This window comes from Lactuca sativa, chromosome 8 (assembly GCF_002870075.4).
Source record: "Lactuca sativa cultivar Salinas chromosome 8, Lsat_Salinas_v11, whole genome shotgun sequence".
NCBI lineage: Eukaryota > Viridiplantae > Streptophyta > Magnoliopsida > Asterales > Asteraceae > Lactuca > Lactuca sativa.
Genome location: NC_056630.2, coordinates 197,249,643 through 197,321,731, shown reverse-complemented (window position 1 = coordinate 197,321,731; position 72,089 = coordinate 197,249,643). Strand labels below are relative to the sequence as shown.

Sequence of the window (72,089 nt, the reverse complement as noted above, 5' to 3'; positions counted from 1 at the left end):
TCTACACGTGTTTACTGACTCCCTCGGATCCTCTCTTGACACGTCGAGTACTTCCCTAACTCGACGAGTTCCACCTGGCATGAATCGCGGGGCCACCACGACTCAACTCGCCGAGTCTCAAGAACAACTCGGCGTGTTCCAGCTTGGCTCAGTCCACCCGTCAACCCTCTCTGACTCTCCCTGACTCACTGAGTCAACCCCTTAACTCGGCAAGACCACTCACTGAGTGGTTATGGACAATCTTCATGCTACTCGCCGAGTCTGTTCTTCGGTCTCGGCGAGTCTATGCCATGCATAAACTCAAACTCACTCCTGAGGTCAGATCCGTTCCAATAACTCCTAGATCCAGTCCTTCCAAGCACATACATCACGTAAAGTTACAATCTTGGTGCTCATGCAAAAGTCCAAAGGCCTTATTTGATGATATGGTCTCTAGAATGCTATTCTAAGCTCATGGCCTCCATTAACACTCATAAAGCTTGAGGGAAAAGGGTCTCTGGACCTCTTTGGGTCCAGATCCAAAGTACCAACACAAGAAGAGGCCAATTACTCCATGGATCATTCCACAAAGAAACCCTAACTCTAAGATTCACACCAAGGACTAAGAAAGAACGAATGGTTACCTCAAATGAAGTCTCTGAGCTCAGAAATCACTGGGTTAGCACCTTCTTTGGTCTCCTCTTGCCTTGATCCTCTTCTATGTGCAAAAACACCCACAAATAATCAAGGATCTTCCTCTTCTCTCTCACAAAACGCTCAAAGACTCTTTAGGGTTCTCTCTAGGGTTGGTGGCCGCAAATGATGGCCATAAGCCCCCTTAAATAGGTCTCATACCCTGGAAATAAGGGTTTCATTAAACAGCGTGGACTCGCCGAGTCCACTCCTTGGACTCGCCGAGTCCAGACGCGAACCCGCGTCCAAACTGCGATCCTACTCGGCGAGTTTGAGCTCCAACTCGCCGAGTCTCCTCACAAAATACCAAAAATATAATAATAGATAATACCTGGGAATCCGGGCTATTACAATTCTCCCCCACTAGAACTAGACTTCGCCCTCGAAGTCTCGCTCTGCAAATAACTCTGGATGCTGCTCGCGCATCTCACGCTCCGGCTCCCAAGTCATCTCGGACCCCTTCCGATGCTGCCACTGAACCAAAACCAAGGGTACCTCCTTGTTCCTCAAAACCTTGATTTTCCGATCTCTGATTGCCACTGGTCTCTCAGCATAATTCAGGCTCGCATCCACCTGAATATCCTCTAATGGAACCACTGCCGACTCATCGGCTATACACTTCCGCAATTGTGACACATGGAAAGTGTCGTGAATCTGCCCCAACTCTGCTGGCAAATCCAAACGATAGGCTACCTTGCCTACCCTCGCGACCACCCGAAAAGGACCAATATATCGGGGCCCCAACTTGCCCCTCTTCCTGAATCGAATCACTCCTTTCCAAGGAGAGACCTTCAGGAGCACAAAGTCGCCGACCTGAAACTCAAGCTCGGACCGGCATCTGTCCGCATAACTCTTCTGACGACTCTGAGCGGTCAACAACCTTTTCCTGACCTGCTGGATCTACTCTGTCGTCTGAAGCACTATCTCAGTACTGCCCATAACACGCTGCCCAACCTCTCCCCAGCAAATGGGGGTCCGACACCTCCTCCCATACAACAGCTCAAAGGGTGGCATACCAATGCTCGAATGATGGCTGTTGTTGTAAGAAAACTCTGCCAAGGGCAAGTACGTATCCCAACTCCCCCCGAAATCTAACACACATGCACGGAGCATGTCCTCGAGCGTCTGAATCGTCCGCTCACTCTGTCCGTCTGTCTGGGGGTGATAGGTGGTACTAAAATGCAGCCTAGTACCCAGCTCCTCATGAAACTTCTTCCAGAATCTGGAAGTGAAACGTACATCCCGGTCTGAGAAAATCGAGATCGGCACCCCATGCCGAGATACCACTTCCCTCACGTACATCTCTGCTAACTTCTCTGCGGAAGAACTATCGCTGATAGCAAGGAAGTGAGCGCTCTTCGTCAACCTGTCCACAATCACCCAAATCGCATCAACTCCCCTAGCAGTCCTTGGCAATTTGGTGATAAAATCCATGGTGATCTGTTCCCACTTCCATTCGGGAACCTCCAACGGCTGCAACTTACCATGCGGTCTCTGGTGCTTGGCCTTAACCCTACGGCAGGTTAAGCACCTCTCAACAAACCACACAACATCCCTCTTCATACAGGGCCACCAATACTCCCTCCTCAAATCCAAATACATCTTGGTAGCCCCAGGATGGATCGAGAATTTCGACCGATGAGCCTTTTCCATCAAAATGGTACGCGTTCCTCCCACAAACGGTACCCAAATACGCCCCTGAAATGTCATAAGTCCCCGACCATCGGTAACAAACTCCGATACCAATCCAACAACTCGCTCTCTCTTCTGGTTCTCCGACCTTACTGCCTCAGCTTGTGCTCCCCGAATGGTGTCCAACACCGGAGCCATCACGGTCAATAGCAAACATACATCTCGCAACGGGGCACTCTCCGCCCTACGACTCAGGGCGTCGGCTACCACATTAGCCTTGCCCGGATGGTACAAGATCTCATATACATAATCCTTAACCACATCCAACCACCTTCTCTGCCGCATATTTAGGTTGGGCTGATCCATCAAATACTTCAAACTCTTATGGTCCGTGTATATCGTACACCGAACCCCATACAGGTAGTGACGCCAAATCTTGAGGGCGAACACCACTGCCCCCAACTCTAGATCATGGGTGGGATATCTCGTCTCATGAGGCTTCAGCTGCCTCGATGCATATGCTATCACATGCCCCCTCTGCATCAGCACTGCTCCCAACCCCAAGATCGATGCATCACAGTATACCACAAAGTCCTCCATCCCTTCCGGGAGGGCTAACACCGGGGCTTCGCATAACTTTTTGCGAAGCGTCTCAAAGGAGACCTACTGCTCGGGACCCCATGAAAAAGCGATACCCTTCCGGGTCAACCTGGTGAGTGGCACTGTGATCTTAGAGAAATCCCTGATAAATCTCCGATAATAACCTGCCAACCCTAGGAAACTCCTGATCTCAGAGGGTGACCTCGGCACCTCCCAACTCATCACCGCCTCAACTTTGGCCGGGTCGACCAATATCCCTTTCTGGTTAACGAGGTGCCCTAGGAACTGGACCTCTCGTAACCAGAAATCACACTTGGAGAATTTGGCATAAAGCCTCTCCGATCTCAGAACTCCGAGGATCTCCCTCAAATGCTCCTCATGCTGCTCTCTAGATCTCGAATATACCAAAATGTCATCGAAAAATACAATCACCGACCGATCCAACATCGGCCTGCACACCCGGTTTGAGATCCATGAACACTGCCGGGGCATTGGTGAGCCCGAAAGGCATCACCACAAACTCATAATGCCCATAACGCGTCCTAAACGCTGTCTTCTGGATGTCCTCATCTCGCACCCTCACCTGATGGTATCCAGACCTCAAATCGATCTTAGAGAACCAAGATGCTCCCTGCAACTGATCGAACAAATCGTCGATCCTCGGAAACGGGTAACGGTTCTTGACCGTCAGCTTGTTCAACTCCCGGTAATCAATGCACATCCGATGTGAACCATCCTTCTTCTTGACAAACAGAATAGGCGCTCCCCACGACGAGCTGCTCGGCCGAATAAACCCCTTCCCCAACAGCTCCTGAAGCTGCGAGGATAACTCTTGCATCTCTGGAGGTGCAAGGCGATAAGGCACCTTGGCGATAGGCGCGGCCCCCGGAACCAAATCGATACTGAACTCCACTTGCCTCACAGGAGGCACACCCGGCAACTCCTCTGGAAATACATCCGGAAACTCACGCACTATCGGAACCTCCTCAACTGACCTCGGCCTCTCAGAATCAACCCGCGTATCCATCACATACACCACAAAACCCTTACATCCCTGCTGTAGGCACTACCTCGCTCTGGCGGCCGAACAAAACGCTGACCCAGAACGGGTACCCTCGTCGTACACCGTAAGAACTCCCCCACTAGGGTCTCGTATGGTCATCAGCTATCGCTCGCAGTCGATAACCGCACCAAATCTGCTCAACCAGTCCATACCCACAATGACACAGACATCACCCATCGCAATAGGAATCAAATCGATTGGGAACTCAACACCGAAAATCTCGAATACGCACCCGCGGATCACCTCCGTGGCATATATCACCCTTTCTTCAGCTATGGAAACTCTCAGAGGCCGACTCAGCGCCTCGCGACTAACACTGATATGCTGACTAAAAGCCAAAGATACAAAAGACCGACTCGCACCCGAGTCAAATAACACCAAGGCAGGTACAGAATTCACAAGAAAAGTACCTACGCATAACATAATATAAGCATAATATCTCAACATCAAAATAAATACACGAAGGAATACATACCAGCCACGACATCGGGCGCTGCATAGACCTCCTCCGCAGTCAACTGAAAAGCTCTCCCTCGTGCCCTCAGCGCCTCGGCCTTCACTGTACGAATCTCGGTAGCTCTGATGGCGGCAAGGGCAGATCCCTGAGGTGCTCCCTGAGCGGATCCTCGCAACTGCGAACACTCCGCCTTCTGGTGTCTGGTCTGGTTGCAGTGAAAACACACTGCAAACCCCTTGGGGTAGTCCTTGGCCATATGCCCCTCTTGCCACACTTCTAGCAAGATCCAGCTCTACAAACTCCGTCATAACCCTTGCCGCACTTTCCACAAGTGCGGCCCTTCTGGTTCCCAGAATTGGGATCAGCGGGCTTGGCCCGCTTGGCTGCCGGCTCGGACTGTGCCGGTCGCCGATCCCTCCCCTGAGACTCAGCCTCCTCCCTAGCCTGAGTCTCTAGCTCGATTTCCCTCTTCCGGGCATTTGCCTGAAGCTCGGCAAATGTCCGGTACAAGGAGTTCGCCACGAACTCCCGAATGTCTCGCCTCACGATACTCAAATATCGGCTCATACATGCCTGCTCAGTGGACACATGCTCAGGGCAGAACATCGCCCTCTCGTGGAACATCCTGGTAATCACCGTAACAAACTCAATACCCTGCTTGAGGGTTAGAAACTCCTGGGCCAAACGCTCCCTCTCCACCTGGGGAACGTACTCATCTCGGAACATGCCAGTGAACCTCTCCCAGGTCACCTCCGTAAGCTCAGCAGGCGTAAAGTGCGCCGTCACAAACTTCCACCAGTCCTTCGCTCCCAAGCGAAGCTGGTTCAGCGCGAACCGTACTCTCAAATGCTTAGGAGATGAGCAAGTGAAGAAACACCCCTCTATGTCAGAAATCCATCTCATAGCCGCCACCGGGTCCTGGGTCCCATCAAAATCCGGCGGTTTTGTGTTCCTGAACTCTCGGAAGAGCAACGCATCACCACCCTGCGGCCTCGCAGCAGCAACAGCTGCGGTGGCCGCCGCAACAACAGCCTCTGAAAGAGCAGCATAACGCTCATCAAAAGTCTCAATCAACGTGGTCTTAATAGACCTGAATATCTCTGGTATCTCTGCCTTGATGGCCGCAGCCACCTCCTCCTGGATGATCCGGTGGATCTCCTCATCACTAGCCCCACTGCTCTCTGGCATAAGACGTGTCCTCACCATGATCTACCTCTGAAATACAACATATGATACATTAGAACCCATTCGAGCATACCCACACTCGAAAACTCATCCCTCCTTGATCCTTGGCATTTCAAAGATTCTTACTTGAACTGTACACCGCCCCGGTGCTTTCAGTAGTACGGGCCCAATACTACTGTCCGCACCGTTTCAGTATACACCCCAAATCCTCCTCTTCGGATCCCAAGTTCCAAGTACTCTATCATGCATAAATTATTCTCTAACAGATCTCTCATAAGCTCCTCGCTGCTACCTATTCACTCTCAAGCATCTCATAGCAGCTCACCTCTCCCTAGGCTAAGGTATCACAAATCAGGGCACTCTAGTCCTAATTGGAATACCTAGCCTATTCTAGCAAGAGAATACATCATATCAATCTCATAAACATATAATATAAGGGTATTTTGGGAAATCACCGTTCGGGCGCTGACTGATCGTACACACGGTTCTGCTCTGAGTTTCTCTAGAAATCTTTTACTTCTTTTAGAAAACTCTAGTTCTCTTTTAAAAATGTTTTCCAAATCCTCAGTTTGAGTTCAAATACTCCCGAAGGCGTACCCGAATCCCTCAAACCAAGGCTCTGATACCAACTTGTAACACCGTAATTTCAAACAATTTTTCACATTTTATAAAAACCATAATTCATTTAACATTCGTAAAAAAAACATCAATGTTTGAAACTCAATCTGTGCCATACAAAAATCCCAAGATCTCGTAATGTAAAAATCTCGTGTGTGTGTACAGATCAAGCTGGCGCCTTCCCTCGGTCATCACTAGTACCTGAAACAATAACATCAAACACTGTAAGCACAAAGCTTAGTGAGTTCCCCAAAATACCACATATAACACATACTAGCCACTCGAGGCTATAACTCTGTGGGTCCGTGCACCCAAACTCTGTGAACCCTCAGGTTCTAACTCTATAAACATGCACAGCATAAATCACATAGAATAATGCAGTGCAACACATAACACATATATAACATACAAACACTGTATCACATAACTCTAGTTACCTACTCAAGGTAAAGTATAGTGAGAAGACTCACCTCGCGTATCTCGATAGCTCGCAAATCCCTGAAATCACTCGTTCTCTATCCCCTGAGCTATAATCCTCCTATAATACAATATATCTCTAATTAACACTTTCACAACTAAGGTTAACTAACCCTATTAAGTCAACACTGGTCAACTCTGGTCAACGGTCAACTTTGACCGGACTCGGCGAGTGCACCAAAGCGACTCGGCGAGTCTACACGAGCTCACTGACTCCCTCGGATCCTCTCTTGACACGTCGAGTACTTCCCTGACTCGACGAGTTCCACCTGGCATGAATCGCGGGGCCACCACGACTCAACTCGCCGAGTCTCAAGAACAACTCGGCGAGTTCCAGCTTGGCTCAGTCCACCCGTCAACCCTCTCTGACTCTCCCTGACTCACTGAGTCAACCCGTTAACTCGGCAAGACCACTCGCTGAGTAGTTATGGACAATCTTCATATTACTCGCCGAGTCTGTTCTTCGGACTCGGCGAGTCTATGCCATGCATAAACTCAAACTCACTCCTGAGGTCAGATCCGTTCCAATAACTCCTAGATCCAGTCCTTCCAAGCACATACATCACGTAAAGTTACAATCTTGGTGCTCATTCAAAGGTCCAAAGGCCTTATTTGATGATATGGTCTCTAGAATGCTATTCTAAGCTCATGGCCTCCATTAACACTCATAAAGCTTGAGGGAAAAGGGTATATGGACCTCTTTGGGTCCAGATCCAAAGTACCAACACAAGAAGAGGCCAATTACTCCATGGATCATTCCACAAAGAAACCCTAACTCTAAGATTCACACCAAGGACTGAGAAAGGAACAAATGGTTACCTCAAATGAAGTCTCTAAGCTCAAAAATCACTGGGTTAGCACCTTCTTTGGTCTCCTCTTGCCTTGATCCTCTTCTATGTGCAAAAACACCCACAAATAGTCAAGGATCTTCCTCTTCTCTCTCACAAAACGCTCAAAGACTCTTTAGGGTTCTCTTTGGGGTTGGTGGCCGTAAATGACGGCCATAAGCCCCCTTAAATAGGTTTCATCACTACTAGAAAAAAGGCCTTTTACGATGCTCATTGTGCGTCGTAAAACGCTCAGACGACGCGCTAATGCGTGTCAAGGAAGGCCCTGTCATAACGAGAGACGACGCGGTTTTGCGCGTCGTCTATAGACGACGCGCATTTACGACGCGCATTTATGACACGCAATTACGACGCTCATTTACGACACGCAATGCATATAAAGGAAGGCCCCGTCATAAAGGAAGACGACACACATTCGCGTGTCGTAACCTTACAACGCGCGTGTTAATGACACGCAATGCGTATCATTAAACCCGCTGTCAAGAAAGGCCATGTCATAAATGAAGATGACACACATTTTTGCGTATCGTAATTGTAAATTTATATATATATATATATATATATATATATATATATATATATATATATATATAGATTTACTAATTTTCAAATTAAATTTGCATTTCATATCTCATAATAGAAAATAAAATAAAATATCATATACAAAAAATACAATCCATTGCACAAAAGTTAATGTCATACAAATACTCATTCTAATATTAGACAAATGTAATACATCAAATGTTAAAGAGATGAAAGTCTTCAACAAATAACAGTTGAGCTAAAAAAAACTTGTTGCCCACCTTCACAACATCTCGAGCTACTTTGCTTGTCACTATTCACATCAACAAGACCTACAAATTTGAATAATGCAACCATTAGATTCACATAAACCAACAAATCCCAATATGTAAGCATGAAATTTATGCATCTATGTTAAAGGGGTAAAATGGTCATTTACAGTTCATTCAGAGCAAAAAAGGAACAACTTTTTTCATTTACTACTTACTTCACCATACAGACCTCATTTATCTTAACAAATGCATCATACTGATTATGGCATCGTTAGATAAGTTAAGTGACTAAGTTAGGTAGGTAACTAATGAGACATAAAACTGATGAAATGACTAAAATGCCCTTATAGTAAGCATCAGAAGAAGATTAAGTGTGACTTTATAAATTGGACCAATATCAATACTTGAACATTGATCAAAAACTTACATGAGAGCAAATACCATTTTCTCCACAACACCTCTGAGATTTTTCACCATTTTCAAGCTCAATTGGATAATGTTTCAAGGATCCTGAGCCTCCTACTTTTTGCTCAAAGTTTCCAAGATTCTTAGCAAATGTTGGACCTAAAATGAAAGAAAAAAATGGTTTTCTGAATATATACTTCAATTACTAAGAAAATAGTAAGTCAGAAAACTACAGATGTTCAAAATAAGATGCTAGTAAAGCTTTGCCATAATGGTAAGATGTTATGATATACAGAGCAAATGTAAAATTCAATAAGATGCACATAATAATATTCTTATGATCTTATAAGATTTCCAAATAAGATACTAGTAAAGCTTTTGCACAATGATATAAGATGTCATGACATACAGATCAAATTTCAAGATTCAATAAAATGCAAATAATAATATGTTTTAGGGTAAATTATAAAAAAATGGTCCTTGAGCTTTCTGATTTTCCCATTTTTAGATCAAAATTGAAACATTTGTCAGCTTTTGTTCTTATTTTTGTTCCAACTGCAGATTCTTTTCTCTTTCCAATTCATATTTGTGTTTCCATTCTATAGCCTCAGGTTGAGCAGCAGCTTTAGCTTCTACTGTTTCTCTTAAAACCTTGCCAACTGCTTATGAGTGACATAAACCACAAGGATCAGACACGAACCTTATTATTAACAAAAGCATCCTACTTTTATTTCACCCGAATGAAAGCAATCATACTTCTCATGGCTATCGAAAACTCCACAAGTTGATCTTCAATCCCATCAACAAGTGGAAGTGGCTGATCATCAATTTCTTTTACAACTTTCTCTAAGTTTCCAAGAGGAAGGAAATCATTTACACCATTCTCCTGTACAAGATTATGTGCATTCACATGTTCAAAATCGAATGAAAATTCGAAAGAGAGTAAGTAGAAAATAGAGAAAAGGGCTCTACAAATGTTAAAAGGCAACACAGATACTTGAGCCTATCATAGCATTACAGAAATATTCAGCCATATTTTGAACTTAATGCTTCAAGACATATTATTGAAACATTCAGCCATCTTTTGAACTTAATACTCAAATTCTACTTATAGCATTTCCTGTTAATAAAGAATTAGAAACTTGGCAGTACCTTTTTGTGGTTATTGTGGGATTTCTTACCTGTACCCATCTTGTAAGGTCTATGACACAGGGCCAATAACCAATTCAAACTTTTCCTTTGTTAAAACTACACAAACTACATCACCTAAAGCAACAATATGTAAAGAATCAACGTATTCACCAAGAAGTGTCCATTCTCCAAAATACCCCCCTTCACTGAACTTTGCTATGTCATAACCACAGCATGAGAAGCACCATCTGTCATAACCACACAAATATTTTCAACTGGGAATCCAATCAAAAAACCCCTGCACATATACAATTAAAAGAAGTTGAGTTTTTTTTATAAAAAGATATAAAGGTAATAAAACAAAAAGAAGTATGATTAATAATAATAATAACACTTACGAATTGGCAGCTTCCATGAAACATTTCTCAATGTGAGGGATAAAATTGGAGGGTATAGCCTGTCCTATTATCATGTTCTCAAATTCAAATTTCGTCTCTGATTCAGCTGGCAGTGGCTTTATATACCTATCATTTTTTTAAAGCAAAATATTAAGAAAAAACAGATCAAGGATTGATGATGCTACATAGATTTTTAAGCCGTTAATTGTTGATGCGATAAGGGATTGTAATTTCAGATTTTTTTTTTGTCATTGCATCCAAAAGAAAAGTAATCAGAAAGAAATTGCATTAGACATATGTAGAGGTAAGCAATCAGAAAGAAAAATATAATTGAGTTGCTTTTAACAGTGTAGACAAATTACTTTGAAAGCTATTCACATGAAATACATCAGCGTCTTTCTAATGATCTGAAGTAAAAAATTGTTGGATTAGTGTCTAAGTCCATAACTATTTTGGTATGTACTTGACCCGATGGTGCATGGTCCTTTTGGGTTGCCTTCACCAAAGCAACTTGATTGGAGAAATAAATAAAGAGAGAGAGGTTATTATGATTTATTAATATGTTATAAGAATAATATATTAAAGGAGAAATCATATTTGTTTAATTAATATTGGTCAATAATTAATTAAGAATTAATTTTGTGATCAAGTGTAATTAATTAAACTAGAGGGGCTGAATTGTAATTATGTGATAGTTACAAAATAAGGTAAGGATTATCTTATATATATGGTGAACGAATTTGAGGTGATAATCACTTAGAATTCGACTAGAATAAGGGTTTCTAAGAGTTATCTTATGGTTGCTTGGTGGACAAGCAACTAGATAAGGATAAGGACTGAAAACCTAATCCCAACCCTATATAAAGACCCCTAAGGCCTTGGAATTCGTGTACTTGATCCCTAGAGCATCTAAGGACGAATTCCTACCTCCCTCCTCTCTCTATATACCTTCTCCACTTGCTTATGGTGTTTGTAAGCCATTAGAGGAGTGACACTTGTGACTCTCAGCTTTCCAAGGTCAATTCAAGGAGGAATTGGATTGTTGTTGCTATATAACAATCAAGGTATGTTCTTAAACCTAATTACATGTGTATTCTAATTTCCATATGCTAGAATTAGGGTTCATAGTCTTGGATTCAAAGTATGTACAATAGAGAAACCTAGATCCAAGCTTTAGGGTTTGTATGAGCACATAGGATGTCTTATGACCAAAACCCATCAGTGGTATCAGAGCCATGATTGGTTTCTATTGTATTGATGCTTGATGTAACTGAAAATCGTGTTTTGGCCTCACTGTTCGACCTGACTCGGCGAGTCTCTCTTGGACTCGGCGAGTCAGCCCTACTCGGCGAGTTCCAGAGGGTGACTCGGCGAGTCGGTGCGTCAGACAGTGCTTATCTCGGGATTTCTTGCTGTTTTTGCATTGGGATAATTACCTTATCATCTTAGATTAATATTAATCCGATTATATGATATATTTGACTATAATTTTAATCTAATTGAAGATATTTATCAATTAATAAGATAATTGTTTCCTTATAAGATAATTGATTAATTATTGATAAATTATTTTGCAAGAAATCATCAAATATGGATAATTATGTGATTAAATGTTAATTTGAATTATTTGTTATTTGATCCTTGTTGTTATGAAAAGTTTCATATTTTGCCCTTTAGGTTTTATAGTTTAAATTTGAACCCCAAAAGTTTTGTTGTTTTGAAATTTAAATAGTTGAAACCCTAATGTTTTGAAAAAGGTTTCAAAACTTGCCCTCAAGTTTTGGAATTTAAATTTTGATTAAATAGTTTAATTTTGATGCATATTTAAATTCTAAACCCTAATGTGTTGAAATGTTTCAAAACTTGCCCTCAAGTTTTTGAATTTAAAAGTTGATTAAAAGTTTAATTAGGAATGTTAAATTCTAAAACTCTAGTATTGTTTTGAAAAAGTTCACATCACACCCTTATGGTTTTATTAATTAATTAAGGTGTATAATTAAAAGAGGTTTAGTAAATCCATAAAAGTTTAGGTTTACAATTTAATTGAATTAAAAGTATAATTGTTAAATTAGACCACCTAGTATTTTAAAAGTATAAAATACACCCTATACTATATATAACATTAAAGGTCTAACATTATATATATGTATGTGTAAAAGTCAGTCTTACCGTTAGTAGGCCTCATTCACGAAGCTAGTCTATAAGGGGTGTTTAAGGAAATTGCCTATAAAATGGCGATTGAATGGGTATCCACTCTTACCCACCGCACTCTTGACTAGTGGAGGGTCGTTAGCCGAACGGGTAGGATAGGACTAAACCTTCCATTATAAGTATAATGAATTACTAAAGTAACTAAATGTTTTCATAAAATTCCCAATCTTAGTTACTTAGGCAAAAGTGAATTGATGCAATTCCATGAAATTACACTTTGTGCCCTTGCGAAGACGTTAGTGGAGCGTGTGTGGTTAACCGGCACACTAAATGGGTCTAAGCAAAGGTAGCAAAGGGTGACTCAATGTTTGTCATAGTTCGGTGGAGCGTGTGTGGTTTACTGGCACATTGAATAGGTGACTGTAACATGTGAGGGCACCATGTAGTTTGCATGGTTATTCACACCCGCTTTGTGATCCTCGGCATCCCAGTCACAAACAAGAGGGGCATATCAAGATATAAACATGCCATTGAAAGTTCAATGTATCTCAAAGGATCTAGGAGTTTTCATAGATTTAAAACTTAAATTTCTTTTTCATTTTTCATGGTGGAAATTAGTGAATCGTCATTCACTTACCTTCAAATATTCTGCAACTAGATTACGGCATCCCTTTTCTAGGTTGTAGCGTATTGTGTTGGGTCCTAGCCTTGGAATTTCATTTGGGTGATCTACCAAGGACTCAATCTATCTACTAACTTGAATTCATTTTTCTCCCGTTTTGTAGATGTCAAAGTTCGACAACTATGGTCTTCTCAAATCCCGTGGAACAAGCATTCCACATGAAGATGATATTCCACGATTCGATTGAGGAACAAGAGATCATGCTTCACTTCCTCCTCCTCCTCCAATTATTCTCCCTAACCCACAAGTTCAAAGGCTTGAAAAGTTCAAGATCACTCAAGCCCTTTTGGCAAGTAAACATAAAGAAGGAAAGTCCGTGTGTGCACACGTCCTAGGGATGAAGTCACACATTGATAGGTTAAGAATGTTGGGATCCGTTGTCTGTGAGGAAATGGCTGTTGATTGGGTTCTTCAGTCACTTCCCAACTCATATAGTGAGTTCGTAAGAGAGTACTATATGATGAACTACGACGCGACCCTTATAGATCTCACCTATATGCTTATTGCTGCTGAATCAGCAATGATTTGGCACAATAGAAAAGCAAAGTTGATTGGTGAATATGCCTTCGAGACCTCTATGGATATAGACAATGGCAACGAAAGACATGCTATGATCGAAAAGTTTGATCATAAGAGAAAGGCGATGTCTGAAGTAGTTCCATGTCCTGTTCCAAAAGAGTCGATTTGCTTTATTGCCAAGAGATGGGGCATTGGAGACGAAGCTGCCCCATTTACCTAAGAGATCTAAGAGATGGGAGAGTAGAAACGTACGGCTCTAATTTAGGTAAAATCCATTGACTAACTCTTTTAAGCTTCTATTCTAGATTCTTAATACATAATGTGATAAGATTACAATTGATGTTTTGTGGGATCGAAGAAAAGAATGGAAGCTTAAGGGAAGAAGTGAGCAGAATCTAACCGTGAAGGAATGGATTTCGATCGCGTTTCTCGAAGATTAGATTCTTGAGCTACTACTTAGAGTTAGAATTAGATTGCTAAGAAAGATGTATTAGCATAAGTTTTTCAATGAGTTGCATTATAAGGACAAATTTTTTCGCAATAAAATAAATTTTGAATTTAAATTTTATTTATTTATCCTTAGAATGGCGTGTATGAAAAATTGATGTTAAAATGTTTCTATTATTAGCAATAATGGATTTGGTTCTTATTATGTTATGAAAAGTCGAGAATTTACCAAATAGGGAGAGTTTCTCATCGCCCAAGTTTCAATTGGACAGAAACTTGGAATCATGCAACATGGATGCACGATGAATGAGAAATTTTGTATTTGGAAATTAGACTAATTCATTGACAAAGTGTCAAGTGAAGGACTAGGAGATCGAGTACACAAAGTTGTGTGCTGATCAAAGTCCACCATAAGAGTAACGAGATATTCGTCATGATTTACTAAAGGTTTAGTAAATATGATTATACTTATAAGATTAAGTGTAATTCTGAATTGATTGAAAAGATTTAAATCAATAGTAGAACGAATAACAAGAATCAAGTAGGCAGAGAGATAAAAGTTTCTCCATTCTAAGAAGAAGGGAGAGTACCTTTTATGCTTTATGATAGGTCTTAATGATTAAGAACCATATCTCAATTGATCATCTAAGTGAGTCTTGGTACAATTGTATGTCCAAGAAGAGGAATCAAAGATTAAAGAAATGGTCAAATCAAGAAGTCAATCATACTTCGTTCCAAAACAAGTCTTAGAGTTAAGATTGTGACAATGAGTGAAAAGTATTAAGAAGGTTTAAAACATTTATTAAATGTGGTAATTTGTGATGTCTTAGATAAGACAAAGATCAACTAGGACCAATTTATGAGGAGTTTTGATAAAAACTACACTAACTCTTGAATATTTGTTTGTCAAGAAATGGTTATTGACAAGAGAACCTTATATGTCAAGGAGTCAGTGGGAGTCTTAATGGTCTTGAAAGGTATCAAGAACAAATCAAATAAACCTTATCGATCATCACTAGCACACGAGTTAAGGTTTACAACCTATCGTGATGACATTATTTTGATTCTGTGCCAATCCAATCGAGTTAATTATGCATGAGAGTTCTATGAGTTCTCATTTTGAACGCATAAAAGGCAAAGCACCTTAATCAATGAAAGGTACATTGATAAGAAAAGGTGAGCTGCTTAACTACTTGGAAGACATGGTGGGCAGCTGTGCTACCATAAGGCAAGAAATCAAGATTAAGAAAGCTCGGTCCATATGAGTTTGAATTTGTCGTAAACTTTAGTTTTAACAAATTCACATGGATAAGAACACATACACCGCTCAAATCTAAGTGTCATAAGATTTCCTCCTTCATGAAAATGATTGTGAAGAAATGCTTTCACTAAGAGAGATTTTAAGAAGATAGTGATCGTAAAATTGCATTCTAAAATTCAATCATGGTTACGGCATCCCTTTCCATAATTTGAATTGTTAGGTTTGGCAATTAGTCTTAATTGTTTAGACACACATATGAACTATCGAAGGCAAAGGTGTATAAGTTCAAGAAGCATTGATAAAGGATTATCAAAGCACTAAGTATTAGAAACATGAACTTAAGAAATTCAATAAGTATTGTTTTATGAAAGTTAAGATGTTTATGAATACATGTCGAAGCTAGTGGGAGCATAAGTGTTATGTTTTATAATAATCATCATGATAGTGGGAGCATAAATGTTATGATTGTATGATTATTAAGGAAAGTATTGCAAGGTTAGCAATATTAATTATAGAAAACAAGAGTCATACTTTGCAAAGTTGTAAGAGTTGAAAGGTTGTTTTGCTATAATTAAGGGAGAGAATATTATGCTTCATTTCAAATCTAAAGGATTAGGTTAAGAAATGTTAATAAACTTAGTCTAAGGTACATAGTGTGTTCTTAAAATTTCGATTATGATTACGGCATCCCTCTTCACAATTCGAATTTTGAGAACATAGCAAATAAAACATTATGCGTCGTGTCCCATACGCTTCGGGTATAGGATCGATTGCAAATGCTTAATGTTTGACCATTCTAAAATTTTCCAAATGTCGAGCGCATTTAGAGGGAAAAGGGACTAGAACTGGTTTTGACTAAAATAATTAAACAACTATCAAAGGACAATCCAAAGTTCGACGAGGATTGGTCGCTTGTGAGTAGTTGGAAGTATAGTATTGGAAAATATGGAAATGTTTCCATAAGTGGATGGACCATATCGACATCATTACGAATAGATAAGATTCTATTAAGAATGAGTTGTCATATGGAACATATGGAAGTGTGTCCATATTGGGAATTGAATAATCTACGATTAGATTAGAAACTTCTATGCAAAAGGATGTTCAAAGAATGTACTTTGAGTGAGAGACATCACGTCTATGGAATTGTCTTGTAACAATCTCCGATAGAGGACTTTGTAATATCATTGGCAATAGTCTTTGTGACTTTGGTACAGTGACATTACGAAAGGATCATTGCATAAAGTGTTAGAATCTAGCATATTCTGTAAGTAGCAAGAATTGATATTCTTACACTTATGGAAAAAGGATTTGGAGTTGTAAAATGAGAAAGATTGGAAATGTGTTCAATTGATCTATTTCACAAAGTAAGAACCATAGGTAAACATTGTGTGCATGCTGGGAGCATGAGACAAGTGTTGGAATTCAAGTAAGAAGTTGATTAACCGAAACGACAAATAATGAGTAATCAATATGGTGATAAATAAAAGGTGTTTTATTTATGCTCAAAGGGTTGAGGCCATATGGGATTAGTATTATTCTTGTGTTTCACATTTTCATGTTTTGACTTCCAGAATAATTGAGTTTATTAAGAATAATCGAATTATTCGAACGTGCCACAGTCGTTCATATGTTGGAAGTAGATATGAATGAAGATTGTCATGAATTGGTGTGTGGAGTGTCTAGAAAAGTATTAGACATAAGCAAATGTTTGCTGCAACGTTCATGAGTGCTTATGAATATGATTTGAGCATTGGATTAAACCCACGCTCACTTGGATCACTCCATGAATTGTATCACGAGTGATTGGTGAGACGATAACATCTTATATTCTTGAAACCGAGATGTGTAAGTTATATCTTGCGAATCGGTTGCACATTGATAATATGTAAACGCACCAGTAACTTGGTGTTATAAAACATATTGTTGTGTGTGATTTGGTTAGTGAGTGCAAGCAAGCATTGTATCAAAGTTTATCCATTCCTTTTATTCAAAGTAGGATAAAAGCGATATCTTTGGGCCCCTCGATGGTTTAGTGATGACAAACGTAAATGCTTGGCCGGGCTAGGGCTAATTTGATTTATTCAATTAGTCAGTCGTCATAAATCGGAAATCGAGATATAGTACAAAGAGAATGATTTGAAATCATATATCATACGATATCTAGAATGGAGGAATATATGATCCCTTATCTAAGGACACGCGTATTTGATATGATCAGAGTTGACAGCGGCTTTGGAAAGCTACGATTGCAGATCGGGATCCGAAGTCATACGCATAATAGTTGTTAGACTTATCCAAGTGGGAGACTGTTGGATTAGTGTCTAAGTCCATAACTATTTTGGTGTGTACTTGACCCGATGGTGCATGGTCCTTTTGGGTTGCCTTCACCAAAGCAACTTGATTGGAGAAATAAATAAAGAGAGAGAGGTTATTATGATTTATTAATATGTTATAAGAATAATATATTAAAGGAGAAATCATATTTGTTTAATTAATATTGGTCAATAATTAATTAAGAATTAATTTTGTGATCAAGTGTAATTAATTAAACTAGAGGGGCTGAATTGTAATTATGTGATAGTTACAAAATAAGGTAAGGATTATCTTATATATATGGTGAACGAATTTGAGGTGATAATCACTTAGAATTCGACTAGAATAAGGGTTTCTAAGAGTTATCTTATGGTTGCTTGGTGGACAAGCAACTAGATAAGGATAAGGACTGAAAACCTAATCCCAACCCTATATAAAGACCCCTAAGGCCTTGGAATTCGTGTACTTGATCCCTAGAGCATCTAAGGATGAATTCCTACCTCCCTCCTCTCTCTATATACCTTCTCCACTTGCTTATGGTGTTTGTAAGCCATTAGAGGAGTGACACTTGTGACTCTCAGCTTTCCAAGGTCAATTCAAGGAGGAATTGGATTGTTGTTGCTATATAACAATCAAGGTATGTTCTTAAACCTAATTACATGTGTATTCTAATTTCCATATGCTAGAATTAGGGTTCATAGTCTTGGATTCAAAGTATGTACAATAGAGAAACCTAGATCCAAGCTTTAGGGTTTGTATGAGCACATAGGATGTCTTATGACCAAAACCCATCAAAAATTACTTATTGTGAACAACTATATCTTTTATACATATCAGATATCAGATGCAATTTTTTTAAGGAGAGATCTTAATTTCGTTAGGCTTACTTGTTGAACATAGAAATGAAAGAGATGAAGAATACGGGGGCAAAATGGTCATGTTCAGAAATTTAACATATTTGTTGCTATTTTTTTGAAAGAGAATTTGTTGCTAAAGTTGACAATTTATGGACTAAAAACGTTATGAAACCATGAAATGAGTACCAAAATATATACATACATATGGTGTCATAAATATAATGGGTTTGGTATATGGGTCGCAAAGCCCATATGTTAAACTTGTGAAAATGACCATTTTGCCAATTGCCAAATGGGAATAAAGAAATATTTAACTGTAGCAAAAAAACTCCCTGACTCCAAGAAGAGGGAGTAAGCAGATTACATTTCAAAAACCATGAATACATCTACATATCAATCGTCAACACATAACCATTATAAAAAGTAGCTAATTAGAAAGAGAAATGTCACCATAAACTTAGACTAATGAAACAGGAAAGGGTCAAGGGAGGCAAAAGAAATATGAAAATTATTTAGAGAAATATTTCACTTAAAAGATGGGAGACAAAATTCACATCTAGAGAACAACTAGAATCAAGTCCTAGTTTACTTGCTGTTGTGCATAGTGCTTAACCTCATGGATTGTAAGCCAAACAAATAATATTCACTTGAAGAATGAAGTAAATTATAAGATATTGGTCATCCTGGTCAACTTGACTAAAAGAGATATAATGGCATGCTTAAATATATTTAAATATATTTATGAAGCCTTCAGTATCCTATCTGGTAAAGAAAAAAGATCAACATATGACCATAAGAAAAATGACGAGCCAGCTCAGCCTTTCTAAAGGACTAACACGTCAAGGGAGTGGAATCATTGGCTCATTTGGCCAAGCTGAAGAGCTTCGTTATGTAATTGCTATAGTTCGTCGATAAGATTTACAACCTTATTTTTGTTTTATAAATTAGGGAAAATTTCAAGAGATAGAAATATACTTCACTTGTTTGTAGTGGTGATAGAACTCCAAAGCAAAAGGTGAAGTTAAAGGACTTGTTAATGCAACACGTAATTTGTGTATCATATTAGTTTTGACCTTGTCTTTTTCAAGCATCCACTGCAAGGTTATAACTCATTTCCGAGGTTATAACTCCTTTTATTTGGTTGCTTGCTTTCCGCATTGTCAATGATCACATCTAAACAGATGATTCTTCAGAGGCTAATTCATGTCTCATATGTGGTTCTTCAGGAGCAGGAGCTTGTTTGCTTATCCAGACAAAAATAGTCTCTCCCTTTTCTCTGTAGTGGATATCTGAACATGTGGTTCTTCAGGAGCAGGAACTTGCTTGCTTTCTGCATAGTCAATGATCACATCTAACAAGTTCAACAACTGAAACACAGCAAATCAAACAACAATTAGAGAAGAAGAAGAAAAATACTTTTAAGATTTTACCAAAAGAAACGAATGTGCAAATTCTACTTGCTCAAGATGTGAAATACTTCTCAAATAAAGGGGTTGATTCAAGAGGCTCAACAACATTGTTATGTCCAAGAAAACACAAGAGTCACTCATTGGGGCATTTTATCAAACACTTGGTGTTCACCAAAAAGTATCCCTAAACAGGCAGTGATTAATTATTCAAATATTACCAGGTTGTTGTCTTATGTAGTAACAAAGCAACCAAAAATAACAAGTGGTAGCCTGGGTTGTAGGAGCGTGGAGAAATAAAACATCAATTGTGTTTAGAAGATTTAAAAGATTTACAAACAGCGTAAAAGATTTACTGATGACTATACTAAGATTTGATTACTCACCTGCGTATATAAATGCATCATGGTTCCATCATTGGCAGTGGATAACAAGTTCACGACCTCAACCACTCTGTAGTCACGAAACCTTGTGGTAAGATTCTTGAGGGTTTCAACGACCCTTGTAGGCTCGAGAGTAACCAAGTCGCAGGGTTGTGATGCCATACCGGGAATCCATAGCCAAGCTGGGTGAAGGAACAAGACGATTTAAAAAGATAACTCTAAAATAGGAGATAGAAACCTAAATTTCCTTTTAGGTTTTGAAAACATGAATTCAAGGAGAGGAGGAAACCTTGCTGGGCTTAGAATCCCTAGTTCTTCATCATAGAGCCCTCAATCGTAATGATTTTGTAAGGTCTATTTTCGGGAGCAAAAAAACCTCAATCTCAATAGAAAAAATGAGAGAATCGGGATTTTAGAAGAAAATAAAAGACCTCCCGCTAACTACAAAGAAGGAAGACGCACGTTAGGGTTCTTCGTCTGTGTGTTGTTTTGATTTATCTATGGGAAATTAGAAACAAACGAGAATCAAGTTTTGCATTCCATACTTCATAACGATAACTCATGGAATTCACAGAGCTTCATTAAGCTAAACCATGGAAAAGAGAAAAGTAGAAACGAAGGAAGATGAGAAAAAGGCGGAGTTTTCTAATTTTTGAGGATTTCGTTCCCGCTTAGCTATCAAAGGTTGGAAAACGCGCGTTCCATTAAAATTTATAAAGCGACATCCTTAGACGACACACATTTTAGTATAGGTGCCCTCCGTGTTTTTTAGTTAGACATTAATTTAAGGGCACGCAATAATGCGCGACCTAAATCCTTAAATTTTTTTAAGAGATGACACTCTTTTAATGTCACACGCTTTTGCGTAGCATAAATCAAGGAGTGTCGTGGTTTGTGCGTCGTAAAAGGGTCTTTTTCTTGTAGTACATACCCCGGAAATTAGGGTTTCATTAAACAGCGTGGACTCGCCGAGTCCAACCGCGAACCCGCGTCCAAACTGCGATCCTACTCGGCGAGTTTGAGCTCCAACTCGCCGAGTCTCCTCACAAAATACCAAAAATATAATAATAGATAATACCTGGGAATCCGGGCTGTTACACCTGCTTGTATTCCGCATTATGATATCTTCCTGGGAAATTGTACTCTGACATTTTTATGATTATGACAATGTTTTCTGACATGCAACATCTTTTGTGAAATGAAATGATTGTTGAATGAATTATTCCTAAATGTTTTGCTAAGTACATGTTTTAAAAACGAAATTTTTGGCCCGTATTTTTGGGATGTTACACTAAACTTCAGATTTTCAGAAACCACAGGGACCATTTTTGAAGTTTTGTCTTTTTAAAAAGTAGTATGCCTTAGGGGGGAAAAGCAATATAGAGTCGTAGCGGTCTGGATGAGGAGAGGGATAAGCGGGAGGAGAGCAATATAGAAAAGAGAAGGGTGTTTCGGTTTGATGAACCCGCTAGAGGTTGAAACCAAAGAAGAAATTTGGGGAAGACGAGTTGGGAGGCATCCGGCTTGGGCGAGTTTGACTCCCTTCACCTTGGGTCCAGCGGCTTGAGCAGGAGGAGAGAAACGATTCCGTCCTCCCCTAGGCAGACGGAATCGTTGTTGGGTTCGTCGGCAGTTTATGAATTTAGTGGCGGTACCGCCGGCTCATGTGTTCCTTCACATGCGGGTTCTAGTGGGATGGAATATTTATTGTATTTGGCGGGTTCGCCAACCCACTGTTGGGAGGATGGAATCGTTTCTCTCCTTCCGCTCAAGCCACTGGACCCAAGGTGAAGGGAGTCAAACTCGCCCAAGTTGGATGCCTCCCAACCCCCCAAATTTCTTCTTTGGTTTCAACCTCCAGCGTCTTCCTCAAACCGAAACACCCTTCTCTTTCTATATTGCTCTCCTCCCGCTTATCCATCTCCTCCTCCAGCTCGCTACGACTCCTTCCCCTCTTATACATGCATATTGAGATGAATAGTCAATAACATAATTTGCTTCCTGCCATTATTCTTTTTCATTCAATGCAAGATGTAATTTTCTATGTTTGTATTTTTTATTAAAAAAACAAATTATGTACAACATTTATTGTTTTCTTTTTCTTTTAATAGAACAAATTATTTTAGCAATTTTTTTTAGTTTTAAATTAACAAAACTCTATTTTTAAAGAAAACAAATAAATATTATGTTTTATTTTATTTTATATTTTTTAATTAAATTAAATAAAGAAAAATAATAGGTTGAAAAAGATAGGATTTTTATGTGTATTGGTTGAGACTTGAGAGTGACCGAAAAGATAGGAGCTGGCGCTGGGAGGGAAGGACGTACAAAACTCGTTAAAACACTACGTGCTTCTTCAGATGTTCGGCAATCATCAGTGATTGTGATTCTGTTCGTCTCAATTTTGATTCGGTTTACACTTACACACAAATGAAATCAATCTCCATCTGCAACCCCAAATCCATATCTGCTACTGTTGCTTTTGCATTACAATCGTTGCTACAATTTCATCATCAATGCCACCCAACTCCCCTTCAATCACACTCACCGAATACACTACTTGATGAATTCACTGCCTCCTGTTATCGCAAAGACCTCCCGGCTGCCATGAAAGCTTTGTCTTTCATGCAAAAGCACCAAATTTGGGCCGATTCCGTCACATATTCTGAACTCATTAAGTGTTGTCTCGCTCGTGGCGCCATCCAAGAAGCCAAACTAGTCCATAAACACGTTTTCTCTAATGGGTACAACCCCAAAACTTTCTTGATTAATACTCTCATGAATATGTACTCCAAATTTAACTTATTAAACGAAGCACACGAACTGTTCGATGAAATGCCTGAGAGAAACGTAGTCTCTTGGACCACCATGATAGCTGCTTTCTCTAATGCAAAAATGAACGACAAAGCCATGGAATTCTTGATTCTTATGATAAGAAACGGAATTCGCCCCAACATGTTTACTTATTCTTCTGTTTTGGGATCCTGCAATGGCTTACCCATACTCAAGCAAATCCATTGCAGCATAACTAAAGCTGGTTTGGAATCTGACGTATTTGTCAGAAGTTCACTCATTGATAAATATTCCAAATGGGGTGAACTCCAAAACGCATTAACCACTTTCAACGAGATGGAAACAAGTGATTTAATCGTCTGGAACACAATAATCGGTGCATTCGCTCAAAACAACAATGGAGATGAAGCTTTGAATCTCTTCAAACGAATGAAGAAATCCGGATTCATGTCAGATCAAGCAACATTAACCAGTGTCTTAAGTGCTGTCACAGGGATGGCTTTATTAGAACTTGGAAGACAAGTCCATGTTCATGTCCTCAAGTACAACAACCAAGACTTGATTCTTGGAAACGCGCTTCTTGATATGTATTGCAAGTGTGGAAGCATGGAAGATGCAAGATTTGAGTTTACAAAAATGGTGGAAAAAGACGTAATCTCATGGAGCACAATGATAAATGGTCTAGCACAAAACGGTTTCAACCATGAAGCTTTAAAAATGTTTCAAACCATGGAAGCTTCCGGAAGCAAACCTAACTACATAACAATGGTTGGAATCCTATTTGCTTGTAGCCATGCGGGATTAGTAGAAAAGGGTCGATTTTACTTTGAAAAAATGGAAAATATTTATGGGATTAAACCGGGAAGAGAGCATTATGGTTGCATGGTTGACCTACTTGGAAGAGCCGGTCAACTCAATGAGGCTTTCAAATTGATCCACACCATGGAGCCGGGACCCGATGTGGTGACGTGGCGGACTCTGCTCAGTGCATGTGGGATGCACCGGGACACAGGGTTAGCCGCGTATGCGGCTAACCGAGTCCTGGAACTTGACCCTGAGGATTCGGGTACGTATAGTTTGCTATCAAACATATACGCGAATACTCAAAGGTGGGAAGATGTGGAAAAGGTGAGGAGAACAATGAGGGGTAAAAACGTAAAAAAGGAACCCGGGTGTAGTTGGATTGAAGTGAATAAAGAGATTCATGCGTTTATAGTGAGGGATGATTCGCATCCGGAGATAGAAAATATTATGAGAGAGGTGAATTGTTATGTTAAGAGGTTAAGAGAAGTGGGATATGTTCATGATACGAGTTTTGTGTTGCAAGATGTTGAAGGGGAACAAATGGAAGATCCTTTGTTGTGTCATAGTGAAAAGTTGGCGATTGTTTATGGTTTAATGGTTTTGGTTAAGGGAAAGACTATTAGGATTAGGAAAAATATTAGGATTTGTGGAGATTGTCATCTTTTTGCTAAACTTTTGGCGAAAATGGAGAATAGGAATATAGTTATTAGAGATCCTATTCGTTATCATCACTTTCAAGGAGGAGTTTGCTCTTGTGGGGATTATTGGTAGTAACATTAGGATCGATTTTGCTTTCAAATTTTCTTACCTACTAAGGTATTCGGAAATCTACTTAATTATAGCATTGAATTTTCAAAAAAAGAAAAAAAAAATCTTGTTAGACATTATACACATCAAGAATCCACCCAATTATAGGAGTGAATATGCTTTGTATTTTGATGGGATTAGTATAATTGGGTAGATTTTTCGAAATATAGTTTTGTAATCGGATGAAATGAAAGTAGATGATATGATAAACAAATGAGTAAATTACACGGATGGTCCTTATGGTTTGGGTTAATTTGCATGTTGGTTTCTAACTTATTTTTTTAATTCGGATCGTTCCCACTATTTGTATTTGTTGCGCTCCTGGTCCTTCCTAGACATAAACATACTATTTTGTCATGAGTTGTTTATTCTTTTTATTAAATTGTATTATATATTTATTTAAATAATAAAATGACTTAAAATAAAACCTAACCCTCTATTTATGAATTTGATTTTTGGTTTGAAAGAGTTTCTGATTCTAGTGGGTTCGGTGGGATGTTTTTTTCGGTGGAAAAGGTGGTGATGTTTTTCATATAACCTCATAATCTCATATGCTTATTATCTTGAACAAGTTGTAACGTGATTTGGAAAAATGGTTCCTCTTGTTCTTTGTTCCAGTTCACTTTGTATGAACCTCCTTGATTAGGAACACCTAAAGATATAGATGCCATGATTTTTAAAACTGTTATGAACCAATTAACCTAATAATGTATTATAAAGCCAACTAAATAATAAAAAGGCAACATAAAAACACCAAACTTGAAAATATATTTCAGAACAAACCACTCGTATCAAGGAGAGTTACTTTGATAAATAGAGCACCCAATGAACCAAATGTTGGAAGTCTGGAAGAGATAAGGGGGTGGGTGTGTAATTATTAGCTTAATTATAAATAGATAATTACAATAATTAAAAAAAGATATATAAATAAATAAATAAATAAGGGCAAAAGTAGTTTTTTTTATGCGGGGTACCACTAGATGTGGAGACGGGCCACCAAGGGGTAAAAGGGTATTTGGTCTCTTATTGATTGGGTTATCCTCATTTTGTTGTGGGGTGTTAAGTTGGGCTAACATTTTCTTTTTCGTCTACACAAACGGATGGTTTAAAATAAAAAATATAACGTCCTTTGAAAATTCAAATCATTTGAAAAGACTATTTTGACCTTTGATTTTGTTTTCCATTTATTTTATTTACTTAAATATTTTTATAACTAAAAAATATATAAAATAAAATTGAACCCCTAATGACCCCACCCAACTAATACATCTATATTTAAAACACAATGACTCTATTTCTCTATCATCCTTACTACATGAAATTACCATCAACCACCGTCGGCAACCGTTAGCCACCACTAGGTTAGGTCCGGTCCTAACGGTGGGCAACCAGGACGGTCACTCAGGGCCATGTTTCTAAGGGACCCAAAATTTGTAAAGTATATGGTATAATTATATAAAAAAAATAATTTATCTAAAAATGTTAGGAGAAATATTTTACTTTAAATTACGTGTTTTTGTAATGATTTGATTATTTTTTTTTTGTTTTTTAGTATTAAAAGTGAATTTTATAATGTTGTGTGTATTTTCTATTTATTTTTTATTATATTTATGGTTTTTGGGGACTCATTTTTTCTTTTCGCTCTGACCACTTTTATCTTTGGACCGGCCTGCACTAGGCACCACTGTCACGTCGGAAACCACTGTCATACTCACGGAGAACCATTGCCACTAATGGAAACCACCAAAGTTGCTACCTACTCCAACCACCTTCACCGATGTAATCAGTGCAAGTCGATATGTGATCGGTCGATAGAATTTTCATTACAATGGTAAGTAAATAAAAATTTCTCCCCTTGAACAAATTCTTCGCTTTCAACTTTTAGTATGTCGGAACTTCCAATCCTGATTCTTTTCTCCTCTTCTGAGCTCTATAATACGTTAGTCTTGTCAAATAATTCAGATTTTTGAATTATATTTCCAAATTGTTAGCTTTGATTATTTTCTCCTCTTCTACTTTTCTTCGCAACATAATATTGAGGTAATTTCAGATTTCTTGTGATTCGAATCTTGTTTGGTATTTTGGTAATTTATTTTCTGTAATGTAATATGCGAAATAGTAATTGACTAATTGTTTCCAATAGTCAACTATGGAACTATGGTTTTTGGATATTTTAAGTATTTAAAACTATTTTTTAGGTATATATATATATATATATATATATATATATATATATATATATATATATATATTCTTGGCGCATCGCGTGCTCTAGGCGAGCGCTTAGTGCGTCGGCCCCAAAGGCTTTAGCGCTTTAGGGCACTTTATGCTTTTTAAGACTATTACGTATGGGTCCGTTTTGGTAGTGTTATAACAAGAAGCAACAAAAAAAGAGGGTGGTGTTCATGGTGTTATAACACCCTTTAAGAGGAGAGAGATATGGAAAGATAATTCGATAGCCAATAGATGATCTCGTTTCTTCTTGTCATTGAGACAACAAGAAGCAACACAATAAGATGCAACAAGAAAATGGGTAATGTTTTTGATGTTACCACGCCGTTATGGGCAGCCACATCATCCTTAACGGCGTTGTGGTAATCCATACCACATGCTCTAAAACCAAGGTTTTCATTATTTGTTACTTCTTTTAACATAATTACTATCTATTTGTTAACAAAAATCAGTGACTATATGGTGTTTCGAACAAAATCAATGCTTTCAACTTTTGAGTAACAACTAATATGGTGTTTCACTTTGAGATCACTATATTCTGGTTTATATGGCCCCCCTACTATAATGGACCTTTTAATTGCTTTTCACATTGTAATTTGATATTTATGTTTTTAATTGCCTTTACCTCACATACATCACTCTCACCTTCGGTGTCTCCCCAACTCCAGTAAGCTCTTTCATCCATGTTTTGGATCTGGATGTTAATTTTAGGGTAAATTACACCAGTCGTCCCTCGTGCACATGCCAAAAAGCGTGTTTAATCCCTATTTTTAAAAATTAACTCGGACAATCTCTGGTTTGGTTAAAAGTTGCACATGTCATCCTTCGTTGGTTTTTATTTGCATGTTTAATCCCTTTCAAGACATGAAATGACTATTCTACCCTTTTTATTCTTTTTTTCATTTATTTTATTTTTCTTACTACTATTTATTATATACAAAATAAAATAAAAAATGCAACCCCTCCCATCTTATACTGACTTCCCTTCTAAACCATCTCCCCCCCCCCCTCTATAACAGCTCGGAATTCCAGATATTGCTATAATTATGATTTTGGGTATTTTAAGAGGGGACTCGGCGAGTTGGAGCTCAGACTCGCCGAGTAGGATCGCAGATCTGGTCGCAGGTTCGCGACTGGACTCGACGAGTCCGGATATGGACTCGGCGAGTCCACGCTGTTTAGTGAAACCCTAACCGTTCAGGTTTGGGACGTATATGAGGGACTTTATGGCCGTCATTGTTCACTCTAGCCTTCTGAGAGAAACCCTAAATTGATTGTGAGCATCTGGAGCAAGGTTGAAGGCCATTGTTGATTTTAGAAGAGTTATCGTGCAAGGAAGAGAAGGCTTGATTAAGGGAGCAACAAAGGAAGTCACGTTCTGAGGATTGGGGACACAGAGAGCACATTATTCAGGTAAGAATTCGAGTTATACTCTGCTATGTTGATGTGTATATGGATTTAGGGTTTATGGAACCCTTTTGTGACTAGATCGAATGTTACCCTAGTCCCCCAAACGATTGGAACCCTATGTTGGGACCTTTGGAGGTCCAGAATGTCCCATGCCTGAGCATTTCGGGAATTGATGGAGGTTTTGGATTGGAATCCTTATGCCTTAGGTCAAAATGTAAATTATGAGTCATGGAGTGTATTATGAGCACCGAAATGAGGACCTTATGTGATGAATCAGTTTAGGAAGGCCAGACCTATGAATGGTCGGAGCAGTTCTGACCTTAGAAGGCAGTTTGAGCGGTTGCATGGCATGGAATCGCCGAGTCCGATGAACAGACTCGGCGAGTAGCTTGAAGATTAACTGGGACTCGTCGAGTTGTTCTTCAGACTCGACGAGTTGAGTCGGGGTGGCCCCGCAATTCGTCCAGGAGGAACTCATCGAGTCAAGGGGGATACTCGACGTGTAGAAAGGGAATCTTAAGGAATCGGTGAGTTAAGGGCGAGTGGACTCAGAGTGGTTGAACTCGGCGAGTCTTGGGGTGACTCGGCGAGTCTTGGGGTGACTCGGCGAGTTAGGTCGCGGGTTGAGTGAAGTTCTGAGTATGGGGACTCGGCGAGTCATAGGGTTGACTCGGCGAGTAGGGTCAGTCAGGGGTTGACTTTGACCTTGTCTTTGACCAAGGATTGACCAGTGGGTCCAGGGGTATTTTGGTAATTGTTGTTATTGTTTGAGTTCAGTGCATTGGTGGCTGTCCAGAGGTGGAGATCGTATCAGTGATCGGAGCAGCTTGAGCTATCTGTTCAGTCGGCAGTTTCGAGGTGAGTTATCCTCACTATATCGCTAGGGTTATGGCACCAAGGCCGACCCTTTTTATCGGATGGAAATCCGGGTAGTTGTCATTGTTATGATATAGGCCGGAAGGCATTACATGTTATGGGCCGGAAGGCATTGCTATGTGGACCAGAAGGTCATGGCCTGGAAAGGCGTATGTATGCATTTAGTATGTTGACTGATTCATAGGGTAATGTTATGATAGTGACCGGCTAGACCGGTATCTTGTTAGAGTAATGCTATGATATGTGATCTGTTGATCGATTGTTGTCTATGAACTGCTATATGATTAATTGTTATGTTATATATGCATTTTATGCTTATGGGCCAGAAGGCAATATGTTATGGGCCGGAAGGCAATATGTTGTGGGTCGGAAGGCAATATGTTGTGTGATGGACCGGAAGGTCGGCGTGGGTAGGACCGGAAGGTTTACCCAGCAGGGACGGAAGTCCCCTGAGACACATGGACCGGAAGGTCAGGGCCTGGAAAGGCGTATATGTGGTTGGTATTTTGGGGGTATCTCACTAAGCTTTCGGGCTTACAGTTGTGGTTTTATGTTTCAGGTTCTCAAGAGTCTGTGGCAAGGCAAAGGCGTGATCGTACCGTTCCTCGCGTTGGTGTTTTATGATATGAACCTGGGAAATTACTCTGTTTAATAATGTATTGAAAACCTTTTTGTAACAACGTTAATAAAATGGGTGATTTTGAAAAGTTTTAATTGTTTTGAAATTTTGGACGTTACAAGTTGGTATCAGAGCATTGGTTTGAGTGAATTGGGGGAAACATTCGTGTGACTCCAGTCTCAAATCGAGGAGGATTTTAAAAAGAGAAATTAAAATGGTTTTCAAATTTAGTAAAAGGAGGACGCGGAGGTACGATCAGCCGGAGCTAGTAAGTAACCCCAAGATACCATACATGATATTTGTTTTATTGAGCTTGATAGAACAGCATGCTAGAGTTAGGCTAGGGATCTTCAGGAATTCATGATAATGTTGCCTGATTTGTGATGCCTGTAGCCTAGGGTCCCTTATGGGATATTCTTAGTATTCCTCTAGTGGTGAGGGTTGATAGTTGTTATGCATGTTCCCTAGGGTATTGTGGTAGTACTTCATACAAATATGGGTAGGTGTGGAAGGTATTATGGGCCCGTACTACTGAAAGCACAGGACCCATACGCGTATCAGGGAAACCATAGTCTCTAGGGTAGGGTTGCGAGAGTTGGATCCCAGGATTGTGGGAAGTGTCTGAGATTGGTAGGGTGTCTTCAGTATGGAGATTTCGAGGCATGATGATAGTGGATCCGGATCAGGATCGGGAGCTGGAGAGCGAGTTCTGGGTGGATCGGTGCCGTCGGAGGTTATCGATCGGACGAGCACGGGCAAGCGGGATGCGAGGGTTCGCGAGATCCTGCGCGATGGGGTTGCTGCATTGTTCCGGGCTGAGTTGCCGGAATTGTTTGGGTCGATCAAGACTGCCATGATTGAGTATTTCGATGAGCGATATGCGGCTCTCGCAGAGACGGTTGCCGCGGCGACTACAGCGGCTGAGCAGTGGCAAGGGGAGGAGCTAGTCGGGGTTTTCAGTATCGCGACTTCTATTATACGAAGCCTCCCACATTCGATGGAGTTCAGAACCCGATTGTTGCTATGAGATGGTTATCAGACGTGGAGGGGTGTTTCTCCACGAGTTTATGCCCTACTGATCAGAGGGTGAGGGGTGCTCTGAACCTATTGAGGCTCGGAGCGAAGGATTGGTGGAGATTGACTACGAGGTCATTTTCCGATGCGCAGAGGGCTGCGGTTTCATGGGATCAATTCAGAGAGATGTTCAGTACTCGCTATGTTCCACGGGATGAAAAGGAGAGATTGGCTCGGGAGTTCCTTGAGCTGAAGCAGGATTTGGAGTCGGTGACTGAGATCACCAGGATGTTTATTGAGAGGGCGATATTTTGCCCTGAGTTCGCTTCGGAGCAGGCTCAGATGTCCCGATATCTGAGTATGCTCAAGGGGGATATCAGACAGTTCGTGTCTGCGCAGAGGTGCGAGACCTTGTTGGTGTTGCAGGAGGCCGCCATGCGGCGTGAGTTAGAGGTTGACTTGCAGTTGCGTGAGCTAAGGCAGGCTCCGATGCAGTCGCAGCCAGCGCCGAAACGGTCCAGTACCGTTGATGTTAGAGTGGGGGATCGGAGCGGCCACACTTGTGGGAAGTGTGGGAGGGGTCACACCGGAGTTTGCTGGTCCGGTGGTGCATGCCGCAAATGCGGAAAGGAGGGGCACTATGCGCGGGATTGTCGGCAGTCAGTGCCGATTCGGGATTTGAGGATTAGTTATCACTGTCGGCAGGTTGGACATTTGAGGGTCAACTATCCACATCTTTCTGCAGGACCGGTGCAGGCTCTAGCACCGGCCACCTTGAGGAGTTCAGGAGGAGGATAGGATGGAGCGGAGCCCCAAGGGCTCAGGGTCGTGCTTATCAGCTTGCGGCAGAGGGAGACGGAGCAGTGCCGGAGGCAGCTGCGGGTATGATGCTTTCTTGATGTCTTGATTATCTTGCGTTGATTGTGGCGTATTGTTTGTGCTGGTATCTGGTGTGGATTTCGATGCGGTATTCGTTGTTTCGCGGGTTTGGCATGGTTATGGATTGGTGTTTCAGGTTTTCACTTTGGCATTCGTTGTTCCCTGATGGTTTGGTATGGTTATAGTTTGGTGTTTTGGTGCCGGTAGCCTTGTGCGGTTTTCGATGCGGTATTCATCCTTTTGCAGGTTGTGGGTTTGGTTACGGGTTATTGTTTGGGAATTCCGTTGGTTATCGTTCGTGAGGGTTGATAGTAGAGATGCGACACTGGGTTGAATGTCGGGTAGCATCTGCAGTCGTGGAGTGGATAATTGAGAGACCGGATTCTTTTGAGCGGATTGATCAGGGAAGAGATGTGTTTTGCTGAGGGTTGCTTATGCTTGTGGGAAGCAGTCAGTGTGTAAATGTTCTCTTTGTGCAGGATTGTTCTGAAAGGTCGTTAATGGCGATCGGTGGTTGTTAGTCAGTGCTTTAAGTGGGGGAGAATTGGAGAATTCTCCGGGAGATCGATGAGTATGTGAGGGTGCTTAGCTGTTGGGATTCAGCAGTGTTCTGTCAGCTCAGAGTATAGGCTGACAAGAGCGAGTGTCGGGTATGCGGGGCAGGATACAGACCTAGGGCATTTGATTGTGGAGGCCTGGGAGCAGGCCGAGATCAAGTTTGAGTAAGTAACCGGGGTTATGTGATCAGAGTATTTGTATGCTTGAGGTACGTGATGGGTTGTACTGCATTAATCCCACGGGATTTATGTTGTGTATGTTTCTAGAGTTGGAACCGGAAGGTTCCCAGAGTTAGAACCTGAGGGTTCACAGAGTTTGGGTGTACGAACCCACAGAGATATAGCCCCGAGTGGCTAGTGTGTGTTATGAGAGTCGGTCTAGTCACGCTAGGGACTCTGATGGTATTGTTGGATCAGTTTGAGATTTCGGATTGTGTATGTTGCAGTGTGATTACATTGGAAGGTCTGGCCCCGGGTTAGTGATCTTGTTTAGCTGAGGCAGTGATTTTGATGAGTGGAGAGAGTGCATGAGATTGAGTGCCCCTGCAATGAGAGCCAGAGTATGTGAATAGCGGTTGCGCAAAAAGGGTGGTGTAGCTTGGGGCGAGCACCGTGACACTGGTTGGATTGGCATTATGGCCAAGAGGGTTCCTTGGAAAAAAGAAAAGAGAAAGGTGTGTAACTCCGAAGGGGAGTGCAAGTTCACGAAAGTGAAAGCTGCGGAGCAGAAGTTATGGTTAGAGTATTTCGAGTATGGCTTTGAGCATCGTGTTCGCGGCAGCGAAGTAGGAAACCATCCGGTTTGGGATGTCTGTCGAGGCAGAAGGGATGCAGGGGGAGAGAGAATCTTGAATTCTCAGTGTGATTCCGATCAGGGTATAGGGTGGATATTAGTGGTTCATCCTGGGAGATGTTCGAGGATATCAACAGTGTATCGGGTCTTCCAACCTGCGGGTGTTGGGGGCTAGTTCAGCAGGTGTATGTGATTGCGAGAGGAGAACTCGTGAGAGTTGCTCTGAGAGTGAGAATGGGTCTCTCAGTCGGCCCGGTATGGACAAAGTAGGCTTTGGATCGGGGATCCGGTGGTTTCTGGTTTCCTAACCCTTATGGGTCGAGTGATTGTTGAGATTTGGAGCAGAGTTGCATCTTGGGTAATTCTCGGTTACAGAGAGTGATGGGTAGTACAGAGATCGTGCTTCAGTCGACAAAGCAGATTCAGCAGATGAGACAGAGGTTATGGACCGCCCAGAGCCGACAAAAAAAAAGTTATGCAGATAGACGCCGGTCCGAGCTTGAGTTTCAGGTCGGCGACTTCGTACTCCTGAAGGCCTCTCCTTGGAGAGGAGTGATTCGATTCAGGAAGAGGGGCAAGTTGGGGCCCCGGTATATTGGGCCTTTTCATGTGATTGCGGGGGTAGGCCGGGTGGCCTACCGTTTGGAGTTGCCCACGGATTTGAGACAAATCCACGACATTTTTCATGTGTCGCAATTGAGAAAGTATATAGCCGATGAGTTGGCAGTGGTTCCATTAGAAGACATTCAGGTGGATGCGAGCCTGAATTATGCCAAGAGACCAGTGGTCATCAGAAATCGGAAGATCGAGGTTCTGAGGTATAAGGAGATACCTCTGGTGTTAGTTCGGTGGCAGCACCGGAGGGGATCGGAAATGACCTGTGAGCTGGAACGTGAGATGTGGGAGCAGCATCCGGAGCTATTTTCAGAGTGAGACTTCGAGGGCGAAGTCTAGTCCTAGTGGGGGAGAGTTGTAACAGCCCGGAATTCCAGATATTGCTATAATTATGATTTTGGGTATTTTAAGAGGGGACTCGGCGAGTTGGAGCTCAGACTCGCCGAGTAGGATCGCAGATCTGGTCGCGGGTTCGCGACTGGACTCGACGAGTCCGGATATGGACTCGGCGAGTCCACGCTGTTTAGCGAAACCCTAATCGTTCAGGTTTGGGACGTATATGAGGGACTTTATGGCCGTCATTGTTCACTCTAGCCTTCTGAGAGAAACCCTAAATTGATTGTGAGCGTCTGGAGCAAGGTTGAAGGCCATTGTTGATTTTAGAAGAGTTATCGTGCAAGGAAGAGAAGGCTTGATTATGTCTTCAGACTCGGCGAGTTGAGTCGGGGTGGCCCCGCGATTCGTCCAGGAGGAACTCGTCGAGTCAAGGGGGATACTCGACGTGTAGAAAGGGAATCTTAAGGAATCGGTGAGCTGAGGGCGAGTGGACTCAGAGTGGTTGAACTCGGCGAGTCTTGGGGTGACTCGGCGAGTTAGGTCGCGGGTTGAGTGAAGTTCTGAGTATGGGGACTCGGCGAGTCATAGGGTTGACTCGGCGAGTAGGGTCAGTCAGGGGTTGACTTTGACCAAGGATTGACCAGTGGGTCCAGGGGTATTTTGGTAATTGTTGTTATTGTTTGAGTTCAGTGCATTGGTGGCTGTCCAGAGGTGGAGATCGTATCAGTGATCGGAGCAGCTTGAGCTATCTGTTCAGTCGGCAGTTTCGAGGTGAGTTATCCTCACTATATCGCTAGGGTTATGGCACCAAGGCCGACCCTTTTTATCGGATGGAAATCCGGGTAGTTGTCATTGTTATGATATAGGCCGGAAGGCATTACATGTTATGGGCCGGAAGGCATTGCTATGTGGACCGGAAGGTCATGGCCTGGAAAGGCGTATGTATGCATTTAGTATGTTGACTGATTCATAGGGTAATGTTATGATAGTGACCGGCTAGACCGGTATCTTGTTAGAGTAATGCTATGATATGTGATCTGTTGATCGATTGTTGTCTATGAACTGCTATATGATTAATTGTTATGTTATATATGCATTTTATGCTTATGGGCCGGAAGGAAATATGTTATGGGCCGGAAGGCAATATGTTGTGGGCCGGAAGGCAATATGTTGTGTGATGGACCGGAAGGTCGGTGTGGGTAGGACCGGAAGGTTTACCCAGCAGGGACGGAAGTCCCCTGAGACACATGGACCGGAAGGTCAGGGCCTGGAAAGGCGTATATGTGGTTGGTATTTTGGGGGTATCTCACTAAGCTTTCGGGCTTACAATTGTGGTTTTATGTTTCAGGTTCTCAAGAGTCTGTGGCAAGGCAAAGGCGTGATCGTACCGTTCCTCGCGTTGGTGTTTTATGATATGAATCTGGGAAATTACTCTGTTTAATAATGTATTGAAAACCTTTTTGTAACAACGTTAATAAAATGGGTGATTTTGAAAAGTTTTAATTGTTTTGAAATTTTGGACGTTACACCCTCCCCCTATATTCTTTAACAGAATCACCACCGTCGGGCCATCACCACTACCCACAACCATCAACCACCACCTATTTTTACTCGAATTAGCCTTCGTCACTAAAAAAAAATTACACAACCACTGGCATCACTAAAGCCATCTCACCTGGAACTCATTAGCACCATAATCACCTTTATATCCACCCACCACCAACCACCATCAACACTATACATAACCCACTACAAACCACCACCTTAATCATCACACCCCCACCAACCCAACACATTATGCAAGTCAGTGATCACACAAAGAATTAAAAAACTAAATTAAAACTCCCTTGTTCGTCGATTTTATACTCCCTAACCTCCAATTCGTTGTCTTCTTCACCTCACTAGAAAAAAACAATACCTAAATTATAAAGGTGTGTTCCATTCTTGATCTGTATCTAAAAGAAACAGGAAAGAAAAAGGTTGGTTCAGCTTAAGTTCCAAACGAGAAACATATTCGAATAAATATGGTCATAGGTTTGAAATGTGTTGTCATCATCAAACAATTTAGGCTTTGTCATCACCTGAATCACCATCGGTTGCACCACCGCGTACATCAAATCTAAGATGGTTGCTGCCTAAGTTTTCGACCCGCCACCTGTTTCATGACAAATTTTACTTCGGGAGTTTCAGATTGAACACCACCACCACCTGTAATCTATGCTTCCATCATGTGTCCCCACCACAATTGGAGTTGGATTGACGATTTCAGGAAGTTGTACATGGTGTGTGTGACCGGTGTTTGTTAGACCAGTTTTAAGTCAACTTAAGAAGAAAATCGATGGTGAAACGGAGATGCTAAGTTGAGTTCGAAATGAGAATGGGGTGGAGTTGGAAAAGTCACCAGTGAATCGCCTGAAGGTATTGATCGGGGGTGGGGAGCTTTCTTCTAATTATTAAGAAAGGGACATTAGGGAAAGGGGAGGGGAGAGTGGTTAGGTGGAGAAATTTATTTTATTTTTCTTTTTTTAAAGTTAAAAAAGATTAAAGAATAAAATAAAACTAAAAAAGAAAATATTAAGGGCAAAATAGACTTTTTATGTCAAGAGGGATGAAGTGTGCAATTTTTAAATAAATGAGGGACGGTCCAAGTTAATTTTTGAAAATAAGGATTTAACATACTTTTGGGCACCTACAGCACGGACGAACGGTGTAATTTACCCTTAATTTTATTTCCGAGTCTAACATTTTTTTAGTATTAGGGTTTTTTTGGTACTTTTCCAATTTGAAGTCAAATTCTTTGTTTTGGATGAGTACATTTTGGTACTTTGATATACTTTACTTATCTTTTCACTATTTGGGGTTTCACAATTCCATTACGAAGGATTTTGGATGTTTTTTGATAATTAAATATCCAGTTTGAGCATGGTAGTAGTGGACTGGATTCCACAGCCATTGAATTTGCTAATGATCATTCTTTCTATATTCTGCAAGTAACATCCCAAAATCTCTCTTATGACTGTTACCTTACTAAGTTCTCTGTAGAGTTACTTCTAGTTGTTTCACGTCATGTTTGTATTTATTAGCAATATATACACATATAAATCGAATTCATTTAGACAGAAATTACAATAAGTTAATCAGTTACATTTAAAGAGGACAAAATTCTTGAAAAAATTATTGAGATGAGTTTCTTCCTTCAAACTCCTAATCATCTGTAAATCGGAAGAAACAGTCGTTTCCTAGTTTTCACAGAACTAGGGCCTATTTCTGCATTATATTCAAAAAAATAATTTATATTATAAAATTGATACATTGGACTTTTTCAAAGTTGGTGTATCGGTGGGACCATAACCCTATTTTGCAAACATGAACCCACCTAATTTACAAGAAATTTTCAAAAAGGATCTAACCTACTCCTGCTCTTCACGAGAGGAATAAACAAGATGTATGCAGATGTGCAGATGTTCATGGGAAAATTGCAGCAGTTGATAAACTGCAACGATAATGAATTGATCAACAACCAATCAATTTTATGTGAAAGGCCGCAATTCCAGCTTCTTTATGAAGCGCTTGGCTCCATGATCCAAACCCTTTTCAACCACGAAGACCAAGATCTACACAACTTTGAAGAAATGAAAAAACTGAAGAAAAGATTCAAAGCTGCAGCTGAAGAGGCAGAAGATATCGTCGATATCTTTCTATCCGCTGTCCACTGTAGAAACAACAGGTATTCACCTATATCTAATGTCTTCCAGCCCTATCTCCACCTTGAGGTTGTTATGAGATCAATCGATTCTATCAAGATGGAATTCATGACTATGAGGATGGATAACATGAAGATGGACGCTTCTCAGAGAACTGACAGACTGCAAATGCAATCTTCTGGAACTTCCCGCAGTAGAAATTCAATCGGATCGAAGAAAGTAAAGGAAGAAATGGTTGTGGGGTTTGATCGTGATGCTGAGATAATACGGGACAAGCTTGCTGAAGATGGAAAGCATCTGGATGTGATCTCTATTGTTGGTATGGGTGGAATTGGTAAGTCAACCCTTGCTAACAAAGTCTTCTATGATCCTTTTGTTGTTTATCATTTTCATATCCGGGGATGGGTCACTGTTTCCCAAACATATGACAAGCGGGATCTGTTGATTCAAGTTCTTTCATCCATTGATGATGGGTTAGAGCTTGAGGAAGCAACAGACTCTCAACTTCATCAAATCTTGCACAGGAGCCTATACTGTAAGAGATACTTAATTGTCATTGATGATACCTGGAGTACACAGACATGGGATAAGTTGAAGTTGTTTTTCCCTGACCATAACAATGGAAGTCGGCATCTGCTTACTAATCGCCTCACTGAAGTTGCTTGGCATGCAAAATTACATGGACTTATTCATCATTTACAACATCTGACAGAAGAAGAAAGTTGGAAGTTGCTGTGTGAGAAGGTGTTCAAAGGAGATGAATGTCCCAAATGGTTGATAAAACCCGGAAAGCAAATTACAAAAAACTGTCATGGATTGCCGCTTTCTGTGGTTGTGATGGCAGGAGTTTTAGCAAAAGAACCAAGGCATAAAGATGTGTGGCTAAAAATTTCTTACAGTGTCCATTCGTACATGGCTAGTGACGAGAAAGGATGTCTGGAAACAATAGCATTAAGTTACCACCATCTGCCTCTTCACTTGAGAGACTGCTTTCTCTATCTGGGAGGGTTTCCAGAAGACTACAAGATCCATTCACCATGGTTGCTTTGGGTATGGATGGCTGAGGGATTTATACAAGAAGATGGAAATCAAAGCTTGGAGGAAATTGCCAAGGGTTACCTGGTGGATCTAGTTGACAGAAATCTTGTAATTGTACAAAAACGGTATCTTTCTGGTGATATTAGACGCTGTAAAGTTCATGATCTTGTGAGGCAGCTATCGGTGGAAAAGAAGAAAGATTCTTCCTAAAAATAGAACCACCATCTAATGGTCTTTGTGATATCATAAGAAAACAAATCAACAAATTGAGAAATCAAAATAAGGTAATTACCACACGTAAGCAACGCCGTGTGGTCACAAATCAAGAAATCGACATTATGAGTTTGTCTCATCCGCTCACCCCAAGTATTCGATCGCTTTTGTGCTATCCTAAGAAAACAACCTTAACTGACAATATCACAGAGTTTATCCGTTTCTTTTCACTTCGAAGGGTGTTAAATTTAGAAAAGTTTTTTCGTTCCTTTGCACTTCTTAGGGTGTTACATCTAGATAAAAGTAAATTAACCGGTTTTCCCCTTGGTTTAGGGTTACTAGTTCACTTAAGGCACCTTGAAATTTGGCTGCCATCATTCCCACAATCAATATGCAATTTATGGAACCTTCAAACCCTCTTTGTTAGCACAAGTTCTAGTTCTATGGTTTTACCTAGTAACATATCAAATTTGGTGAATCTGAGGCATTTAACCTGTAACGCAGAACTTTATCTTCCTTCTATTGAAAAACCAATGAAATTGGAAGTTACTACAAAAGTGGTGTTAGGAGATGGGGTAGATAATTTTCAAAAATGTTTTCCCAGGATCAAGAGACTTACATCTACTCTTTACTCTAGTGAGGAAAATGACTTTGAAGTACTCCATTACCTTCAAGTATTGATGTTAATTGGGTCAGGCTACAGCAGAAGGAATCACATTATTAGGTTCCCTGCAACACTGAAAGAACTTACACTTGTAAGGTGTGGTCTACTGTGGAGCGACATGTCGATCATTCAATCGTTACCTAATCTTGAGATTCTCATACTAAAAGACAATTGCTTTGAGGGAACCCTCTGGGAAACAGGCGAGGAGCCATTTCAACAACTAAAATTCTTGTGTCTTGAAGAGTTTAATATCAAAAAATGGGAATCCTCAAGTATCAACTTTCCTTGTCTCAAAGAATTACATGTGAGGAATTGTGTTGATCTTGAAGAGATACCCCTTGAGTTGGGGGATATCTCAACGCTTGAGTATATTTATGTTTTTGACTGTGGTTCTTCTCTTCTTGTATCTCTTCAAAAAATACGACAGGAGCAAGATGATGTGGGAAACTATGAACTTGAGATCATAATTGATGGAAGGAAAATGCCCTCTTGTGTACCCAAGTGTGAAGATTAATACATTTTACTTGACACCATGAATGTTTAGTACATAAATCCTTTGTCTAATTGCTACCTAGTACAATGTTTGTTGGTCTTCTTTAGTATTAATTGCTCAATGTGTTTTTTCTCTTAAATGGTTGAATCTTTGTTTAGTCAAGTCTTCTTAGCTGGGTTAAAGTGAAAGAATAAGGCAACCTGGTATTATTTGTCTTGTATGAGGGAAAAGATTTAATTACTCCAATCAAATGGATTAAGCATCATCAGGAGCACATGTTTCGTTTAGCTGTTAGTTTATTATTGTTGACTGCATATGCTTCCTTCCATCATATAGATGACCTTTGTTATAGTGTTGATAAACTTAAAAATATAACCCAATTATACCAATATCCGATGGAGCATCTTTCACTATTATAATTGGGTAAAATTTCAAAGTATAATGTCCTATTAAAAGAAAAAGAAAAATCAGAAGTAATTATCAGAGTGCAGCGCCTTAACAAGAAAAAATATGAAAGTGTAATATTGTAATAAAAGGAAATAGAAGTAGGATGCTATAATACACAAATTAAATGAAAGTACATTGCTATTTCTTGCACTTGGCCCTTTTTCACATTAGTTAACTATATATGATTCTTAAACACAGATTCACATTAACTTTCTAGGGAGGGCAGCCTGGCAGGTGGCTACCAATACAGACAAAGGGTGATAGGTGTCTATCCCCATACCCCTTATCCCTATTTATTTCATACAAGTTATGTATTTACAGATCCAAAATATAGGTGCATCTAACATGCCACAACAATATATTTTCTCGTGATAATAAGTACAATCCAAAATCAATAAAATATCCAACAGAATTATAGCATAAAAATTGAAGAATGAAAAAGGAACTTTATTTCACACAATAAAACAACCAAAAAAGAACACATAATCAAAGAGGGACTTTTCTTTTAAGAGTTAGTGCCAAAAGGTTTGATCCGCCATACTTATACCCTTGAGGCCTTGACCTCTTCACTTTTCCATTGACTTCGACCTCTTCAAAGCAACCACCCTCATCTCCGGTGTGTCACCCTCACATCGACGCCGCCCCTCCAGCGACTGTGGGTGTGTACAAGAGAGAACACCAAGAACTGAAGAGGCCGCGTAAGACTTCATGGGTTCATTATCCTCTCCCAAGGCTGACGTCATCATCGATTTGGGAAATCCTCTTCTCAATCACAGCGTCGATCGATGGCTTCTTGAAAGATCAGAACTCTCTATGTATTCGTTATCTTCTCCCAAAGTGTTTTTTTTTTTTTGTTTTTTTTTTTTTTTGTTTCTGCTTCCCAATTAGGTCTTAACACCCCGCTCCCGAGTTATAGCAAAGAAAAGAAGAGAAGAGAAAAGAAAGTAAGGAGAGAAAAGAAGAGAAAAGAAAGGAAAAAGAAATTGTCATTTCTCCCGAGTTTGAGAGAAATGGAAGGAAAGATAAACATTTTGTTCTTTCTTTTCAAATCCTCCCAAATCGGGAGGAAAGGTAGGAGGGAAAGTTTTCCTTCCATTTCCTTCCACTTCCTTCCTTTAATGAAACTCGGGAGCACCATTCTCTCTTGCTTTCCTCTCATTTCCTCCCATTTCCTTTCTTTTCTCTCTTTAAGTTGAACTCGGGAGCGGGGTGTAAGAGTTCTAATTTTGATGTGATAATTCGCATTTCAGGTTGCTGCTGCAAAAACAATTGTGGAAGAGACGTACCAAGTGGTCAAACGAGGCTTTCTTGTGTCTAATTTGAGTTCGCCTCTTTTTTACTGCCCGATTGATGATAATTTCATTTGCATCACTTGTATTGTTGTGATGAAGTTCCTTGATGTCGAGATCGTCGACCACTGCACGTCTGTTTCAAATCTCTTTTCAGTTATTATAAAAATTCAATCTTTTGTACAAAATGTTTCTTTTTTATTTATTCAGATATTATATTCTTGGAGATTTTTGTCAAATGGAAGGGATTGCAAATGAAGCTTGTTCACAAGTTGATTACCTTTTATGACCATAACCACATCTCGATTATTAACTGAAGCTTGATTTGGTTTCCTATGGGTTTGATTAATTTGGAAGTTTGATCCTAGTTTGTGAATTTTCTATAGAAAGAGTAGATATTAAACTTGATTTGATTGTAATAACTTTGAATTCTCTTCCTTTTGAAGAGAAATGCTTATATATCATTAGATTTTAGAACCTGTCAACTTTAAGACTTGTTGGATGGAAGGGTAAAATAGTCGTTTTTCTTATTCAACACAACAATTTACAACAATTTAGGACATATTTTCATTCAGAGCCGCTAAATCATATGGGCCTATCATTTAGAGGTTGCCAAACAACCCTTTAGTTTATACTCTTTTAATGTAAAAATTATTTATTTATATGTTTCTAATAGTACCCAATATATTAATATCAGCTGTGGAGATATATTAAAAATTGTTACAAGTCCACAGATTCTATTTATATTCTAAATTTATAAGTTTATATAAGGTAATAAAAGTATAAACTTTTATTGGAAATGGAATGAAGAAAAAAAAAATTTAAAAGAAGACCTTGAAAAGTTTTTAAATGAAAATTAGTATGTGGTGTTCGGATTGGTGGAACCATGATCCCAGTAGACAAGAGCCAACCAATTTTTACAAAGAAAATACAAAGGGTCCTAATAATTTGCAAAACTAGCAAAACTCATCTTAACTGTTTGGCTTAATTCAAAACTTCAATATAGACCACTACTGTTCTTCAAGAGAATAAGAAACAAGATGGCATACGCAAGTGTCCAAATGTTCATGGGAAAGTTGAAGCAACTGATATACTCCAATGATCAACAACCCATCAATTTTATTTGAAAGGCCTCAATTCCAACTGCTTTATGAAGAGCTTGGTTCCTTGATCCAAACCCTTTTCAACCATGAAGACCAAGTTGGAGTTTTTTTTCCCTGATGATAACACTGGAAGTCGGATTCTGCTTACTAGTCGCCTCACTTAAGTTGCTTGGCATGCAAAATCACATGGACTAATTCATCATTCACAACATTTGACAGAAGAAGAAAGTTGGAAGTTGCTGTGTGAGAAGGTATTTCAAGGAGATGATTGTCCCAAATGGATGATTGAACCTGGAAAGAAAATTGCAAAAAACTGTCATGGATTGCCGCTTTCTGTGGTTGTGATGGCAGGAGTTCTAGCAAAAGAACCAAGGAGTAAAGGTCTGTGGCTACAAACTTCTCGTAGTGTCCGTTCATATATTGCTGGAAATAATAGCATTAAGTTACCACCATCTGCTTTTTCACTTGAGAGAGTGCTTTCTCTATCTGGGAGGGTTTCCAGAAGACATCCAGATCTATTCACAAGGGTTGCTTTGGTTATGGATAGTTGAGGGATTTATACAAAAAGATGGAAGTTAAAGCTTGGAGGAAACTGCCAAGGGCTACCTGATGGATCTAGTTGACAGAAATCTTGTAATTGTAGAAAGGAGGTATATTACGGGTGATCTCAGTCATTGTAAAGTCCATGATCTTGTGAGGCAGCTATGTATGGAAAAAGGAAAGGAAGAAAGATTCCTCCAGAGGTTAGCCTCGCCACCAACATCTAATCATCTTTGTGAGGTAGTTACCACACATAAGCAACGTCGTGTGGTCATAAATCAAGAAAGCGACATTATGAGTTTGTCTCATCCAACCACCCAAGTATTCGATCGCTTTTGTGCTTTAATAGGAAAACAACCTTGAGTGACAATATCTCAATGTTTTACTACACCTTTGCACTTGGAGGGGTGTTAAATCTAGAAAAGTTTTTTTTATTCCTTTGCACTTCTTAGGGTGTTAAATCTAGAAATATATGAATTGATTGATTTTCCCCCTATTTAGCATTTCTAGTTCACTTAGGTACCATTTGGCAGAAGAACTGGGTGGAATAGAACTAGATTGGATTGGATTGGATTGGATTGGATTTGACTAGACTAAACAAGACTAAACAAGATTGAGTTGGACTGAATTGGACAAATAATTTGTATAGTGTTTGGTAAGACTGAACAGATCAGAACAGAACAAGTTGTCTGAAATTGTTTGGTAACAATAGAACCGGACAGAAGAAGATGTAAAAATGACCATACTATCATTTAGCAAAAAATATTCATAATAAGTCTATTTACTATACATAACTTCAAAAACATTTTTATTAAAAAATTACTTAACATTCTCATATTAAAACAAGTTCAAATACCAAATAATCAAAATTGCTTCAAAATTAACAAAGTTCTAAACCAAAATGGTTTCCAAAATCCTTAATTTTAAATAATAAAATAACAAACTTTAATTGTCATCTTCCAATATAGTCTTCGCAAAAAGTGGTTTGGTAGCTGCGTCTAAGCTATTCCATATTGGTAACAAATTATGAAAAAAACATACCTTGAGTCGATGGGAATTAGATACCCCTACCCCTAATAAGAAATCGTCAACAGATGGAGAAGTAATCAATACTAAATCGAGAATCAAGATCCAAGAATAATAATATTATGTGATGGGAGAGGATGATTAATTGAAGAATAAGATAAATAAAGGAGACAATGTATAATTGGGTGGGACTATTTTTTTACTGAGTTGTCCCATTGGACTTGGTCAAACTTCCATTTAGTTCTTGTTCTAGTCTTGCTAAACACCTACCAAACAAAATCAATTATGTTCTGTCCCACTTAGTTATTTCCACCAAACGGGGCCTTAACGCACCTTCACATTCGGCTGTCATCATTCCAACCAACAATATACGATTTATGGAAGTTTACACAAGATCTAGTTATATGGTTTTACCAAGTAACATATCAGATTTGGTGAATCTGAAGCATGTATACTGTGACGAGGATCTTTATCTTCCTTCTATTGGGAAACCAATGAAAGTGCAATATATTTAAAATGTATACTATTCTTTACCCAAAATTCCGTATTCTTCAATTTGCTTCTTCTTTTTTTCTCTTACCTGGTTGAATATTTTTTTAGTCAAGTATTATTTGTCTTGTATGAGGGACAAGATTCACTCCAACTGAATGAATTAAGCATCCCTCAGGAGCACATGTTTCATTTAGCTGTGAGTTTATTACTGTTGAATGCATTCGTCCTTCCATCATTGGATCAATGAATTTTGTTTTTGTGTTGATAAACTTGGTATCAAAGCAAACTTTTGATATGAAGAAACAAGATATGCCACATAATGGAACTTCTTTTTCAACTCTTTAAATTACTGAAAATCATGATTCAAAATTTAGGCAGACAACTCATGTACCAAAGGTCAGATTTATGCAATGGCAAATACCATCTTTTTAATAGCGCTTCCGTTTATTGAATTGGATTTTTAAAAGCTATAAACTAGTTTTAACGTAACCAAATAAGGTCGATTTAATTGTATTTAGGTTATTCGGTTTGGTTACCCAATTAAACAATTAAAATTTCTATTATAGATTTTCGAACTATGTATAAAATGGGTGTGGATAAACCGGAATACACCTAAGTTGTAACATTAGTGTAGTATCAAAAACACACCTGAAATTTGCAAAGCAAAATTATACGTCCACCTTTACAACTTGCAGAAAGTTTTATCATTAGAGAAATTGCAAAGTACATTCCATACCTGTTTTTACATCTTATATATGATACGTTATAAGCATTTTACTATTAAAGTAAATTGAAAGTTAAGTTTTATCTATATAAAAAATCAAAAAATATAAACATTAATCTACTTGCTTATTTGGTTTTGTTTATTTTATGACACCCATACAAAACATGATGATTAATAAGCACAGGAGATGTTGCTGCCTCTAATCACTCTTCTTTCATGTGTAAGGGTAATACTAGAACCAAACTCTGTGTTAATGTTCGGTCTCTGATTGAGGTTGTGGATACATGTATTGAGTTTGATCATAATGCTTTGGGGTATGAAATGAATGGATGTAAAGATGATATGCAAAAGCTGATATATAGAATGGGAGAAAAACATGGTATTAATTTAAACATTTGTGGTATTAGTGTTCTGGGAGTTCAAGAAACTAAAGTGACATAGTTAGATTCATTTAAACTTAAGTCTATGTAAAGGTTTTCTTATTTTAAATACAATACATTTGTATGTTGCATGTTTTCCATTAAAATTCAGAAGTTAATTGCAATTCTATTCGACTCATCCACATTATTGCTATAAAGAGAAATTCAGCTACAAGGGAAACGTAAGGAGTTCATCTCTCTTGTCTTGTCTCATGGAACAAAATCTCAGATTACAATTCCAACGGAATCCGTCCGCAAAACCATCCAAAAGTAATTTCACTTTCAACCCTCTTAAAATCAAGATCTTTCCACAATCTACATAAAACCATATAACACGTTACCCAAATAGTACTCCCCAAAGTCTCAACTATTTGGTGTTAAAGAATTACATATATCAACTTACACAACACAAGACATAATAAAGAAAATTCATCAAAAACTATATAAAGGCCAGGCTGATCAACACTTGAGCATTCACCATCAAAAAGTCAAACTTTCTTCCCATCAAACGCTGAACCACTTCTTTTCCTTCTCGGAGGTCGCGCGCTCATTCTAGGTCTGCGTGCTCCTACCTTTGCACACTCGGAGGATTCTCCCCCACTTCGATCCTGCTTACCCCTTGTTGCTCAAAACTCAAAAGAAGTCCCAATCCTTGCTACCATTCCATAATTAATCTGCTGAGGGACCCAAGCTTACCAACCAATCCATCTCTAACACTATACAACTCCGATCTAACGAGACATACCAAATCTCTCCCAAGCATGCTACAGTTACTGCATCCTATGAAACTTTCTCCAATAGGGCACATCCCCTCACTACCATTCGAATATCCAAGGTATGCAGATGGCATATAACTCGATCACACTCAACCGCTCAAAATAAAATACTCATACTGATACTGATGCAGAACCATAACAATATAATCATGCACGAATAAAAGGACTGAAAACGGAAATCGCATACCTACAACGTACGGTGCTGCTCGCGTCTCCAAGGTAGTCATCTGAAAAGCCCTACCTCCTACTGTAGGCGCCTCTGCACGGCCCTGCCGACCGTCCGTGGTCCTCAAGGTTGCAGGGGCAGGTGTCATTACCCGTCCTGCTGAAAACAAATTGGGGCATTGGGCCTTCTTGTGGCCCCGCTGATTTCAGTGAAAACATAACAAGTCTGATCCCTGTGAGGTGGTGACAGTACAATCCCTGCTGAAATGACCAGTCCGACCGCACTTGAAACAGCCAGACTCACCACCGCTACCACTCCTGTACGCGCCCCCGTGCTCCCTGCCACACTTCCCGCACCGACTGCGGTCCTGATAATCCCTCGACCTCGAATCCGATCCCTTGGGTCTTTTACCCGAACTTGCAGCTACCTGAACCTCATCCGGCTTCCTCTTCCGGATTTGCTCCATTTTCCCTCTCTCTAGCCCGAGAAATCATATCTTCCAGCGTCTTACAGCTGGATCTGCTCACGAACTCCCTGATGTCATCCCTCAACATCTCATGGTATCGGGCCTTCTTCATCTCCTCATCCGCGACATATTGCGGTACAATAAGAGCCCTCTCCCTGAACTTGGTGGTGATCTCCGCCACAGTCTCGGTGGTCTGCGTCAAATCCTGAAACTCCCGTGCTAACTGCTGCACCTCAATAATCGGCAAAAACTCCGCCCTGAACCTGGCCGAGAAATCACTCCAAGTCATCGCATCCAACGCGGCACCATTCCCCTAAAGCATGACCAATCTCCTCCCACCGATCCCTCGCTCTGTCCTTTAGAAGACAGGAAACAAGTCTGACCTTGTCCCCCTCAGGACACCGACTCGTACGGAATGCGTTGGCAACATCAGCCAACCATATGCTGCTAGCGATGGGGTCCCTAGCCCCATGATAATCTGGTGCCCCGCAAGCCCTGAACTCTCGAAATGTCAAGGTGCGCGCTCCCATCAATGCCATCATCTCGGTACGAAAGGCTCCCGGCAAAATCTCCAATATACCCTCCTTGACTGTGCCAAAGATCCCAGGAGTTTGATCTAGAATACTGCGCGTAACCTCAGCTAATATCAACTCCCTCATTCGCTCCTCGAGCTGCTCGGCCCCTGAACCCGAGCCTGATCCCTCTCCGGCGCCTGATCCGCCCGCTGGTCTCTCGCAATGTCACCATACTGAGAATATAATACATCCACTATCAGAATACGCATCACTGCTGCGAGACCAAACACACACTCTACCAGGTTCCCGGTCTTGTCTCGGCCTTTCCCGAATCGAGTACGGATCCTCTGCTTCCAGTAGTACGGGCCCATACTACCTTCCACATCTATCCGTACTCTCCTCAGGAATTGCTTTGACTCCACCAGGTCCCTTATCCACTACTACTGTTCCCAACACTATCTCATCCTAGGCTTACCCTAGGGAAACCTCTGACTCAACTCAAACCAATCATCAGCTGCTGAAGGCCTCCTTGTAATGCCAATTAGCCATCAACTGAATACTATCACATGTGACGAGACTCAGATAATCCTTCGAGTAAAAGACTTGTCCCTACAACGGTTGGATTCAAACAAGAGCTGCGAAATAGAGCCAAACCCAGCACTCTGAGATTATCCAACCCTGATCACATGTGGTGTGACGTATCCACCTAAGGGCTAACTCCCATCACTCGGAATCCCACAATGCACAAAGCAAACAAAATTCAGACAAAGGAAAATCTAACCATAACATACACAAGCAATCATGATCTCATAACAAGAATCTGCACTAGCATGCAACACAACTCATAAACCCAGGCATAACCTAAACAGACTATCCCACTACTGTCTAATCAGCACTATCATGCAACTCAAAGCACATATAACAAGCACATAAGGCATCCTCCCTAGATCCTTAGTCCTAATCTAGCATGCTGTTCTACTAACTGATAAACATATCATAAACTTGTATGGGTATTTTGGGGTACTTACTTGAGCTCGGCTGATTACATGCACCACACCCTTTTCCTCTTTTCAAAATTTTTTCCTTTATGAATTCTTTTTTCTTTTCTAAAATTGTTTTCTTTCTCAAAACTCTCTTTTTACAAAGCTGTCTTTTTATTTTGAAAACTTCTATACCGATTCCTCAGTTTGAGTTCAGACACACCCGAGAGCATGTCTGCATCCCTCAAACCAAGGCTCTGATACCAACTTGTAACGTCCCAAAATTCAAGACTAAAAATTTCTTTTAATAAAACATCACTTAAAGCAAAGTCATCGATTCAAAACATAATCAGAGTAATAGTTTCCAAAACACATGTTCGTTATCAGAGTAAAATATTCCCAGACTGACTAATCTATGGTGTGTGCCATGCGATCATCCCGAGCTCCATCATCCGCTATCGGAAGAACCTGAAACCAAAACTGAAAAACGTAAGCACGAAGCTTAGTGAGTTCCCCCATCATACCATATAATCACATATCATACATACTGTCGGGCAATTCTGGGGTGCCCGACCTACCCGGTACGGCCATTCTGGGGTGCCGACCTACCCGTGTCAAGCCATTCTGGGGTGTTGACTACCCATGTCAAGCCATTCTGGGGTGTTAACTACCCTTCGGTCCTAACGACCGAACCTCGGGGACTATTTCACCCCATACTACTACTACTATCACATATCATAACGTAACAGATTATCAGACATATCTGGGGTGTCTGAACTACCCTTCGGTCCTAACAACCGAACTTGGGGACTGCACCCCTGCAACTACCTCTAACTCATATAACAGATCATGCTAGCATGTAAACATAACATCATATACTGTCAGACGTATGTGGGGTGTCTGACTACCCTCCGGTCCTAACAACCGAACTCTACTGATGAGTCAGGGAACCCCGTCCATGCTCCTACTGATAGTGAGTTATGGGCCCATCCCACCCTCACTCTTTCCTTATCTTGGGCCTCGCCCCTGATCTGCTACTAATGAGATGTGGAACACCATCCACACTCTGCTATTGGTGAGGTACAGGACCTTGCCCACACTCACCTCCCTACCAGGCACATACAAGTATCACACAGACAACAAGTATAAACTTTCACATAAACCATTCCTTGGGCACCCGCCCGCTATCATTGGACCTTGTCCTGAATATCATACTAGCATACTGTGCCTAGGGCTAACCCCCAGGTCTTCTACTCATAACTACATGGGCCGACATTGTGGCCGTAGACCCATTCACACAAAGCGAAACTCACCTGCACTGGCTGAACTCGTTGATGATCCCACTAGCTACTGTCCGACAACTCTCTGAACTCCTGCTCCACTAGCTCCCCGAGCTACCAATATCAATGCAACACTTAGTCTAACTGACCCCCGACAGCCAACCAAGTCAACTCTGGTCAAAGTCAAAGTCCTGGTCCAAGTCAACCTTCCAGGTCAACCCTACTCGCCGAGTCACCCTATTGACTCGCCGAGTTCATATGTTCAGAGTCCTTCTATTCGCGACTCGACTCGCCGAGTCAGTCCATGACTCGCCGAGTATACCGATTTCCGAGTCCTGACCTGTCCAACTCACCGTGTCTCCACTAGACTCACTGTTTCGAGTCTCAACTCGAAGGGTTTGGGGTTCCGCGACTTGACTCGCCGAGTCCAAGACAACCTTTAACAGACTCGCCGAGTTGTTCTTCAAACTCGCCGAGTTCCTGCCCAACTTCATCCGACTCGACGAGCTGTTCATCCCACTCTTCGAGTTTCTCCTAATCTTCATGCTACTCGCCGAGTCCACTCAAAGGACTCATCGAGTCCATTTAGATCTACATACATGTAGAGGACTTTTGAGTCATGCATGGACTCCAAACTGTAGATCTACCCTTCCCAAGCCTATTCCTCACGTAAAGTTGCAAACTTTACGTGTAGAGAGGGAGATCTAGGCTAAATACACCATAAACTAGGGTTTAAGGCAAGGAGGCTCCATAATCAACTCAAGGGTCGATACTTTATGCTTCCCAAGACCAAAATATGCTTAGATCTGAAGTAGCAACTCCAGATCCGGCTTCTAACTCAAATGGATGACTAACCATGGCTTAAAAAGCCCCAAATCTCACAACCATAGAAGATCTAAAGGAAGGAAACGACTTAATACCTTCAATAACTCAGAAAGGTTCCACAAGCTCCAGATCTAAGACCAATCCTTGAAGCTTCAATGATTTCCCTCTTTCTTCCTCCTTCAAATCACCCAAAAATGGTTTGGAAGCTTGAATGCACAACGATGGGGACTTAGGGTTCGTTTTCTGTATGAGGAAGGCTCTAAGGAACCCTAATGGAGAGAATAAGGAGCTTAAATAGCGCCCAAAGTCCCGAATTTAGGGTTTTCTTCGCACAGACCAGACTTGCCGAGTCTCCTTGGCCGACTCGCCGAGTCGGTCACTTACTCATCGACCTGGATCCCGCTCGGACTCGCCGAGTCGTCCCCTAAACTTAGGGTTTCCTTTCCTTTCTTGTCCTTTCTGACTTTGGGTGTTACAGTTAAACTCTTTATCAAACTGTCTTACATACTGTATCTTTCCTTTCAAACTCTGTTACAACGTTGTTTCAAACAAAGGTTTCCATGTATTTCAAAATGGGTTTCAGACAAAAGATTTCGTATACTTTTAACTGTTTATATTAAACAAACTGCTTTTATACCATTTTATAATTTGACATCGAGTCATCAATTCTTATCATTAAACTTTTCAAATGTTTTACAAAACTTCTTTTAAACTTTTATATTGTCAAATGCATGCCTATATATGTATAGTTATATAAGTAATGTTTAAAGGGCTTAGGAGTGCTAGCTCGCTTTAATTCCTTTTCCTTATTTGGATGTGGTCTTAGGGTATCAGTTATTTGTCCAAATGTCGTCGAAATATTAGTTATATATTATGTATACATATATAGACATAAAAGTTCTATCAGTCAATTCAGTACCTTTGGGTAGCAAAGACATACTTTCAGTTATACACATACATTACTAGTAACTATAATAGGTATAGTTAGGAGATACTATTTACTATTCCTAGTACAAGGAATCACACAAGAGTCAGTTCATTCATGAGTCTATACAAATACTACTACATACTATATGAAGAGATACTATTAGATACTATATGAAGAGATACTACTACATACTATATGAAGAGATACTATTACATACTATATGAATAGATACTATTACATACTATATGAAGAGATACTATTACATACTATACAAAGGGAATTACTACATACTATACTATATACTATATAGGAAAATTACTACATGCTATACGGGACTGACCATCCTACACCTGGCTGCTAGCTATAGCGGGACTTGTTCATCTACGGATGTTCTCGATTGTACTGTTCGGTGAGTTACCACATCGTGTTTATCCTAATACAAAAGGATACAATTTCAAGGATTATACAATTTTCCTTACTGCCTTTATTTTGTGACACGTTCACATAAACGATGAGGTAGAATATATTTTGATACTATTTCAAATGAATATATTATTTTCCTTATTACCTTTATTGTGTGATGCATTCACATAAACAATGAGGTAGACTATATTTTAGAATAATAGTTATACATAGGAAAAACCGTCATTCTTACAAAGAAGCATACCTTCAAAATAGTAGAGTCTTAGTAAAGACTACTTTTATACTAATAGGAAATATAGGATTTTCTAGGGTTTTCATACTTATACAGACTTTTTCCATCAAACATTTACAATTCTTTTCTTTACAGTTTTACTAATCAATGACACTAAAATACTTATGAATTCACCAGCTTTATGCTGATAAATTCTTTCAAAATAACTTGTATTCTCAGGTCACCAGTAGACACATATAATGACCAGGTTTTGAGAAGACGGAGCAGTTAAGACTCGTCTTTTATTTTGATTATTCATTATAGTATTTATTCTATGAAAGAACACACTTGTATTAAAATTATACTATTAATGCAATGGATGATGTTGTTGCTTGTTTACTACTTTATACTGTTGTGATACTGTACATGACGTCCTCCGCCCCAGAACGTTTCCGCCGTTCTTGGTTTTGGGGTGTGACATTTTCCAACATGTAGTTTAGAAATTGTACATGACATGATTTTAGACTATAATTTTGTTACTTTTGGTGTAACGTCCTGTTCCTGGTATGTATTTTAAATTAAACTTTCGTTTTTGCAAAGGGACTCGACGAGTCGGATGCCCCGGACTAGTCAAGTAGGAACGAAGGATTTGACAAGGAATTGAAGCTTACTCGACGAGTCGAGAGGTCTCGACTCGACGAGTAGGGCTGCTTGGGTGAAACCCTAATTTTCAAGGTTTGCATCCTATTTAAACACCTTAACTGCCCTCAAATACAGCCTCCATCACCTCCAAGCCTTATTCACGAAATCCTATTCCATTTTGAGTGTTCTTGAGCCTTTTTTATGTGTTCTTGGTGATTTGAAGCTTGAGAAGGAACAGGAAAGCTTGGGGATTCAAGAGGAGGCAAGTAGATTCAGAGTTTATGTTGCTTTTCCAGCCCTTTTAGGTATAAAGTCTATACCTTGTCTATTCATCTATTAGATCCCTTCACGGAGTATTTTAGGGCTTTAAGGAACCATTTTTGGAACCATTCATGGATGCAAGCATGTTTGGGGTCAAGACTTCAGATCCATGGTCTTTGAGGGACTCCATGGCATAAAGGTGCCAACTTTATGGCCATGGGAGTCCCATGCTTCATAAGAACCACTTTTTAGGGCTATTTGAGCTAAATAGCCCATGCATGAACGTAAAGTTTGTAACTTTACATGTTATATCGACCCTAGGAGGCCAGGTCTATGTTTTGGATGCATTAAGCCCGACTAAAATTGGTTGTATAGAATTAGATATTGGGGGACTCGACAAGTCGCTCTTAGGACTCGTCGAGTTGGGTCGTGGTCTCCCCAACCTTTTCTGTTACTGAGCAAACTCGTTGAGTCTAAAAGATGACTCAACGAGTTGGAAGTGTTTATGGACTTGAAGATCAGAGAACTCGACGAGTTCAAGGATGAAATCGACAAGTTGAGAGAAAAATGCCCCAACTAATATAAAGATGAACTCGACGAGTTCAAGGATGAACTCAGCAAGCTATGAGTGAAACACCCCGACTTGTATGAAGGGGAACACGATGAGTTCATGGAAGAACTCGACGATTAGGATCTATACCCCAGAGTTTAATGGCCCGGGGAACTCGACGAGTTGGGTCAACCAGAATGTTGACTTGGACCAGAAGGTTGATTTTGACTAGAGTGTTGACCTTTGACTTGACCATTGACCAGAGTTGACCCTTAAAGGGTTATGAGTGTGAAAAGGTAACTAAGGGAGATGGTTATGTGTAGGAGTTTGAGAGGAGTTGATCCCAGCACCAAGGACAATTCAACTACTTCACGACATTGAGGTGAGTTACCTTCCAGTAGAAGTGGGTCTAAGGCCACAATGTCGGCCCACTAGTAGGAGTCGTTAGTTAGATGGTTGTCTTTGTGATAACTATCTGGTATGTCACTATCTGTTATGCTATACGTGCTAGTATGTTATGTTACTATGTGGTAGTGGTAGGGGTGAAATAGTCCCCGATTACCGATTGGAAGATACTGAAGGGGAGGCTAGCGCCCAGTTATGCTAGGCAGTTACCGATTGAAAGATACCGAAGGGGAGCCCAGCTCCCAGCTATGCTAAGTAGTTACTGGTTGAAAGATACAGAAGAGGAGTCCAACTCCCAGTTATGCCAGACAGATACCGGTTGAAAGATACCGAAGGAAATGCATTATGTGTTTATATGGTATGTGGTATGATGGGGGAACTCACTAAGCTTTATTCTTATGGTTTTCAGTTTTTGTTTCAAGTCCTTATTCTTCGAAGGGAAAGGAGCCGATACGATAGCAACACATCACACACACGATTTTCCGCATATGAGATTCTTGGGATTTGTACTCTAACATTGTTACTATTTTATGATATGGTTTTGAGACATATGATCTATGGTTTTTATGAAATGGAATAACTTGACAATGTTTTCTATAAATTGTTTTATGAACCGTTATATCAAAAATGAAAATTTTGGTCCGTATTTTTGGGATGTTACATTTATTTTCATATTCAATGACTTACAGACCCCAAAGTGGGGATATCAATATGAAAATTTTCAAAGTTCAACCCACTAAGTAGTAAGGAATTACCAACAAATTTTGGTTTTTCCGGGTTTTCAGGTTCTAAACCTACTTTACCCGGTTCCACCCTACCCACTTTAATGTTTCTGGGTTTTCCGGTTCTAGACCCACTTTACTCGGTACCATATTCGAAATCGGTTCCTATATATCGTTCTAGTTTTCAGTCCTACAAAATCCCCTTAACTGGTTCAGGGTTTTCTGAGGTCCGGGTCAATCCGGACCGGGTTTGGACCCACTTTCATCCCTAACCATAACATTTTCACTAAAATTGTCTAAAATCGTTGGCACATATTCCTGTTATCATAAATAAATGAAGATAGTCGACATCCTGTCAAATCATACATGAAATTGTTGTAGTTTGTAGAAAAACACATCTTCTACAACTTTTATCATAGGGTTATATGCAAGAAATAGCAACGTATGTTCTTTGATTTGTTTATTATAACATTATGCTTCCATTTTGTACTATCACAACATTTATTCTGAAAAATCTACACAATACAAATATCCAAATGCAGACCATCTTTCACTATTATAATCTCCTAATAAGAGAAAAATCATAAGGGTTTTCCAAAGTGTAACATCTTAATAAGAAATATATGAGAGTACACTATTGTAATATAAAAGAAATGGATGTGGGAAGCTATAATATACAAAATATGAAAACAAGTTATTTCTTGCATTTGGCCCATATTTTCACACTAATTAACTATATATTATTCTAAAATACAAAGGAGTGCTTTGTTACTTTATCACTTTATGTCACTTATCATATTCGGTGTGAAAAGAAAATAAATTTTTGATTCTTGAGCTTGTTTGATGCAGGACAAAATCAAGAAAGAATCCACATGATGATGTAAGAAAGAAAAAGAGGTAACCAAGTAGAATGTAAACAGAAGATACACACATAAGTTTCAATAAAATTCTATATGTTGCCCTTGGTTCCTTCACCATAAAGAAATTTCATTTATGATGATGGATTTAGGGGGCCACCAACCAACTATATATACTTTATCTATACACATCATCCTCCACCCACTACCCAACCAGCCACCTCCATCGAGACCTAAAATTTGCAAACATGCATCATAAAACACCAAATATAGCAATGTTCTTCTATCTGTTTGTGTATTATAGCATCGTAATTTCATATATCTCATTTTCCATTAAACACAAACTTCCATATATTTCTATTTTACTATTGTAGTTCACAAAAGTTTCTTATTCAGGCATTGTACTTAGAAAAATATACCCAATTATAGCATTCCACTTCCAAGGTTTTCTTATTAAGGCATTTTTCTTTGAAAATTTTATCCACTTATAGCACCGTACTTCTAGTGTTGTCTTATTAAGGCATTGCTTTTTTAAAAATCTACACAATTATGGTATTATACTTTTATTTTTATTTTTCTTATTAAGGCCTACTTTACAAATTCCATCTAGTTATAGCATTGTAATTCGATCTTTTTGCTAATTAAGGCGTTTTACTTTGAAAGTTCTACCCAATCATAGCATTGTGCTTTCGATGTTTCTTATCAAGGCGTTGTACTCTGAAAGATTTACCCATTTATAGCATTGTACTTTCCATTTTTTTTCTTAACAAGGAATTGTTTTGAAAACAATCTAGCCAATATAGCATTGTACTTTCAATGTTTTCTTACTAAGGCATCGTAGTGGGAAAAAAAAGAATTAGGGCACAAACTACTTGATTATAGCTGAAATATTACAAACTAATTGCCATTCGAGAGGACATGCTCTCCCTTATTAATACTGTTACAACACACAAGGAATAGAAAATGTCAGAAATGCCCTTAGGCCTGTTAACACTTATTTTATATTCAGGAATTAGGGCACTGCGTTTCCAGCAACTTAATGGATTAAGTTGCTTTCTTCGATTCCAAGAGCTCCAAAGCTCAGATCTGGTCCATACTATGGTCTAAATGGATAAAGTTTCCAACTTTATCCATTAAGACACCTAAAGAAATCAAGATCTATAACCCTAGGTCCAAATAAAGCCAAAACCCATAATGTCTTAATCATTTAGCTCTTAATCCAAAAAAGTCTTTAACCCAACTACCCAATAAAGGTTTCTAATACCATATCTAACATAAAGGTGGAAACTTTATAGACATGTATGTCCAATACATGTCTAATATCCATCTTAGGTCAAAATATGAACTCTAAAGGCCAAAACTTAGTCAAATGATAAGAACTTTCATCAAAACTAGATCCATAGCATATAATACTCTTGGGATCCAGGAGAGTCATAAAGCTGCCAACTTTATGAACCCCTTCCTTCCAAACTTACTCAAACATGAGGAATATGGGATAACATTCAAGATTTAACAAATAAATGACATAAAGCAAGGAACTTTGACACTTATAAAGGTCCAAAGATAATATGAGGTGATGATTATGTTGACTCCTTGCAAGCTCCACTAAAAGGTCACCTTCTTCTTCCTCTTATCTTCTTCTTCAAGCCAAGAAAGCTCCAAAAAGACTAAGAATCAAGCAATATATGAAGGCTAGGGTTTTTATGAGGTGAAAGGGGGCTTAGAGGCTGATAATAAACCCTAAAATGGGTTTTAAGGGGTTTAAATATAAAGGGAACCCTAAAAGAGTCATGGGCTTGGGCCTGAACAACTGTAATACCGTGGTGGTCCATAAATACGCAATCAAAAAATTATTGCCATGTTGTGGCACAGAGTTTTCTCCAAAAACTCCCTCTTTGTCTTTGATACAAGTAAGCTTAACCAATCTGGAACACATGTGTTACATTATACCTCATAAATATTATCACAACTTTTATGTTCCAAACTCTAAGTTAAATAACCAAATAACCCCTAGTTGATGGACCAAATGTTAAGTCTGAAGGTCCCTCAGCTGTTTAGGCTCTTAAAGGACCTGGAAATCATAGAAATCGGCGAGTGAATGAGCTAACTCGGCGAGTTCAAGGAAATGTCCCAACCACATGAAGACGGACTCGACGAGTCCAATGGGAACTCGGCAAGTCATAGACTGAACTCATTTATTCGGATGAAGATGAACATGACGAGTTCAAGGATGAACTCGGCGAGTCGGTTGAAGAAGGTCCTGATGTCTTGTTGAAGGAGAACTCGTCGAGCTCTTGCTAGACTTGACGAGTAGGGTCGGGGTTGTAGAATTTTGTGGACATGGGGACTCGGCGAGTTGGTGGACCAACTTGGCGAGTCCAGTCAACCAAATGTTGACTTTGACCAAGGTTTTGACTTTACTTTGCCTTGGACTTGAGTTGACCCTTATAGGGGTTATAAGTATGAAATGGTAATGTATATAGGATGTTGTGTAGGGATTGAGCATTCGGGAGGAGTTGATCTCTATACCGAGGACAGTGCAGACACTACACGACATTGAGGTGAGTTACCTTCCAGTAGAAATAGGTCTAAGGCACCAAGGCCGTCCCATTAGTAGGGGTACATAGTAAAGATGATTGCCTTTGTGATAATCGTCTGGTTTGTTGAACCTGTATTTTATGTGATTGAATGCTATGATATATGTGTAGTAGTGGTAGGGAGAAATAGTCCTTGGTTACCGGTTGAAAGATACCGAGGGTGTAACGCCCGTAGATTAGGGCTAGTCAATTTAAGGACAATAAGCGTCAAAAATTACTTTTTGTTGGAAGATTATTTTGAAGGAATAATCTTAACTAAGTTGAAGTATATGTTACAAGGATTCCGTACATATAAAGAACGCCGAAATCCGAGTTATAACGAAGAAGTTATGACCTATTGAAGTTTCGCGATAGAACCGACACGACGCAGTGTGACGTAAAAAGTGAATTTACGTTAGAGAGATATTTAGCCTTAGCGATCTAAACGAAAGTCATAGAATACGTTAAACCGTGAGCGTGCATAAAAAGAACGCCCAAATCTGACTTCGTATGAGGAAGTTATGATTTTTCTAAGTTTCGACTTAGCGGTATGCAGCCCGAATACTCGATTTGAGATCGAGCGGTTTTTAGCCGAAACAATCTAAACAAGAACCGAAGATCTCGTCGATAGTAGTCCAAAGGAAGAAAGACAGACGAAAACGGACGTCAAACGAAGAAGTTATGAATTTCTAACGGAGTTTTCCTGTCCCGGCCTACTAAAAATAATATAATAAAAATAAAGTCAAAATTAGCCGACATAGCCTAAACTAAAGTTGTAGAGCATAGTCTCGCTGTAACAACCCGAAATTTCCGTATAAATTATTGTAACTCTTTTGTAGTCCAACTCGCGCAACCAATCGTCATTCCAAATTCGATTTACGATCTTCCGTATAATTAAGTCACTTATTAGTACACATTTAAAATGACTTAAGGGGTGTCTTAATACATTTAGAAATCATTTTTAACACCCAAATTTAGTGATCAGAATATTTCTAGAAATTACCATATTGGGTTACGGTAACTCAATCGGGTACGACCAAAAACCTCATTTAACGTCGATATCGGGTAGAATTCTATCGTGTCTAATTCCCGAACACTATATAAACATGTTTAAGACTCCATTTGAAGCCTTTGGCCAAATTCTCACTAAGCTCTTACAACCTCTCTCCTCCAAGCTAGAATTAAGGTCCAAATCACAAGTTTAAGGCTTCAAATCTTTAAGGTAACCTCTCTAGCATGTTATTCAACATCTTTAGCCTTCAAATTGATGAATTAATTGAGTTTTGGGGTCAAGAACATGAGTTTACGGCCAAGGAGCAAGCTTGGTCCGTAAACTCCATTTTATGGGGTTTTAAGCTCTTAAACTCCTTCCAAAACTCATTTGGACTTTAGATACGGCTAAGGGACTTTAAGATATGGACTTTAATCAATTAAAACTTGAATTTTGTGAAGTTTGAAGGAGTTTACGGCCAAGGAGCATTCTTGGGCCGTAAACTCATTAAACTAAGGTTTTCATGCCTTTAAACCCTTCCAAATCACTCCTAAGGCTTAGATATGAATTATAGGACCTTGGATATAGCATTTGGACACTTGAATCATAACATTTGAGGGACTTATGTGAGTTTACGGCCAAGGGGAGTGCTTGGGCCGTAAACTCCCTAAATCAAGGCATAAAATCAATTTTAAAGGGTTAGAAAGCCATCCAACACCACCAAAAGCCTTGGAATAAATCAAGGGACCAACCAAAAATAGTTTAAGGGACTTAAACACATCATTTGTGAGTTTTCTAAGAGTTTACAGCCAAGGCTTGTTCTTGGGCCGTAAACTCCAAAATTTTTGGTGTTAGAATGCAAACTAATCACCCCTATAGCCTTTAGATGAATTTTAGAAGCCCTTCTATGTAAGTTTTAGACTTTGAAACACATTATATCACCCCATATTAGAGTTTACGGCCATGAAGAGGGTCTCATGGGCCGTAAACTCCATAGAAACCCTCAAAAGTCCCATAAAACTCATGATAGGTCTTGGAATAATCCTATTAATCACATGTGATTTGTTTAAACAACATTCAACATCATTTTCATAAGGATTAAGGAGTTTACGGCCAGGAGCCTATGCTAGGCCATAAACTCCCATAAATTAATCATTTTGGGAATTTTAATCCATTCCATGCATTTAGGACAAATCCTAGAAACATTTCCCATGTCCATATAAGCCATTTAAGCCATTTAATCACCCAAAACCACACCCACATGAGTTTACGGCCGTAAACTCATGTATGTGTGTGTTTTGTGGTTGTAAACTCATTTAAATGTTTACTTATGGAGAGTAAACTCAAGTCCCAAGTCCCTAGTGCCTTTACAAGTCCTTAAACGCCACCCGGGTCACTCCAAACGCTCATTTTAAGGTGTTTAACCTCATTGGAGTGTAATGTTCCATATGATTAGTGAATGTATCCCTAATTGTATATATATGGACATTATTTTATTTTACATAGGGTCATCGCAAGTAATCAAACCCCGAACCAACGTCTAGCATTCAAAACCGACACGTTTCCGAGTCCGGTGAGTTCATACCCCTACCCTTTTTCACTGTTTTCACTGTTTTTAGGGGGGAACACAAGCAAAGTACAAGGAAATTCTTGTACTCAAAACATGTTTTCAAATGTGTGTTTTATAATTCATATGCTTTTATTACTGATTATCACAACTGATAACCATTTGAACATGCAGATCACGTAACATATATCTGTGAAATAGGTCTTTAATACTGTTATGTTTTACTATATTTCACAAAGGGTTTTCCATATTTTATCAGTTAAAAGCATTACATAAGACATTTGAATATAATACCTGTATACTGTTTTGTCCTCGGTAACACTCCACATATATACGCGAGTGGAGGACTATCCTATTATTACTAGTAAATTTGTTAATCCTGTATAATTGGAGACACGTCCTTGGAGAACACTCCACCAAGGTACGCGAGTGGAGGACTACACCCATAACCAGAATCTATGGTATTTAGAGAGCGTGACTTGAGTGTATAGATCTATACGGGGCTGACTACCCCACACCTGGCTGCTAGCTACAGCCGAACCGAAATGGTTCAAGGGTGATGAAAGTCATAAGTATGTGGACGACTTATTGCCACATGTGGACTACTTATTGCCACAGGTTTTAGTCTATTGTATGGTTATGGAACTCGCAATTAGGATAACAGAGATTTACTTATAGTAATAATGAATCACTTTATACATCTTTTACATCTTTCACATCTTTCACAACACTGTAACCAACATTCAGGAAAGTACGGGACTTTCCTGGGGAAAACATGGAAACCAATCACAATTGCATCTTTTACATCTTTACATCGTTTACATTTGAAACCAACATGCAGGAAAGCATGGGGCTTTTCTGGGTAACACTTACCTAACTAGAAAGAGTAACAAACTGGATAACATTACATCTTTTACAATTTGTAATACACAATAAGGAAAGTATGGGACTTTCCTGGTAACACATGATAAGCAAACAGATTAGTTTAATCAGTCAGATAACCAACTACACATTTTCACATGAATAAACATGTTTTCAATGTACAAACTTATCATACCTTTCATTTGTGAATCAATAACTAACTATTAAGAAAATATGGGATTTTCTTGGTACATTCGACATTTCAGAAACAGAAAGGAAACTCGAATCATGTTCACAAACAAAACCGCTTATGAACTCACCAGCTTTATGCTGATTTTCAAACCGCTTGTGTTCTCAGGTCAGCGTTAGAACAGGTACCCGAAGATTTCTTTTGATCAGAAGATGGAGTACATGAAGACCCGTTTCATTTTGTCTATATATACTATGTATTACAACTGTACAAACTTTACTTTTGAAACAACTGTAAAACTTTATTATGTAATGTAATGGTTGTTTTACTTTACTTACTATGTGCATTGGATTTGATACTCAACGTGGAGTCAACCCCGAAAATGTTTCCGCCTTCGGTTTTCGGGGTGTGACACTCGCCTACGCGTGGATATAAAGCACGTAGAAAACGGAGCTCGTATGCGAAAGTTACGCAATTTTGAAGTTTGGTATGTCGGTGTACGCTAAGCGTAATGGAGTACGCCCAGCGTACCCATATGCATGAACTGAAATGGGCCACGTCGACCTGACCCAACACTCAAGTACCCGGGATCGTAAGCGATGACGTCTTCGGCCTGATCCGAAGCGTACACCCAGCGTACCGAGTACGCCCATCGTAATCCCAGCGTACCGAGTACGCCCATCGTAATCCGAAGCATACGCCCACCTGATCCCATTTTGCATCGTTTTGCATGCAATAAATGATGGGTTTAAGCCATAAGAACTTTCCTATGTGCACATGCAAAACCCTAATGCTTGGATCTAGGCTTTCTAATTCAACATGCTTTGAATCCAAGACTTCTAATGACTAATTAGGTGTAAGAACAAAGATAAAACAGATCTAGAATCATACCTTTGAATTCCTTGTTGATCTTGTTGTCTTGGAGCTTCTAGAGTCACAATTGTCACTCCTCTAATGGCTTACAAACACAAATAGCAAGAAAGATGATTTAGGAGAGAGGAGAGGGGAGGAAATCGGCCAGGGTTCTCTTACTTTTGGTGAAGTACCGATTTCCCTTAGCCATGGGGTCTATTTATACTTGTAGACTCCTTAAGGGTTACAACCTAAACCCTAATTGGATAATCTTCTCTTAAGGCTATCCAAATCCATTCCATAGATAACTCCTTGGACGATTTTGAAGCTATCCTAGCTTCTAGAATCTGTCCATTATATATCTATATGAATTTACAGTCTAAAGTTTAACTATCAAACAATTGACAGTTTATACCCTCTTATTTAATTAATCTCTTTAAGTCACCAAATTAATTCCAATTAATTCTATGACTTATATTAATCAAATCAATATATTATTCTTTATATTATTCTCATAATATATTAATAATATTTACTCTCTCTTAATAAATCATCCTATCAAGTTGCTATGGTGAAGGCAACCCAAAAGGACCATGCACAACCGGGTCAAATACTTGCCTAATATAGTTGCAGCCTTAGACACTATTCCAACAGTCTCCCACTTGGATAAGTCTAGTAACTATATGCACAAGTACAATTCGGTTTGCAATCGTAGCTCTCAAAGACGCTGTCAAACTCTGATCTAATCAATCTTGTCCTTTAGATAATGGATCGTACAGTCCTCTGTTAGATATCATGCTGACAATCCTATGGAATGGTTAGTCAAGCATTTAGGTTTCTCGATCTCTGATTTATTTTACATAGAACTTAATCGAACACATCAATTCAGTTCTGACCGGGCCCGGCACATAAGTCAAATCAAATAATCGAGCGGCCGAGATATCGCTTTTACCTTCTTAGATAAAAGTCACAGATAAACTTCGACTTATATGCATTTACTTATTCATTAACCAACTATACACAACAATGCGTTTTATAACACCGAGTTACTGATGCGTTTTCGCATTATCAATGTACAATCAAATAACAAATAACAAACCATATATCTAGGTTTTAAGACTATATGATATTATCGTCTTGCGATCACCCTTTTATATCATATTCCATAAGATGATTCCAGCAAGCGCGGGTTTGTTCCAATGCTCAAAACTAGTTCATAAGCACTCATGAATGTTGCAGCAACCCTTTGCTATGTCTAACACCATTTAGACAATCTACACTCCAATTCATGACAATCTTCATTCATATCTACTTCCAACATATGAACGATTGTGGACAATTTGAACAATTCGATTATTCCTAATAAACTCAATTATTCTGGAAGTCAAAACATGCAAAGTGAAACAATAGTTAAACAATTAACATAAGATAGTAACATTACTCATAAATAAAACTCCTTTATTTAATCATCTAATGTTAATTACATTTATCTATTACACGTTTCTAATACTATCTAATCTATGCTAATATCATCCTTCAGCCCAATACTCCTAGCATGCTGCAAGTGCTTAACCCTACTCAGTCCCTTTGTAAGCGGATCTGCTGGGTTATCTTTTGATGATATCCTCTTCACTACGAGTTGTCCTTCTTCTACACGATGTCTAATGAAGTGATATTTTTTGTCGATATGTCTTGATCTACCATGATCCCTCGGTTCCTTGGTCAATGTAACGCCTGTGTTTCCGGGCTTGCCATTTTTAGCAATGTAATAGTCTAGGTTAACCTTTGTAACCCGTTTTGAAATAATAGAAGTGTATTATTTGAGTATTATGTGTTTTGTGCTTAATTTCTTAATTATGTGGTTTGATTAATTAAGAATAAAAATAAGCGTCAAGATTTAAGTGTAAAATAAACTTGATATCTTTGGTTGATGTTGTAGTAGTTGAAACGAGGTTTCCGAATATATATATATATAGAACGCCCAAATCTGACTTCGTATGAGGAAGTTATGATTTATCGAAGTTTTGGCTTAGCGGTATGCAGCCTGAAATACTCGATTTAAGATCGAGCGGTTTTTAGTCGAAGCAATCTAAACGAGGATCGAAGGTCTCGTTGTTGGTATCGAAGCGATGAAAAGTTAGGCGAGAACGGACGTCAAACGAAGAAGTTATGAATTTATAACGAAGTTTTCTGTCCCGGCCTATTAAAAATAAATAATAAAAATAAAGTTAAAATTAGCCGACGGAGTCTAACCGAAAGTTGTAGAGCGTAGTCTCACCTTCGCGTGGATATCAAGAACGTCGAAAACGGAGTTCGTATGAAGAAGATATGAATTTCCGAAGTTTATTAAATATTTTGTATTTAAATTTAATCCTTAATTCGGAGGCATTATTCGAAGAGTAGTCACCGATCTGATCCGAGGTACACCCCCCGTACACCGAGGGATGTCGACATTCGCACTCGAGTCTTCGGATACGTAAGCAGTGACGTTTTCGGACATGTAAGCCCCGCGTACAGGCGTACGCCCCGCGTACTCCGAGGCTCCAGCCTCCTATAAATAGGATGCGAGGGCAGCCGAGTTCTTTTGCTATTTTCTCTCTTCTCTCTCCCGTTTTGCATCGTTTTGCATGCCAGAAATACCCCGAAGCCCCGGTATTATTCTCGAGCCCCGAGGCAAGTCCCGAGATCCCGAAGATCCCGAGAAGTGCGGTTCCCGAGTCGAAGCTCTGCCCACGAGAAGTTCGATTTTTGTGAAGATCTTCCAGATCTGCTGAGGATTACTACTTCTGCAAGTCGTAGTGCTGTCCGATCATCTTCTGATCAAGTGAGTGTATACTACCTTTCATAAACACGATAATAATACAAGTATGGTTTGAGTGTATTAAATATATTGTTGTTTATAGGTGTGAATGTGTATTCACTTTCCTCTATCTCATAGATATGATTTATTCTCTATGAAATACATGTTATGTGTGTGTGTGCCTCATCTGTTATGTGGAATATGTATTGATTAAAGCATGCTATACATGTTTTTAAACTATGTATAAAAATGTATATTTTTATCTACTAATATGTTGGGTAGAACATGGGTAGATAGTTGGTGTGTAATAAACAGATGAGAGGCCTCGTTGTTGTTTGATTTAGTCATCTATCGGAGTTTAGATGACGACCACAGACTTTTCTAGACAGTCTTGTGGAAACATTAGCAGGTTCGCCACCTGTAGGTGTTAATGAACTTGGGTGTTCGTTCACTGTACTCCATCCCCCTCATGGTTGCCTTATTTGACTTATATTGCTGAGGAACCCCCGAAGCATGTGTTGTCGCCCCGATGAAATATTCTTAGACTAGGTCCCTTATGTTAGTTGTTTTAGGGACATAAAGTGAGAATAACGGGAATGGGTAATTGGGTTATTGTTGGTTGGTGGAAATTAAATATGATTATTTATTGTGGGTTGAAAACCCTATATACTCACCAGGTTCCCAAGTCTGACCCACTCAGTTTTAATTTGTATTACAGGAAGTGGCGCGAGGGCATAAGATGGATGAACCATCAAGTTGTTTTGTTTACAAGTCTATATATGTATATATTTGTTGAATGACTTGTAATGTTATCATTTATGCTTATTGGTCTGTATCGGAACATGACACCCCGAGTTTTGATTATATAATGAAAAATACATTTCTTTTATGAAATGCTTTGGTAAACATTGTTTTATCATGTTTTGTTTTTGGGAACAAATTTCGCAACTCTTTCAAATCAAAAGGATTTACTCTGAAAATATTTTAAAAGCATAAATGAAAATCGATCTTTTCTGGCCGAGATTTTGGGGATGTCACAGTCAAGGCAACCGCTCCTTCGTTATCACAGAAAATCTCCATGGGCTCCTTTATGGCAGGTACAACTCCAAGATCACCGATGAAGTTCTTCAGCCATATTGCCTCCTTCGACGCTTCGCTCGCTGCAATGTACTCTGATTCGCACGTTGAATCAGCTACGGTTTCCTGCTTGGAACTCTTCCATGTCACTGCTCCTCCATTCAGGGTAAAGACCCAGCCCGACTGTGAACGGTAGTTGTCCCTGTCGGTCTGAAAACTGGCGTCACTATACCCTCGCACCTTCAAGTCATCACTCCCTCCGAGGACTAAGAACCATTCCTTCGTCCTCCGAAGGTACTTAAGGATATTCTTCACCGCAATCCAATGTGCTCTGCCAGGATTCCCTTGATATCTGCTAACCATGCTCAAAGCAAAGGCTACATCAGGGCGAGTACAAGTCATAGCGTACATGATTGAGCCAACTGCGGAAGCGTATGGTACTCGGCTCATTTCTGCTATCTCAGCTTCGGTACTCAGACTTTGAGTCTTACTCAACTTGGCATTATTTTGTATCGGTAATTCTCCCTTCTTTGAGTTTTCCATACTAAAACGTTTTAGTACCTTCTCCAAGTAAGTGTTTTGACTAAGTCCAATTAGTCTCTTACTTCTTTCTCTTACTATCCTTATTCCCAAAATGTAAGAAGCCTCTCCGAGGTCCTTCATAGTGAAGCACTTCCCGAGCCAGGACTTAACCTCCTGCAGGGTCGGGATGTCGTTTCCTATGAGTAATATGTCATCGACATATAGAATGAGGAAGCTTACTATACACCCACTGGCTTTGACATATACACACGATTCGTCTTCGCTTTGTACAAATCCAAACTCTTTGACTTTCTCATCGAAGCAAAGATTCCATCTACGAGATGCTTGCTTAAGTCCATAAATGGACTTCTCAAGCTTACACACTCTATTCGGATGCTTCGGATCCACAAACCCCTCTGGCTGAGCCATGTAAACATCCTCAGCCAACTTTCCGTTAAGGAAAGCGGTCGTGACATCCATTTGCCAAATCTCATAATCATGAAATGCGGCAATTGCTAGCATCACTCTAATAGATTTAATCTTCGCAACTGGTGAGAAGGTCTCATCATAGTCAACTCCGGGAGTTTGAGTAAAGCCCTTCGCAACCAATCGCGCTTTATATGTGTGTATGTTTCCATCCATGTTGGTCTTCTTCTTGAAGATCCATTTGCACCCAACGGTCTTACGTCCGGGCACATAAGCAACCAAATTCCAAACTTGGTTATCATACATGGATTGGATCTCGCTATTCATTGCCTCTTTCCATTTCGCAGACTCCAGGCCTACCATGGCTTCCTTATAGCTATTAGGTTCATCAAGATTTACTAGTGTACCATCACTAATATATGTGTCCCCTTCGGTAGTAATATGAAAACCATAAAACTGGGGTAGAAATCTAACTCTATCGGAACGTCTAAGAGGTAAGGATTCGTCAATCGGTTTAACCGGAGTTTCCTCCTCGGGTTGAGTGCCAGCGGTAGAGGTTCCTTCATCTATCGACTCTTGAATCTCTTCAAGTTTGATTTGTCTCCCACTGTCTCCTTGGCTTATGAGTTCTCGCTCTCGGAAAACTCCTCTCCTCGCAACAAAGACAACATTGTCCTTCGGTCTATAGAAGAGATATCCAAAGGATGTTTGCGGGTAGCCGATGAAAATACATCGCTTACTTCGGGGTTCGAGCTTGTCGTGAGTATCTCGTCTTACAAAAGCCTCGCAACCCCAAACCTTGATATGTGCCAACGAGGGACCTTTCCCTGTCCACATCTCGTGAGGTGTTTTGGAAACCTTCTTAGTAAGGACTCGGTTAAGGATATGGGCGACAGTCTCTAAGGCATACCCCCAAAAAGAGATAGGTAGTGAAGCACGACTCATCATAGAGCGAACCATATCCAATAAGGTTCGATTACGCCTTTCTGCCACACCATTCAATTGCGGTGTCCTAGGAGGCGTCAATTGCGAAACTATTCCACACTCCTTGAGATAATCATGGAATTCAAGACTTAGGTACTCTCCTCCTCGAACGGATCGAAGCATCTTGATTTTCCTGCCCAGTTGATTCTCCACTTCATTCTTGAACTCTTTGAATTTTTCAAAGGTTTCTGACTTTTGCTTGATTAAATAGATATACCCATATCTACTATAATCATCGGTAAAAGTCACGTAGAAGCGGTTTCCATCCTTCGTGGTTGATCTAAACGGTCCACATACATCGGTATGTATTAGGTCCAATAGAGCTTGACTCCTTTCACATGTACTCGTGAAGGGTGACTCAGTCATCTTTCCAAGTAAACAAGACTCGCATGTGTCATCTTCCCTAAGGTTGAATGATTCCAACACTCCATCCTTTTGGAGTTGAGCTATGCGTTTCTTGTTGACATGTCCAAGACGACAATGCCACAAGGATGCTTTATCCATACTAGTGGAAGAATCTATATTCAAAACATCATTTCCTAAGTTATCAACAATCATGACAGTTTCATAAATTCCATTACATGGGATAGCTTCAAAGTAAAAGATACCATTTAAATAAGCCAAAATAGAACCATTCTCATTATTAAAAGAAAATCTAAAACCTTGTCTATATAAACCATGAAATGAAATGATGTTTCTAGCCATTTCTGGCGAATAGCAACAATTGTTCAAATCTAAACATAAATTATTCCTAAGCACTAAAGAATACACTCCAATCTTGGTCACAGGCGACGATCTTCTGTTCCCCATGATTAGATTGATCCTTCCTTGCTCCACATCCCTACTTCTTCTTAGTCCTTGCACATTAGAACAAATGTGGTAACCACAACCGGTATCAAGAACCCAAGAAATAGCATGATTAGAATCGTTAGATTTAATTGTGTATATACCTGTGAAAGATGGCTTGATCTTACCTTCTTTGATTGCTTGCAGGTACTCTGGGCAGCTTCTCTTCCAATGTCCTATCTTGTGGCAGTTATGGCACTCTGCATCCTTCGGGTTAGGGCAGGGCTTAGCGGGATCAACTTTGGTCCCACTAGAAGAGGCACCATCTCGGGCTTTAACCTTGCGATATTTCTTCGATGAAGCCTTCCTCTTCTTTCCCTTATCTTGACCAATAGCCAAGACAGGAGCAGCAGGCGGATTGGGAGTTGGTGCAACAGACTTGTCTTTGAAGTTGCTCCCAGCGACCCTCAAGAGACCTTGGAGTTTGCTTAGGGTGACCTCTTCTTTGTTCATGTGGTAGGTCATCCTAAATTGATTGTACATTGGAGGCAAGGAGTGAAGCACCATGTCGATCGCCAAGTCTTCCCCAAAGTCAACATTTAACTTGCGAAGGCGGTCGACATACCTTTGCATCTTTTGCAGGTGCACGGTAAGAGATTCTCCATGACCCATCTTAGCGGAAATCATGTTAGTGAAAATCTCATAATGCTCTTGTCTCGCGTTCTGGTGGTATCTCTCCAATAAGTCTTGGTGCATCTCGTACGGGTACATGTCCTCGTAGGACTTTTGGAATTTGGAGTTCATGGTGGCAATCATGATGCAATGTACCTTCGTTGCATCTCGCTCATGAGTTTCAAAGGCGGTGATTTCAGCCGGAGTAGCGATTTCAGGGTTGATTTTCTCAAGCTTCTCATCGAGGACATACTCCTTATCCTCATAGCGAGCAATGGTGCAAATGTATCTTATCCATTCGCTAAAGTTCGTTCCATCAAAGGTGACCTTTTGGCAAAGGCTCATCAACGTGAAAGAACAAGCAGCAGCGTTGGTAGCGTTCGACATCTACAAATAGAAAGGACAAAGATAGATTAGAATAAGAATCCCTAATTATCACCCAATAAGAAAAATTAGGGCTAGGATCCAACAATAACATTTACATACTAGAAAAGGGATGCCTTAATCTAACATGCAAATAAATTGAAGGTAAGTGAATGACGATTCACTAGTTCTCCACCACAAAACCTAACTATTAGACCTAAATGTATTGAGAATTCCTAGGTTCGGATGAGATTCATTGAAACTATTCAATGGCATGTTTAAATCTCGATATGCCCCTCTTGTTTGTGACTGGGATACCGAGGATCACAAAGCGGGTGTGAATTACCATGCAAATTCACATGGTGCCTTCATTGTAACGATCACCTATTTGATGTGCCGGTAAACCACACACGCTCCATCGAACTATGATAAACAATGAATCACCCTTCGCCACCTTTGCTTAGAACCAATTAGTGTGCCGGTAAACCACACACGCTCCACTAACTTCTTAGCAAGGGTGCAAAGTGTAATTTCATGGGATTGCATCAATTCACTTTTCCTAAAGTAACTAAGATTGGGAAATTTAAAAAATATGTGTAGTTACTTTGTATTACTTATTATACTTTTAATGAGAGGATGAGGTTGCCCTATCCTACCCGTTCAGCTAACGACCCTCCACCGATCAAGCAAGCGGTGGGTGTGAGTGTACACCCATTAAGCACCATTTTATAGGCCGCAACCTTATACCCACCTTATAGATCGGCTTCGTGAATGTGGCCTACTAACGGTAAGACTAGCATTTAGTTATATATATATATATATATATATATATATATATATATATATATATATATATATATTATTCTAGTAATATCATATTAGTATAGGGTTGTATTTTAAACATTTTAAAATCTAGGGTTTGAAATTTAAATTGTCTAAATTAAAACTTTTAATCACAAAATATATATGTCAAAACTTGAGGGCAAGTTTTAAACATTTAAAACATGGAGGATCAAATAACAAATAATTCCAATTAATAATTAATATCCTAATTATCTATATTTGATTTTATTCAAGATTTCTTTTTAAGATGATTACCAAAATAATCAAAATAATTAATTAATTATCATATAAGGAAATTAAATATTTTATTAGTTGATAAATATCTTTAATTAGATCAAGATAATAGTCATATATATCAAAAAATCGGATTTGGGTTGATCTAA

At 39.7% G+C, this 72,089-nt stretch overlaps 3 protein-coding genes across 3 annotated transcripts; all 3 read left to right on the top strand.

The window, feature by feature from the left end:
* The first annotated feature begins 22,581 nt into the window (after positions 1-22,581).
* LOC111896215 (pentatricopeptide repeat-containing protein At2g03880, mitochondrial) lies at positions 22,582-24,946 on the top strand. The gene has a single exon (XM_023892229.2). The coding sequence runs from the start codon at positions 22,733-22,735 to the stop codon at positions 24,668-24,670; it is 1,938 nt and encodes a 645-aa protein (XP_023747997.1). The 5' UTR covers positions 22,582-22,732; the 3' UTR covers positions 24,671-24,946.
* Positions 24,947-37,415: 12,469 nt separating this feature from the next.
* Positions 37,416-38,997, top strand: LOC111896200 (putative late blight resistance protein homolog R1A-10). The gene has a single exon (XM_023892218.3). The coding sequence runs from the start codon at positions 37,481-37,483 to the stop codon at positions 38,987-38,989; it is 1,509 nt and encodes a 502-aa protein (XP_023747986.1). The 5' UTR covers positions 37,416-37,480; the 3' UTR covers positions 38,990-38,997.
* A 120-nt stretch (positions 38,998-39,117) lies between these two features.
* On the top strand, positions 39,118-42,370 carry LOC111896201 (late blight resistance protein R1-A). The gene is made up of 2 exons (XM_023892219.3): positions 39,118-42,019; positions 42,096-42,370. The coding sequence occupies exon 1, from the start codon at positions 39,118-39,120 to the stop codon at positions 40,168-40,170; it is 1,053 nt and encodes a 350-aa protein (XP_023747987.1). The 3' UTR covers positions 40,171-42,019; positions 42,096-42,370.
* The last annotated feature ends 29,719 nt before the right edge of the window (positions 42,371-72,089 follow it).

Bases quoted from the DNA above. Each gene is read 5' to 3' on its own strand.
- LOC111896215 (XM_023892229.2), top strand. From the start codon at position 22,733: ATGAAATCAATCTCCATCTGCAACCCCAAATCCATATCTGCTACTGTT.
- LOC111896200 (XM_023892218.3), top strand. From the start codon at position 37,481: ATGTATGCAGATGTGCAGATGTTCATGGGAAAATTGCAGCAGTTGATA.
- LOC111896201 (XM_023892219.3), top strand. From the start codon at position 39,118: ATGAGTTTGTCTCATCCGCTCACCCCAAGTATTCGATCGCTTTTGTGC.